Raw genomic sequence first — 72,089 nt, 5'->3', positions numbered from 1 at the left:
GCAGCCCCCTGCAACTGTAAGGAACCTCAAAGCTAAGGTCTGGTTCAGATACATCCATACAAGATCCTCTCCTGATCCCACAGATCATTCCCTAAAAGCCTAAAATCACAACTTCAATATTGACCAGGAGAGATGCTGAAGGGATATCCAGTGAAAAGAAAGACAGGTCAGCCAAAGAACATCACAGTGTGAATGTAAATTAAAGCAGCCACAATACCTGTTCACCCCCTGGGGCTTTTAACAGATGATGGGAGCACAAAAGTGGCCTAAAACACTCCCTGTGTCTCCCTCCCATTTATCCACATGTCAAATTGAGCGATTAAAATCAGACCCAGAGGAATTTCCCCATTCAGTGAAGGCTTTGGGCTACATTTCCCCCCATCTATGAATAAACAGTTGCTGTCTGAGTTCTACCACAGATTCACAGTGTAAAAACAGAGCAGACTTTTGCCAAAAATCTTGCAATCTCTATTTTTGTTTCTGGATTAGCAGAACCAGCCTCTTTCACCACTTGAGAGGCAATGACTCCACCAGCAGTGATCATCCATCCCCACCTGGTCCTGCTTCCACACAGCACCACTGACCCCCTGCCTGATGCTTTTGTCTGCCTCACATATCTCACCTTGTCTTCCCTAATTTTCAATGCTGACCATTCTGCACACGAAAGGGGGGGCTGCAGCAAGCACTGATTTCAAAAGGGACCTCGTTGCCTTGGTTACCCATTGCCAAGCCTCTCCTGAAATCTGCCTTTGCCTTGGATTTGTCCTGTTTTCCGTGTTACTGAGGGATTCCCTCTCTCAGATAGCTGGACTTAAATGAATCAATTAAATAAATAAAAAACCTGAGGGAAACGCCCTTGGATGTGCATAATTTGTGAATTCTTGTACAAATCCCAGTGAGAAACAACAAAACCAGTGGCAGAGGATGCACTGCTGTATTGGTTTGGCCACAAAGTAGGTTTCAGAGCACTCTAGGCTCAGCCTGTGTCTCAAGGAGCTGGAGCTGACACAACTCTGCTGTCCATTGGTGGTGAGACAGAACTGAAACTGGGGCATCACTGGTGCCGCCTGTGCCCAAAGCTCTCAGCTGCCCCTGCCCCAAAGCCCAAATCTCCACAGTCCAAAGAAGGCAAGGGAGGAAATAAATCCCTTTGTGCCCATTTTACAGAGGGAGAACAGCAGGATTTTCAGGGTTGTCAGATTTGAGAGTTACAAGCAGGTCCCTGGCAAGGGTTGGGGGGTTTGGCACAGGGACTCACGCCAGGGTGGGTTCAGGGTGCTGAACACTCATCAACACAGCCCAGACCAAAATTGAACACGGAGATTCATCAGGGGCTGCTTTTGATAAACACGCACATTGAGAAAAACTTGGATGTGTCAGTGGGTAAATCCAAAGAAGAAAACAAAGCCAAACCCAACAAAAGCAGCGCTCACAGTTTCTGTTCACTCTACTCCTGTTCCTAGAAATTAGCGATTTTCTGTAGCCACAGTTAAAAATAATACCTGATTAATATTTTCAGCACTGTCTGGGAGAACTGAATCAGAGCCCACTAAAATGCTAATACTTACTGAGAAAGGTCATTGCATTCTTCTGCATACAGAGCAAGTTAGATTTGGTTAATCCCATTTTTGGATAGTACAGGCAGCATTTTCAGCACTGTAAACCAAAGAGTTATTCCTATCTATGTTTATGATATTTCTAATTGTCACATCAAGTGAAAATTATTTAAGAATGTGAAATAAATAAGATATCCTGCAGCGCTCCTGCTCCACCTGTGTTGAGTTGCACAGGCCACCTCTAAGTCTTTCAGTGTTGAATCCTAATTGGATCTTCCAGACAGAAACAATCCACTCCTCACATGGGAATGCCAGAAAGGAGAAAGAAAAAGGACAAGGAATTTTAATTGCACTGTAATCCTTCCTTCTTGCAAACACCACATTGCAGGGACCTAACAGACTAGAACCAAAAGCAAAATTCACTGGGAACCTCTAAAAAGAAAACACATTAAAATCCATCCATAGATGGATCTCCAGGCAGTTGGCCATGCTGTTGTTTAATGCAGGAAGTAATATAAATTAAACCATTTGTCACTCCTAACTGAAGGAAAAAAAGGGAACCAGCCAATTTGTCAGCGGATTTTGCCTTCATCATAATTGCTGTATCCATCTTTCCTGCCTCTCCATGCCCCACCACAGGCCCTGCTCCAAGCTGACAGCAGTTCTCACACTCGGCTTTGTCGCTGGGAAAATGTTTCATTCTATAGTTCATACATCTTGATGAGAGGCCTGTAAATAGACACCATTTTCTACCCTTGTTTCTGGGCTGTATCCATCACCCTGAATAGCAGAATTACCTTTCAGCACTGCATTAAGTCAATGGTTCTCTACTGCAGAGCATGGATGTCGATGGGGGAAGAGCCCACTGAGCCACCCTGCACACTAAAATAACCTGCAGTCCATCAGTTCCGTCAGGAGCGGTCCCAATCTCTACAAAAGGTTGACAACAGGCTGCCAACCCCAATTCCTGACAATCCAGACAAAGATTTGCCAAGAGGATTTGAGATCCAGCTCCCATTTGGTCTGTGCTGCACCAGGCAGGGCTCTGCTGGGCACTGAGTTGGGAGGATGGGGATTGGGGTGGCTTTCTTAGGGAGTTACTGGCCTCTGGCATTACCCACTGCCCAGACCCACCTCCAGCCCAAATTCAGTTTGGCAGCACTTTATTCCTGGCCTGGGCTAGGGACTTGTGTCCATTTGCATCATGGAATTACAGAATTGTTTGGGTTGGAAAGGACATTGAAAATCATCCAGTGCCCCTACAGAGACACCTTCCACTATCCCAAGTTGCTCCAAGCCCCTGGCCTTGGGCACTTCCAGGGATCCAAGAGCAGCCACAGCTTCTCTGGGAATTCCATCCCAGCCCTCCACCACTCTCACAGGGAAGAATTCCTTCCCAATATCCCAATATCTAATCCTTCCCTCTGGCAGTGGGAAGCCATTCCCCCTTGTCCTGTCACTCCAGGCCCTTGGAAAGTCTCTCTCCATCTTTCTTTTAGGTTCCTTCAGGTACTGGAGGGCCCCAATTAGTTCATCTCAAAGCTTGTCTTCTCCAGGCTGGACAATCCCAACTCTCCCAGCCTTTCCTCCCAGCAGAGCTGCTCCATCCCTCAGATCATCCTGGTGCCTCCTCTGGACTCTCTCCAACACCTGCTCCTTCATGGGGCTGTAGGGAGGCCTCCCAACTCTTCCAGCAGCTTTAAAGCAAACTGTACAAGCATCTTTTATTTGTAACCACCACGATGTCAAAGTCCCAATAATTCCCAAGCAGGATCCTGACAGCCCTTCTGCAGGGCAGCCAGGCCTAGGTGGAGCAGTTTAGCTGTGCTGCCTCTCCAGGTTGCAGGATGGGATGCCTTGGGACTTCAAAGGGGTTTTGTGTGGACGTGAGGGTGTTTTGCAACCCTTGTGAAAATCAAATTGCATGTGCTCCTTGTGCTTGTCCCTGAATGCCCCAGTTAATGAGTTTTTAGTGCACTGAACCCTACTTAATACATTGCCTAATAAAATGAGAGTGATTAATCAATTACCCAAAAGGGCCCAGCTTTTGATCGTTCTTACACACTTATCACAGCAGCCAGGGTCCTTCCCCCACCCTCCTCAGCGTCACAAACCTCCCCTTTTTGATGATGTCCTGGACACAATGAGGGGCCTCTCTGGTGGGGTAATGTGGCTGCTGGCCACGCTTTGCCCCTGCTGGGTGGACAAACACTTGTCCCTTGCCAAGCTGCTCTCAAGTCTCCAGCCAGGACCATGCTGGAGGATGCAGTTACTGCAGAATCACAGACTTGTTTGGGTGGGAAGGGACCTTAAAGCCCATCCAGTGCCACCCCTGCCAGGGGCAGGGACACCTTCCACTGTCCCAGGTTGTTCCAAGCCCCGTCCAGCCTGGCCTTGGACACTTCCAGGGATCCAGGAGCAGCCACAGCTGCTCTGGGCACCCTGTGCCAGGCACCCCCCCCACACACACACCATTATTCATCTACACTGACTGAGGACAGGTCTTCACCAAAGCTGAGCCCTGCTGAGCTCTCTGTGCTACCACCAGTCTGATATTCACACTGTCATTGCAACTGTTTGTATTCTCCATGGGAAGTGCAAACCCACTGCAGTGGGGGTGACAGTCCCCACGGTCAGGCTGAGCCTGCTCCAAACGCATCCCCTAAAACATCATTTGCTCCAATTCATGGAATTGCCATTGCTGACAGAGCTCCAGGAGTGTCTGCTGTTCCTACTTGGCTCTTTCCTCAGACTGCTGCTGTGCTGGCCTTGACAGATGCTAAGTCTCTCCTCCTATTTTAGTCCACTGAAGCTTCCAACCTTCTTTTATGTTCCCTCTTTAACTTAGGCTGCCCCTCTGTGATGGCAGCACAGCAGAAAAACCCTTGGAAGTCATCCCGAAAGAGGAACTACTGCAAACTGCCACACTTTGCTACTTACTCCTCACAGCTGAGGGAAAAAAGTGTGTTCCCTTATCTTAGAACTAAAAAAAGAACTAATACTCCTGCAGGAGCCTATCTGTGAGGTAAAATGGATTTCTTCCACCTTAGTGACAAATATTGTTTCAGTTCTAGTGGGGAAAAAAAAGAAGAAATCCTAAGAAACCTCTGAAATCATCTTGCCAAGGCTTCTATACTCCTCACAACATGTTTCCAAAACGCTTTGGGGGTTGATGTTCTCTACTGAACTGTGGCCCTGCAACCTTGAACCTTGGGAGGAAGGAAGGGAGTAAGCCTTGGATAAAGCAAAGGAATAGAAGGGACTTCAATATCAGACTTCCACTGAAAGAAACCTCACTGTAATTTAGGCAAAGATCATCACAGAACTCCAGACCATTCCATTTCATTCAGCTATGCCTGGATAAACCTGAATACATCAGGGTCAGGCCCTGCCAGAACAATTCATCCAGACTCTGAGTCATTCTGCAGTGCCCTCCTTCCCCTCGCTCACAGACACAGAGCAGAGGCTCTGAGCTGGACCAGCCCTGTCAACTCAGTCCCATCAGGAGATGGGGAGGCTCTGAAACCTTCAGGTCTTGATAATTCCGTTGGATTCTGAACAAAATAATCCATCACCCCTGAATTAACACCTAAGCACAGATAAACCCAAGAGGAGCCCAGCCCCAGACACAAGTCTGGTCAGGGAGCAGCGAGCCGGTGCCAACAGCTCCACATTCCAGACTGGGTGGATCCCCCTGACGTTTGAAATTACCGGGTCTGACAGCCCGGCTGCAGCGCTGGAGGGCTGCACCTTCCTAGCAGCCTGCTTGTTTTCCTTGGGATTTCTGGCAGCAAACCCAGGCAGCTGATCCTAGAAATAACAGCTGGGAGCAGCCCAACACTCACCACCACTGTCAGGAAGGGCTCTTCTGAAGATCCTGATGTTAAAGGGAGGGGGCACAATAGAAACCCACTGGCCAGATGCCCATCCTGACAGGAAAAACCCTGAAGTGTTTACAGCAAGGGTTTCAAAAGTGCTTTTAGCAATTAAGAATCCCAACTTGAGACGTCTTACAGAGGCCCAGACTCCTGGTGTGCCTGCCTCCAGCAGGCTGTGCATCCGACTTCCTGACATAGGGGAACAGAGAGATGTTCCATGGCAAGGAAATAGAGGTGTGATCCAGGGAAGGAAGAAGGTTTTGCTTTTGTATTTTTCTTTATTTCCTCATCCTCCTCTTGGAGGCATGGAGCAGCTCTGCTGTGAGGAAAGGTTGAGAGAATTGGGATTGTCCAGCCTGTAGAAGAGAAGCTTCAGGGTGACTTAATTGTGGCCTTCCAGTACCTGAAGGGGCTGACAGGAAAGATGGAGAGAGACAATTTACAAGGGATGGAGTGCCAGGACAAGGTGGAATGGCTTCAAACTGCCAGAGGGCAGGGTTAGATGGGACATTGGGAAGGAATTCTTCCCCGTGAGGGTGGGGAGGCCCTGGCACTGGTTTCCCAGAGCAGCTGTGGCTGCCCCTGGATCCCTGGCAGTGCCCAAGGCCAGGCTGGATGGAGCTTGGAGCAGCCTGGGACAGTGGGAGGTGTCCCTGCCCATGGCAGGGGGTGGCACTGGATGGGCCTTAAGGTCTCTTCCAAACCATTATATGATTTTTCAGACAGAGACCCTGAAAGAGGGAGGAAGAAGCCACCAAAGAGAGAGCTCAGCTGCAGGAGCTTTAAAGCCCTGAGAGACCCTCAGGTGGGGGGAGAGCCTGGATTGCTCTGCTGAGACAGAAAGCAGAGAAGCACAAGTGCTAGCACTGCTCTGCCACACTCAAAGAGTTCACCTTCCTCTGCAAACCCAGGGGCATAACAGATTCTAATCTATCAGAATATATCTGCAATTTTCCCTACAAATTCCTGGAAAATTAGCTTTCTGAAGCAGAGCTATTTTAGCAGTCAGCCAGTGAAAGAACAGCCCACAGCAAGCTCAGGGCATTAATTGACTCTGAGGAGCTACGAGATGTTGCTGAGGCTGGAGCTGTTTGAAAGCACCCAGGAAAGCACAGGCACAAAAAACTGCTCATTGGTTAAATCCAGGGGACTCCACATCCCTCTTGGAACAAAGCTTGGAGTGGAAGAGGTGGGAGGATAAATACAGCCGCAACCTAGAGAAGGCAACAGCGATTCCTTTGGCAAGACAAACACTTTGGGTGATTGCTCCCTGGCCAGGCAAAATCAAAGGGAGGCAGAGGCAACACAGGTCAGAATATTTAAGAATCTACCAGCACCCTGCAAGAGACTAAAGGTCAGCACAGACAGCTGGGACAAACTTGATATTCAATTTATGTATAAACTGCCTTATAAAAGTCTGTGTTATCCCACCATGCAGTGTTTATAGAGGAAAAATACAGCTAGAAAAAACAAGACCTAATGAGTAACACACAAGGTTGTCCAGCTGCTGTGATTAAATGCTTTGCAGAAGCATCTTTAGGCCAAATCCTATTCCTTATTTCCCTGTCTGAGCCTAATGCCACAAATATGTATCACACCTTCTTCTTTGCTCCGATGACCATTCAAAGAGATACAGGTTTTACTCATTTTATGCTCCTTCATCTTGAGCCAAATCTCCTTGTTCTTATCCTCAAAGTGAAGCACAATATAGTCTATGCTTTGAGGGAAATTTTCTTTTATCTCAAAGTATCCCCATCTCAGGAAAAGTAAAAAGACACCACCACAATTGCAGACTTCCCTTGAAACATTCCAAATATGAACAGTAAAATATCTCCACAGCTGTGAAAAAATAGTGTCAGTTTTACCCCAGTTACAGGTCATTTTTTTTTTTAAAAAGCTTTTAAAAATGATAAATTGCCACTAGTCACAAGACAAATCTTGTCTTTTCTTCATGTTACCCAGAATCAACACACACATAATGATGAAAAAATCAGTGTCCATTGATTAAATTTTTTTTTAAATCAAGCCAGGATGAGACAAAAGTGTGGTTTTCCAGGGAAGTTTCTGCTTTATCAGGAAGGGCTGCAGCAGCTACTGGTTAATCAAGCTGCTGAAAGGTTAATTATCTGTCAGAACACACATAGGGTGGGGGAAAATCCCTGTGAGCAGTTGCTAGGGAGTAGAGGTTCCAGGAACAAAAGGCAAATGGGTGCTTGGGGTAGGGAATCTCCATCCCTGGATTAGGGCTGGCTGGGGATGCACGGCAGGGCTGGGCACCTGCAAGGCCACAATCCTGAGCATGTGCAGAGCCACGACTGGACTCGATGGTCCCTGTGGGTCCTTCCAGCTCAGGATATTCCATGGTTCTGTGATTATCTGCAGGCAGAGCTGGACTGAGAGCTCCCTGTGCCAGACCCACCAAATGCCGCTCGGGGCTGGGAGTGCGGAGCACAAACAAGACACAGGAGGAACAACAGCTGCCAGTTCAGCCTCCACGGCTCAGTCCCTCCCTGGGACTGCTCTGTCCCTCACCCCAATGCCTGCACCGTTGGGAGCTCACCCTGGCCCTGCACCAGGCTTCGTGCCACGAACTCTGTGCATGGCCATGGCAACCCCAGAGGTCACTGGGGATGGAGGAGAGCTCAGTGTGTGCTGCAGCAGGCTCTGACTGAGGTCCAGAGAGCTGGCCTGGGCAGCCTCAGGTCCCACAAAGGACAGCCTGTGCACAGGGAACCTGAGCCATGTCCCTTATCAGTCCAGCTGCTGGTATTTCACACACACCTCCTGCAGAAAGAAGCCTTTGCTTGGTGCTGCTGAAATTGCAACTCCCAGTGAAAGGTGAGGACAAACTGGGCTTACTGGGACTCTAATCCATCCTGTCCAGAAACCTCAGCTTCTATTCCTCATGCTTTAAACCAGTCCTCTTCTGACAGATGCTGATGCTGGAAAGCATCCACTGCTCCTTCAGGACCCTTGGAGGAGCCTGGAGTGTGACCCAGCTCGAGGACATTGTCACAGGGAGCCCTCTGACAGCCTCCAGAGAGCAGCCAACACATGTGAAAGTTCAGCTCTCCTGCACGAGGCAACTCATTCCTCCAAAAGCTGGTGTGCCAGGCTGTCAGCAAATCCAGACAGAGATGGGAAAAGCAAATATATTTAGGCAGATTTTAACAGCTTGACTGAAAACCCATAGAAACTCTCTTCAGGAAAAGGGAAAAGCAGCTGCTGGTTGAACATAATGGAAGCTCTGAGGAAGGAAGCAGCCCAGTACATGTGAACGTTAATCAAGCCCCATTTCTCTTCAAGTCAAAGCACGAAGGTATTTACTGGTGTGTTGGAGAAAAGCCTTCAGGGGGTTTAAATTATCCTGTCCAACCCATATTCTAGTGGCTCTGCCTGACCTCCAGAGATCATCACTGGGTTTCTGGCTCACTGCCCTGCTGCATGTGATAAAAGCATTTGGGGCTTACCAGCGAGGTTTTCATCGCTCTCCATGGGAGGCCTGGGAAGGCCATGGGATTGTGCCTGGAGAACAATGTACATTTCCTTGCTGATAAGAATGTCGGGGGACAGATTTTATAACAGGCTCTGTGTGTGCACTGAGAGAGAAAGGATCAGAACACGGCAGCATCACTCATCCCGCCTGCAATCATTCACACCCTGTGCACAGGGATGTCCAAGGCTCCAGCTCTCCTGAGCAGCAGAATTTGGCACAATCCCAGTTTGGTTCACACCAATAAGCTGAAATCACGGACCCACTGCTCTCCAGTGAGGCTCCACAATATCAACTCACTGCAGAAACAAGGCAATGGATTTTCAGATCCTGACCCTCATGGCACAGCTCATGCAGGATTCCTCCTGCCTGATCCCACTGAACAAACACAGAGTTGTACTAGAGATAAATGTGAACTATTCAAGCTACATTTCATCAAAACCAGAGATTAAAAATATGCCCACTGACTCAGCATGCTGACACATCCAGTTCAGCAATTTAAGACTAAAGACCATCACCTCATTATCACCCTAAGATATGGCCCAGAAAACCAGCCCATCAAAAATCACGGAGCTCCACACAAATTTGAGTCTCATAGGAATATTCTTCTATAGGAATATAAATTCAGTAATTGCTTCATGGGTTATTAAATCTGGTTTTATAAGCTAAGACAGACATAGCATATAATCCAAAACTAATCACACGAGAACAGGTCAGGGAGCACACATTAGCACGCAATTGGCTGACACTAAAATTATCTACACTGGCTGAGAATTTGGAAAAAATATTCTTGGTATGTGGGATCATTACATGAAAGGATTATAGAAATCCTTTGCTTTTAACTGACGTCATTAACACCTTTCTACAGCACATTAATATTTCCCTTTTACAGAAGAGGACTGAGTCACAAAGACTTTCCTACAGCCAGTATTAAGTCAGTGGCATAAAGGCATCTGCTGCTTCAAGTACTAATCCTGGAAAACAAATCCACAATTCCTATTTCTAGCCCAATTAAAAAATAAAATCCCAAACACTTGGAGAAGCTCAAATTCCGCAGAAGGGGTGAAGAGCGAAATAAACTGGTAAGAAAAAAGTGCAAAGGGTGAAGTTGTGCAGCCTGTGTGATTCTGGCTGGCAGTGGCTGTGCCAGGTATACAAACTATACAAATGTGATGCTCAGCTAGGTGTGTACAGCAGCAACAACACACAGGTGCTTTGGGGCAAAAACCACATGTTCCCATATTTGGAGCATTCAGTATTGCAAATCCAAGTCAGAGAGTTCTGAAAGACATGGGCTGGGAGGAGATATTTTCTGTTGTGCCTTTTCTCCTTCTTTTCTTACATTTATCCCATTATCTATTCCTAAATGCTCCCGACGGACTCAATCCTTCCCGTGCAGCTGCATCTCCCTCCCTCATGCATTCAGCAGCGTGAGGATTTCCGGCAGCTCTCCGCCTGCTCCTCACAAACCCATAACTCTCGCGCACAAGCGCTGAAATGTCATTCTCCCCCCCTAATTTCACATTAACTTCGCTCCGACTGCACTGCTGCGAGGAGCACCGGGGATTTATCAGCGGCTCTCGCAGCAGGGGATGGAAGGCAGCACCTTCAGCATCATTCTTTTCTCTCTTTTTCTCTCTCAGACGGTTCTGCCGGCAAAGAAAAGCCCCCAAAGAGAGTCTGGTGCGGAGGCTGCCAGGGTGACATCACGGATGGTGCCACCGCAGGAGCAGCCAATTGGGGAGAGCTCTCCCGTTGCCGTCCCTCTCACCTAGCACAGGAGCCTATAGGAGAGTGCTCCACGCGGGGAACACTCGCTCCTCTATTGTCGATGCTTATCTTGCCACTCCTCCTCTCTCTCCCCTTCCCACTGCAGCGGGAGTGCACGTACACACACAGAGCACAGCCGAGGCAAAACAACCCTGCACAGCAAAGAGCCGGTGTCTGAGTATCAGACTTCTGGCAGTGATTCACATCAGAGCTTCCTGCTGCTGCTGGAGAGTCGTATTTTTGTTCAGGGATTTCAGTGGGAGGAAGAAGCTTCCTCCTCCTAGTCACTGATGATTTTAACTAGTTGTTATGACAGTGCAGCCAACCGGCTTTGGGTTTCTATCCCAAATGCAGTAAAAGCAAATCAACTCCAGCCAGAGACCCCAACCAGGCCTGCAACGCTGTGAAAAGACAGCAGAGAATTTAAAGCTGGGGCTCAATAGCCTCGAGCTGCGCATGGGGAGGCTCAGGGTGGACATCAGCAGGAATTTCCTCCTGGAAAGGGTGGTCAGGCCTTGGAAGGGGCTGCCCAGGGAGGTTTGGAGTGCCCATCCCTGGAGGTGTCCAAGGAAGGGCTGGAGGTGGCACTCAGTGCTCGGGGCTGGTGAGAAGGGCACGGCTTGGACTTGGTGCTCTTGGAGGGCTTTTCCAACCTCAGTGATTCTGGGATTCTGTGTTCTGCCTTTCCCTGGACACCTGCGAATTTAACTAGACAAGACTTAATTTTTAGCACACAGAAGCAAAGCCCAACATCAGACTGGGGCAAACTGCAGAGCTTGCAAGTGCACCCAGTTTACACCAGAGATCCTCGCTGCAGCTGCTGTCTAGGAGGAAATGGACACATAAAGCTGTTTGCGAGCTGAAGCTATTAAAGTAATTTGTAGGAACCCCAGAGATTTCTTCTACCTGTCAGACAGTGCTCTTAAAGCAGCAGCTGTAATTGCTGCTTCTCACTCTGAAATGAAATGACAATTGGCACATGATGGGAGCAAGTCTGGGGTGTCTCCTGGTAGTGGTACACCCTTTTCATGTGAGAGGAGAGCAGCCAGGCTCTCTGGGAGAATCCTACAGGAGACTGTTGTACTCTAGGCACACAGCTTTTAAACCCAACTAACTCACAGCACCTGAAATTCTTGTGAGTACAAAGAGATTTTTATGTCCCATTCTTAGCAAAAAATATCTGAACACTGCTCCAGCTCTGGCCAGCCCTCACACACTACAAGGCCTTAATTCTGACTTTGCAAAGATGAAGTGGAAAAATCCACCTCTGTGTATCCATCTCTTACTGACTCTGACACGAACTTTGTTCCCATCTTATCAGTATTTATAAAAGTATCTGTATTTTTACAAAGAATCCTGTAATTGGAGCTGGCTCGATAAGGCCAGGAGCAGGAACGCTCTGTGCTTGCCAGGCCTGGGCAGCACGGACAGACCCTGCTCAGCCCAGCAGGGCAGAGACTGCAGCTCCTTCTGACCTCCCATCTGTAGGAAACGGAGCTGAGAGCAATTCTATCTTATCCAGCACCACTGGGAGTAAACACTGGTCACAAAGCATCCTCCAGGCCTTCAGGAGGAATTCTCAGACAGAAAAGTCCAGAATGGTCCCAAATTTGGAGCTGAATCCTGATTTAGTATGCACCAGCCTCTTACCTATAAACATGACAGACCACTTAATAGAATCCTGGAATGGTTTAGGTTGGAAGGGACCTTAAAGACCAGCCCATTCCACCCCCTGCCATGGACACCTTCCACTGTCCCAGGCTGCTCCAAGCCCCGTCCAGCCTGGCCTTGGACACTCACAGGGATGGGGCAGGCACAGCTTCTTTGGGCACCCTGTGCCAGGGCCTCCCCACCCTCACAGGGAACAATTTCCTCTGTACATCTCACATAAATTTCCTCTTTCAGTTTGGGCCCATTGGTCCTTGTCCTGGCACTGCAGTTCCTGATGAAGCTGTAAACTTCCTTTGTATGCTCCTTCCTTGGAAGTGAAAGCAAAGCAGTGGCCCCTGCACACCCCTGTCCTGGGCCACGCCAGCTCCAATTACACGTCAAACACTAAATAACAGTGTGCAAGACCTAGAGCTCTCCCAGCACCCACACTCCTGCCTGAAGGAACTGCAGGGCTCATGGAACCAGGAAATACACACAAAACAGGGCAATATTTTGTCTCAGTCACCAGAACTTCCCACGACAGAGCTGGGGACTCAAAGAGGCTCAAGGTGTTCGAGCAGAATGGAGAAGCAGTGTGAAAACACGAGGAAATGAAGGAGCACTTCCCAGAGCCTGGGAGAGCACAGGAATGCAGCAGAGCAGGATGAGAACTCAGGCATCCCAGCAATGAACTCCACGGTGAGTAATGGGAATAATGCAAAAGCAGAAGAGGATTTCAACCAGCAGTGAGGTGCAGAGGAGGCTCCCACAGAGGATGCTCCCACAAAGCTCCTCCCAGCATCTGAGGGACAAGGACCCTGCCTGCTCCTGCCCACAGAATGAGCTGGAAGAACCAGGGGTGCAATTTGTGTCTGAAATTCCACCACGCATCGCTCACATCTTGTTTGGTCATAAGCTCATGTAGCACTGTTGAAGTAAATGAGGAATTATTATTTTTTATAAGGAAAAGAGGAGCAGTGAGTATGTTTCACTCAAAATTTTGCACATAAAGTTTTTTCTGTTGATAAATGACAGTCTCCCAGCCTGTATCTAGATGCAGGTTACATGGCAGAAGTAAAAGGTTGTGAGAAGATTGGTCTTACAACAGAGATTTTCATTAAAACACTTAATTAGAAGACACGGGAAAATGCACCTGAGAGTCAGAGGCTCCTTGATCTACCATAGAAAGGCATTCCAGGATCCAGGGGCTGAAATTGAAACTCTAAAATAAGGTGGAAGTTAAAGGCTGGAACAGTTCCAGGTGTAGGTCCAGCACAACTCCACACACTGACAGCTTTGCAAGGATGCGTCCTTTTGTGACCTAAATTATATACCTCAATACACTGCAACAACTTCAACAGCTGTAGGACTATTCTCTTTTTTTATAAATACCAGAATAAGGCATTTTCTGACCTTAAAATTCACTGATTTGTCTTCAGACAACAAACAGCAAGTTACACAAACTGCACCACTAAAACATATATCTCTAAACAAACTTCCCAGTCTTATCAGAAAGTGTTAGGAAACAGTTTAAAATAGAAAAATGCCTGTTTCCATACTCTCAATTCTCTGGCAGCAGCTCAGAACATTAAGTCATGTTTACTTTCCTTCCTGGAAAATCACCCCTCGCTCTCCCCCTAATGTCAGCACTGCCCGTGCTGGGAGCACGGCCTGGCTGAGTCAGCCCAGCTCACACAAGGCAGGGCACAAAGAGGGTCCTAATGAAGTGAAAATTAATTCAGCTTTCTCTTTTTCATGGGGATGCTGTATCCAGCACGAGGGTTTCCAGGAGTATCTCACGATTTTTGTTTTGTTTTGAAAGTACTGGTTGAACTACAGGGCATAGTTCAGGAATCCTGGTGGTTTATTTTGGTTTTCAAGGCCCGAAACACAAACGAGACTTCATAAATTGCCAAGCACGAGGCAAAGATCCTACAAACACTCGCAGGGAATCAGGGCTTCACTTTCAGATGGAATTTTTACAGGTATGTACAGACACAAATGTGTAAATAATGTTTTTATAGCAAACTGTTCCATTAAACGATTCAAATCCTACGCTTTTCATACGTGTACAGTGAAGCCTGAAACCAGTGTCAGGAGGACTCAACATCCCACCAGTGAACTCAACCACAGAGCACCTGGAGATTCCCTCAAGTCAAGGTAGAATGGAACTCTCCCAGAATCTGAAATTCTTGGACAAGAATGAAAAGAAACTTGGAGGACAGTCCTCAACTCCATCAAAATGTGATTTACACCAGAATAATCCCAGTGCAAAGAAAGTGCTGCCTTATGTAAGATGATCTTGCATTTATTCTTGCATTACAACTAAAAAAGTTTTGAAGCAATTCAAAAGTTCAGGCCCAAGTTTCACTGTGAGTCTCAGAGGGAGAAACTTTTTGAAAGTAGGGTTTATAATTTTCTCTTATTCCTCTGGTAAAAAAAAATATCCCATTTACACAAAGTTCTGGATTTACAGAGTAAAAATATAGAAAACAATAACTAAAATGGGTGGTACCAGTAATCAGAATGGTGCCATTCCCACCTAGAATGAACAAGTCTCCTCATGATAAATAGAAATAATCCATGCTCTTGAACCAAGAACATGGAGGCAGATTAACAATTAGGGTTTATGCCCCTTACTCTTTAATCTGCAAATTAAACAGAATTAGGAAACATAAGAGGAATACAATAGAGTTGACCAATTATACAAAATCTCAGCAATTCTACATTACATTTCATATACCACCACATTATTTTGCTTTCAGACTTTTCCTGGACAAGGTGCTGGAGAGGGTACACAAGGCCAACTAGGGGAAATATTTTTATTAAGTACTTCAGGAAATGAAGCGGATGATCCCAGGTCACTAAAAACAAAAACAAAACAAAAACAAACCCAAGCAATCGTTCAAAAAAATTACTCCAGTCTATAAACAGCAGCTTCAATGTTCATGTCACCCAGAACAAAATAGTTGCATAAAACATCTTAAAAAGCAGTCCTGTAAAAAAGAAGAAAGACAAAAGAAAGGCGCAGCATGAAGTCATTTCAGACAACCAGTTTTGTGAGAGCTTTAATGGCACAAAATGTTGATAAGCTACAACTTATACATGTAAACTGTATATAATGTTACAAAGTGCTAACTAATTTATGAAGAATGCGTAATCACTTTGGCTCAGTTAACTCCAAGATTTCAACAAATGTCAATTAAAAAATTTGAATTTCTAACAATCGTCAGCTTTCACTTTTGAAAACAGTAAGTAAATATGCATTTGCTGCAGTTAGGTCAGCCTGCTGCATCTTTAATGTGCGAGTTTATGCATTTTTTCTTGATCCTATTTACAAATAGTCTAGGCCAGTTTTCACTGAATGTAAGAAAAATGAAGCCTACTTTTTTTTTTTTTTTTTTTTTTTTCCAAAACTGTAAACAGGTATAAAGCTTTTTAAACAACATTTATCTTAACAAAACTCCAACTCTCAATAGTTGAAACCCCTTTTGGAATGATGCAACACTGTGTTCCTGTTCATTGTAAAACTGGAAGTTGCAGACTTTCCTCCAAAGCTTAGAGTAGGGTCTCAATAAATACTGCATTGTATCCCAGCCAGTGTTACAGTGACCACGGGGCATTCCTCAGCTCTGGGTTTCACAGGTTTTACTCCAAGTATCATTAGTGGTGTTGATACTCCAGCCACAAGCTTGCACTGTTATTTATCAGATACTCTGAAGAATTACCTTTTAATTTAGAAAGGGGTAATTTATTGGGTTTTTCTTGTTAAAAAGTACTCCCTACTTAGTAAAAATCTCTTTTTCCATTGCTCCAATTTCATACAAAACAAGGTGCTGTGTTAGAAGTGAAAGTGGTCCAGCCTTTGTCCCGCTCCCTCGGATTTTAGGGCTGGAAAATGAAGTATTTGATGCTCTCTAAAACCCCCTCCACCACGTTCCTCTGCCCACCCCCACCTCTGGGTGAAACCCAATATCCACACCCAAAACAAACCCGCACTTGTGGGCAGCTCAAGTGCCACACAAGTGTTCACAACTAAAAGAAAAAAAAGCAGATTACTCCAGAGGATTTGTTGTTCACCCTGAAAGCATTCTCTGGCAGCATTCGGAAGTAGAGAATGAAAATAAATACAGTTTCGCAGTGGGTTCATACTTAACTTTTTCACTTCCTGGGAGCTAACTGAAGTTTTTTAAACCCAAATCTCAGCTGGGATTTAGCTTCTATGCATCAACTGGTTCAAGCAATCACTGCTCTATCAAATAATCAACTTTATAAAGTCTGATGCAAGCAAACAATTATAGGTAGCTGTTCTCTCCAGATGGCTGACTAGATTGGCTTATTTTCTACAAGTCAGCCTACTAAAGTTTTTATTTAAATGAGATTTTTGCTAGTCTTAAAATTAGCATTGGTTCCCTAAATACTTAGTATTAAAGTCTATATCATATTTTTTTTAATATATTCATATATATATAAAAAAAGAGTATTCTATCCTTCAGAGTTCATGCTACATGTTCTGAAATCCAATAAAATCTATTTAAGGACACGACTGTCCTGATGCTTTGTAACAATTTGGTACTAAAGCTTCACATTTTGAAAAGAAGTGTCACTGAAGGAGGACAAGGTTTAATGTTCCCTAAGATAAAAGTTCAACATCAGTGAGGAATCTACCCTAACATGAGACATCACGAGTGACTTTCAGGTTCCAAGTATCCCCGAAAAGGAGATTGTACAGTAAACAATGAGAGAGAGGAATATTGAAAATTCATTTGCAGAAGACATTTCAGAGCTTTTACAACTTCTGAACCTTTCTGCACCTGCAAGATTGTCCCCCTTAAGGATGAGTCAAACGCTTTTCCTGCTGAAACTGCCGGATCCTCGGGGCTTTAAATGGTTCCACAACAAACAGAATAATTTCCTTTTACACAGAGCCTACCTACACCTACAGCTGTTGGGTTTTTCCTTAACTTAGAACTACTTTGAAAAGGAAAATTTCACACTGAAAATTTTCCCTTAAGAAAACAGGTAAGGAAAAGAAAAAGCTTCTTCACATGCAAACAATGCAATTTGTCTAATATTTCCTAGGTATCAGACAGGTTTTCCTACAAGGAATAAGGAGCTGACTTCATAGAAAAGACAAGATTACAACAATTACCTAATATTAAAATATGCTGATGGATTAAGTTACCCTACTTTAAAATTTATGCAGTCTTTGCCTCCTGCAAATCAAATGGTGTTTGTTAGCCAATACAAGGGACTGAGTAAATTCCCCCCAAAAGCTGATTTAAACTGGGTCTTTATTGCCAGCGATTTCTTAGTTTATTCCACAACCAGCTTCTTTTTTACAAAAGAAAAACTCTTTTCCACTCCAATCACTGATTTCCTTCCAAAGAGACTGTTTTGTCACCACCATGCAGTCAACACTTAGACCATGCACAACTGCAATTGAAGTCAGGTTGCACTAAGGAGGCAACAGCATCACTGATAAAATTAAACTTGCTGGTGGCATTTTGCATTGAGAGAAGCCCTTGCAACATAGAGACAGTTGTAAACTCCATCCAGCAACTCTGACGTGTCTTGCAGGCCAAGAGGCAGGGGAATGGGAGAGAGGGAAAGAATGTGGATAGCCAAACACCTCAACAGAGTTCCAACACAATACTGAATTCCAGAGTTAGCAAAAACCTGGATATGGAAGGAAAGGGTGAAGTCAGGGTCATGCTTAAAATGGTCTCAAGTCAAATGTACTAAATGAGACAGTAACACCTTCACAGGTCACGTGGGGTCCAGGTTTTGCACTCCATGGTTCAATAAGTGCTGGCTGAAGGTGTGGTCAGGCGTTTCCCAATGTAGATGCTGAAATAAAAAGTGTAAGGACATTGTATTGCACAAGAATACTCCGTGCTTTGCAAGAGTTCCCACACACCAAAATGCTCTAATCTCTCTCTCAAGCCTGAGATCCATCCACAGACTTCCCTTCTCTTCTATAAAATTACTTACAGGGAGGTTTTGAATGAGCCTGGAAGGATCAGTGCTCTCAGTGCTCCCCCAGACTGGTTTTCTTCTCCAGTCCCAGGCTCATCTGAATCCAAAAGCTTTTGTTTTTTGAGTACCTGACACAGCAACACTCCCAGATAACTGGGGTAAAACAAATCAAGTGCTGCCTATAGAGAGGGGGGTGAGCTTTTAAAACTCTGAGCATTGAGGATCTATGCAAACACTGACCACAAGAAAGATTTAAATCACTGCAGAAATGCACAATTTTGCTGTAGTACAAATATCTTACACTACATCCTCACATATTTTATCCTAATTTATTTGATAGTGTACAGGAATTTAAAGAGACACTTGAACTACATCCCCAGATACAAACACAAAGTTAAATAAAAACATGTTTTGAGTCCATGCCTTTGCCCCATCCCAGAAGAACATAAGATGGATAAACAGAATGTAAGGATTTAGGCAAAGTGAGAGATTATGTGGGATTATGCAGGCAATGAAAACACTGCTGAGCAGAGAAACAGCTGATCTTGCAGGACACATCCAGTATTTCATTTCTCTTTCTCTAAGTACTCAAACCTTGATTTTCAGTAGCATCACAAAGGAGCACTAAACTGGGAATTACAGAGTTTGTGCCACACACACAACCTCAGCATCATTATTTGTACAGCGTGGTTTCATAAGGGTCAGTAAAAGTCGTTTTTTACCTATTCTAATTTTCCCCTTTATAACCTGAAGCATTTAAATAGAAGGCACATAATCAAACTGCACATGTTACAATTGCAAAGGTTATTTGCAAACTCATCCATGCATTTTCAAGATAACTTGATTTATTCCAGAAATAAAGCACATTAAAGGCCGCAAAGTTTTCATTGTGGCAAAGTTTTCCTGCTTTTGTAAAAGTGCACCAAGTTTGAGTGAGGGGCAAAAATTGTTATTCTAGAAAAAGCCCTTTTCAGCAGTTGCTGACATTCAAGCAAAGTGGAAAAGCAAAAGTTGAAGGGAGAAGTAGGTTAATACTTACCCTAGTCCCAGAGCCAAAACATGAGATATGAACAGAGATGGAATGAAAACCTTAAGAAATTCTGCAGAGAAAATGCCACCTTTTTTCATTGCTCCACTTTTTCTCATACTTAGAGACACTGAACGCTTAGGATGTCTGAAATGGAATTCCCTGGAAGAAGAGGGGGAAGGGGGGAAAAAATTCAACAAGACTTTTTTGTTTCTTTCCCTTTTTTTCTTTTTTTCTTTGCACACAAATGCACAGATCTCTGTAGAACATTTTTTTTTTTTTTTAAGTACAAAGAGCTAGAGATCAAAGCCCGAGATTCCTTACACAGAGTAAGGAATCAAAGAGAATAAGAGGAGGGATTGTGGAGAGACCACTTACACAGACAGTATAGACACAAAGGGAGCAGGAGCTGCAGAGAGAGGTAGGTCCGAGAGAGGGAATTTCAGGATGTGATTTGTTAGCAAGAGGCCTCATTTTTTGTTCCAAACACAGATACAGAAGTCTGCCAGATTTAGACAGCATCCTCTATTTTAATAAAAATGCTTTGCATTCAAGGATCTCAAGGTTTCCCCTTCTGTGGATGAACATTACATATTTTACATAGAAAGAAAAAAAGGGACAGAGAATTTAGGAGACTTGCTCAACACTCTTCCACTCAATAAGCCAAGACTAAATCCCATGGATCCCAGCTCCAAGTACCCAGCTCTCCCAATAACAATAATTTTGTCAAGAAACCTTGCAATCAGCTTGCTGTGACTTTATATTACCTCCAAGTCATCCTGCTGCTATTTTGATTTTCATACTTCATTGTTTTGACCTTTTTTATCCTCCCCACAGAGAAATCAATCTCTTCCTAAGATGAACTTATTTTGATTGTGAGATTGCGACCATCCTTTCCTTCATCTATTCATTAAAATATATTAACATTCATTAAAAACCCAGAGTTGAACTCACTTGGGAGGAATGTTTTCAGGCCTACTTGACCAGTCTGACACCCAGTCTGCACTTTTCTTCAAAACTTCCAATTCTTTCTCTCCTTCTACTGCTTCTTCTTCAGACTGAAACACACAGGGGACAAGCCTTGTAACACTCAATTAGCTCCTCCTCAGGGTGTTAAATTGAGAGTGACAACCACAGTGGTGACATGATAAGCACCAAATGGTGGCACCTGATAAACAAGCAAGTGTTCTTGGACTGCTGATTATTTCAAAGAGATTTGATTTTTGCCAGCAGAAGTCAGGAAACCACTAATTCTATTACTATTTCCACATCATTGCAAGCTGTTTGGTTTTTTTAACTAACAAAAACAAAGGAATATTTTAATCCTAAATGTAATAAACCAGAATTGTGCAAAAAATATTTACAAATGGAAAAAAACATTAGGTTGATGGCATTCCATTTAAAGCCCACAGAACGTGACTAAAAGCATGGGAAGTCAAATAAAAAGGTTCCAAAACTAGTATTTTGACTTTTTAAAGGTGTTATTAGTCATTTAAAATTTGTATTACTTGCAACTAGTAGCTTCTACTGGGTGAATCCCAGATGCAGGAGGCAAAGGCAAGCACTCACTCTATATAAAGATTTAACTTTACATCAATAGATGCAAATGTTACCATACAGGAAATGAAATAAATTAGGAAGAGTAGAGAACACCACTGCCTTTAACTCCTACTTAGTATTAAAACAATCTCCTGAGTGACTCTTATTAAAATAAGATAAACCACTTACAACATTAAGTGGGAACCACAGCAAATCAAATAGCACAGTCACAAGTGAGATGCAGAGCTCACCAACACCTTCATTCAGACCCTTCTGGCTCTCAGGGCAGAACTGCAACAGTCCCAGGTCTTTGACAGAATTAAATGCAAGGTTTCATTCTTGCAGGAATGTTTCATTTATACTGCTGAAGACAGCAAATTCTATGAAGTCATCAAACTAAGAGTTCAGCATTAGTCTCCTCTCAGTTTGTGCTACGGAGATTACTCACTGTCATGGGAATGAGTGTGTGCACAGCAATCACCCTGAAATCTTGTGCAGAAATATCAACACTTCAAACCCAGCTTTGACACCCAGTGCCAGCAGGGTTACACAGTAACACGACTGCTAGGAAAGAGGCATTTCTCAGATACAGATGGAGACTCCTTTTTCCCTCACTCCAAAACTATTAATCTCTATGTTAAATTTCAATTAATACAGAATTTAAGTATTTTGACATCACAAAGAGCTTGTTCTACCCCTCAAGCTTAGATCAAATACCCACAACTTACAAGTGTATATTTTAAAAGTTAAGGAAGAAAGTACCTGAGAACTACTGTCTTTACTTGTGTGCATTTCCACATCAAAAGTTATCTGACCATCATCTTGAGGTGACGGGCTGAAGAAAAATTGATTTTGTTATGTCATTTTGTCAAGTACAGAATCATCAGTGTAGATAAATCTCAGCTGAATCATTTCCTCATGCATTTCTGGACATTATTCAGCTGAGTTACAGACTGCACCACCCTTCAGATCCCAAATACCAGCATTAGAAAGTCTTCCCAACCCCCCCCATCTTTTCAACTTTTTTTCATTTATAATCCTACCCTTCTCGACAGGGTTGACAGTTGCTCCCTAAAGCAAAGAAAGCACTGCCCAAAAGTTCAGCTGCTACAGAAAAGATGCAAATCCCTTTGTTCTTGTAGGGAACCCTGCCAGTATTGTGAATTACATGTGTTTTTGTATCATTACAAGTGGAAACATCAGACAGTTACCACAAGCCAGCGACTATTCCAAACACTGGAGCACAAGAGAAAAAACTTTACCCATCCACAGGACAAAAAGGGCAATAAACTGCAGGCAGAGCAGCCAACACTCCTTTACCTGTCACAGTGGGAACTACCTCTTGAACTGCTCTGTCCTGACTCGTGCTGGGCATCCAGGAGGATTTTTTCCATGTCTCCATTGTGGATGGAGGAGGAGGATGGGACGTGCTCCAGGCCCCCGTTCTTGCCATTGCCGTTGTCGTTGCTGTTGCCGTTGCCGTTCATCTGCAGCTCCACCCAGGAACCTGTGGGGCAGCCACACGTCACCCCATGGACACCCCAGCACTGAACACACCTTCCATTTATCAACTGCACCCAGAGGGAAACGCCAGCATGCTGGCTTCAGATAACACACACCGACCTGAGAGCGCTCATAAACACGGCACAGAGACAACAGTGACGCGGTTCTTCTTCTTTCATCAACACAAACGCCCCTAAAAGCTGCGCTGCTGCTCCCTAACTCTGCATCTGGTCAATAAAATGTCCCTTTTCTCCCCAACTATTAATACTCTCATCAGCCACGTCTCTCTCTGTAGTTTGGAGCTTCAATTAACTATGGATCACTCCCTTACATGTCACCCTGTTCTACATTCCTTTCTCAAATAGAACTTTCATCCCTGTGCCCCCTACTAAAAAACTCCCCCCTGTGCAGCTTTATATTCCCCTTTCCTCTACTTCCAAAGGCCTTGGATCAATCCCTGATTTTTCTATACATCAGGAAGGCTGCCATTCTCAGGCCCCATTCAGCTTGTTTTGCCCTGGCACAAACATCTCCCATAAAGCTCAGATTTACTGGTTTTTTCCCCATTTTTTGGTAGTTTTACCTATGGGACATTCATGTGTACACTAAGATTCAACAGAGAGCAAGAGTGTACCATGGATGACAAGAGCAGCTGCTGAAAAAAGTTCACACACTCTGTAGTTAAGGTGAGGATTTTTATTTTTAAATGTATTTCACTTATATTTCATGTGCATATTAACTAAATGTGACAGTACTGATACATTCTTTAGTGACATGTTTCAATGGGAAACAAACAGGTTTTAGAAATACATGTCACCACTACTCCTGTGTAATTTAATGTATTCCACCTGAAGGCAGGAGCTTTCAGGGGTTTTTTTGTATTTGGTTGACTAAAGTCTGGACACCTTCCCCAGCGAGGTAAAAATATCCAAGAAAGAAAAGCAAGCCTGAAGCTACAAATACAACATCTGAAACTACTTTTTGAGCATTATTTGTACAAGTTCTACACTTTAACACTGATTTTTGATTTCTGAAATGCACCTGGGAGTGCCTGCACTTATTTTTTGTAGCATAGTTTTGTCTCTGTGTCGCTCCATTAGTGACACAGGAATGGATGTTTAATAAAGAGCCTGTTTCCAACTCGATTTGGTGAAGAATTCACCTTTAGTGTCGATTATTCACGATGCCAGCGATGTCCAGGGAAGCATAATGCCCTGGTGGTTCCCAGCCTGGCTTCCCCAGGCTGGATTCACAAACAAGGAATTTTGGGTATGCACAGGCACCAGCTCAGCACTGCACACCAGGCTTTTCAGATAACCAAGTGTTAACAGGGAAGAGGCAGCTTTGCTCAGTCAGCATCAGACAGAGGCTGTGTTATTCCAGATTGGTGATGACTGCTGGTGTCTGAATTCCTAAACAAAACAGCCAGACTCTATGAGCTTTGTCAGGAAGGTTGTTCTGCCTTGTAGCAGCAAGAGGCCACACCTGCAGAAAAGCAGGTGGCAAATGCAGTTAGCAGGTGGTCAAAAGTTAGTTAGGTAAAAAAACTTTATATTCGCCAACAGCCGCTTTTGGCTGTTGGAAAATCAGGATCTGCAAAGCCATTTATGATTAAAAAAATCAGCAGAGGGCAAAGGTGAGGGGGGATGTGTTCTTCTGACACCAGAACACCCAGAGGATGGTGATCAGATCTCCTTACTCTGACACGCAGCTCTAAATCCACTGCCACAAATAAAATTTACCTTGGGCTGACAAACTCGGTGTTTATCTTAAACACACAGTGGCTGTAGTAGGAAGAAACCCCAAATTCGAGTGTGAGTAAAGAGTTCCCAGGAGCTGAGCAGGAGTTGACATGAGGAGCAGCACGTTCCCACTTGACCTCACCGAGAATGACTCAAAATGCATCCAAGGAAGCTCAATCTGCCATCAAGCTCCAACACGCTCCCTACTCCCACTGGCACTCACAACCGGTTCTGGACAGAGAACATGGCTGTGTTCAAAGACTGATTAGAGGGACATAAATCTCTGTTTCTTTAAAGGGATGGACAGGAATGTATTGAAGAATAAAGTGCCCAAATAACAGAGAGTGGGGTTTGCCCCAAGCTTTTTTGAGAACTAAGGAAGTTCATGAATCACCTGCCTGAGAACTTCTAATTTTTGCCTTATTTCTACTTGGCAGTAAAACAGAAAATGTGGCAGAATGAAGAGTGGTAGTAGAATTAAGAGTAATAGAATTAAGAAATGTGGCAGCATCTCCTCCCTTCACAAATCATGTAACAAACACTCTTTGGAGAAAAAAACAAACCAAACAACTGTCCACATAAACTGTATTTTTCTCCAAAATTGTTTGAATTTTGGCTTTGCTCTATGGCTAATTATTTCACTATGAATTTATATACACTGACTTTAATTCCATGTTTTTCCATAACTTGGTGGACTGTTTAAACAACAGGAGCTAAACATGTTGGGGAAGACAGGTCTCATTTTGTTTACTCCCTCTGAGTTCAGCTGGGTGCATGAAGTGGAGATATCAAGGCAGCATATAAATCAAATACCTGTATACATTTCATAGATATAAAAATACTCCAAAGTAGTAGCTCACAAGTAGTCTGAGGCATGATCAACCTGAATAAACTAATAAATATCACTTTTACAACGAAGTACAACATTAACAAAAAAAAAAAATAGAAGAGGGAAAGGGAAAGGAAAATAAAGCCAACCAGATTCCCACAATGGTAATTATTAAGCAGATTTTCCATGACAGAGCTAGATAGCTTCTTGCCTAAGGTGGGATTTCTTTTTGTCAATATGTAACAGAGCTTTATAATAATTAAAACACAGGAAGTATGTAGAATTGCCAAAGCAAGCAAGTTGGGCTTTTTATCTCTATGAGCCCAACAGAGCACAGGTGACCAGTTTCATTCCCAGCTCTTCTGCCCTCCAAGTACTAAAGGATCTTTGAATAAAAGGCCCTAAACATGCACAAATGACACACAGAACTCCGTGAATATGTGTCTGAGCTCATTAGCCTAAAAAGTTCACTGAAAAGCTGAGAGAATGGCAGAAAATGCACCTCTCCCACCAAAGCATTGTGCAGGGACTGAACATCTGAAAGCAGCACTAAGCCTTCGTGGAGCTGATTGGGTGCATTTGTTTTGTTCCCAGAGCAGAGAGTGTCAAACATTTCCTCTCCTACCTTGTGCTCAGCTCCTCCAGCACTGAGCTGGGTGAGCCTCTACGTGCTGACCCAGCAGCAAGATCTCCGTGGGCAGATCCAGCCCCGGTTTACAGAGCTCTCAGCTCTTGTCACTCCTATCTCCCATCAGATTAATGAGTCCCACAGTTACCACACCACCAGAAACTAAAAATAAAATATACAGGCATCAAATATGGCCATTTCTAAAGTAAGCATCGAGTCAGGCACAGGGCATGTCGCAACTCTGACAGCCTAATTGTTATTTAAGTGTAACAAGCCTGAATAATTTGCCAAAATTATTGACTCAGGTAACATTGTTTAAGGCACCACGGTTATCACACAGTGTAGTGTTACCACAACACAATAGCAGCGTTATGAAATGGGCACAGTTTATTCTTCCTTTCATACAATTCCCATTGAGTTATGGAAAACCAACCAGCGAGTTTATTTCGTGGTCATCTAAACTTCATCGTAAACCACAGAGGTTACAGTTAGTCATTAATGCAATTTATTCACCTCTTCTATCCTTAAAATTTAGAGATGAAAAGATACGCTGAAGGAACTGTTTATAACGAAGGGAAAGCATTTGCCAAGTAAGTACCAGAGCCTACATGATGTGCCTTACTAGTGTTATCCCAGGAACAAAAGGATGCAGCAAAGCAGCTGACAGAGATGCCGGATATAGAGGGAAAAAGCTCACGTCAGTGCTATTGACTCAGCCACTGAATAAACTCATTCCCACAGCCACGCTCCTCCCCCTACCCCGCTGTATCCCCATCGTCGCTGTTCGGGTAAACTCCGTGTAACCACGCAACGAGCTTGGCCCGTTCCTCGGGGGACTCGATCGCCCCCAGCCCACTGCGAGGGACGGCGGCTCGGGTCCCGCCGGGCGCAGCACTCCCGCCGCACTCGGAGCCCGTTTTATCTACCGGGGCAGTGCCGCGCGGCCCCTCGGCTCTCCCGGCCGCGCTCCCAGTGGCTCCCGCTGCCCGGGGGCTGCGGGATCTGCCCGGGGGCTGCGGGATCTGCCCGGGGGCTGCGGGATCCCCCCGGTGCGGGACAGCCGCGCCCAGGCCCCGCGCTGCCCCCGTGCCCCCTGCGGCGGCCGCCGGGCCATTTATACCCGCTCGGCCGCCGCCCATTGGCCCCCGGCGGCTCGCGCGGCGCGTCCTCCGCCAATGGCGGCCCGGGGGGGTCGCGGCCCTCACGGCCCCTCAGGGCCCCCCGCGCCATTCCCCGCCCGCGCCCCAGCGGCCGCACTCACTGTTGAGGCCGGGCTCGCCGTGCGTGCCGTCCGCCGGCGGGTTGTTGTTGTTGTTGTGGTGCTGCGGCGGCTCCTGAGGGCTGGACATGGCGGCGGCGGCACCGCGGCTGAGGCGACTGAGGAGCCGCTGGGGCAACAACAACAAACCCGGTCTCCGGTCCGGGCCCGGCCGCCCCGCCCCGTCCCCCCGCGCTGCGCAGGCGCGGCGCGCGCCGCTCCCGCCCTCCGCCTCCATGGCGCGACCCCCGCCCGCGCACGTCCCGCGCGTGCGCAGGGGGGACGCTGAGGGAGCCGTGGCGGCGCGGGGGGACGGGGACGTGGGGACGGGGAATGAGAGGGTCAGCCCGGCTGGGAAAGCCCTGCGAGACCATCGAGTCCGACCCGTGACCGATCCCCACCTTGTGTCCAGCCCAGAGCTCTGAGTGCCACGTCCAGCCCTTCCTTGGTCACCTCCAGGGATGGGCACTCCAAACCTCCCTGGGCAATTCCAAGGCCTGAGCACCCTTTCCATGAGGAAATTCCCGCTGCTGTCCACCCTGAGCCTCCCCTGGCCCAGCCTGAGGCCGTTCCCTCTCCTCCTGTCCCTGTTCCCTGGGAGCAGAGCCCGACCCCCCCGGCTGCCCCCTCCTGTCAGGTCCCCCTGATCCCCCTTTTCATCTTGTTAACTTCATTCTGTTTTGACATCACTTCAACTTTACGGTTTATTTGGAGGCCTAGACTCTTCTTGGTGGAATTTTGTAACTTCAGTCCCATCTCTCTCAAACATATATCTATTCATAAGCATTTTGCTTCACAAAAGCTGTAAAGGAGTCCTTTACACCATAAAGTCCTCCCATCAACAGCCAGGAGAGTATAAATTGTAGCTTTTTCATTACTGTACTCACTGTAGGAGTTCAGTAACAGCAACACCATCAGAGTGAAGCCACACAGACACAACTCCAGTAGTGTTCTTTGTTCTCTCCCCATTACAAATGCGAAGAAATCACTTTATTTCTGTGTCAGAACTGTTTTAAGCTAGAGAAAAAGCTTGTATGCGCAAGTGTCGCAATCATCCCATACTAGAATGCCTGTTTTAAATATTTTTTGTCTTCGATTAATCTACACTAGTGTTGGATGTTTGAAACCCACGTTTTGTAACACCAACACTTCCCAATTTGACTGCAGACCCTGCATGACTGCTCCAAATATATCATCCTGTGGAAAATCTGGATGTCTCTGGGATAGTACTGTGAGAGAATTAGCTACATTAGTATTAAAAAGAAAGCAGTATTTTAATTAATTTGATAAAACATCTGTTTACATGTGGAGGGGCCACAGAAACATTCGAGATTGGAGTCAGAACAATGAGCTACTTAGGATTTTGAATAGAAAACCTGCTCGGGTAACCCAATCCCACTTTGCAACCCTCAAATCACAGGCTGACATGAGCATTTGTCACCACCCTCATTCAGGAAGCATTTGCCACAACACTTGTGGCATGAATATTTATCAGTCAAGTGGGACTATTAAAATTTCTGAGTCAGAAATAAATTGATCAAGATTATAGAGTGAGTCAATGCAGAGCCAGAAATAGCATTCACAAGGCCTGACTTTCAGCCCTGTGCTTGAACCACTACTACAGGTTCCTTGAAGCATTTGAATGATGTAGTTAATGTTTGTAATTTGAATCCTGGGATGGAAAATGCTGTGACAATGGCAGGGTTGGAGGGACACAAAACCACATGTTAATAGAAGAGAAAAAATGGTCATAAATTTCTGGGAATTGTTTTTGTACTGGAGTGCAATACAAAGGTTTTTCTTCTAGGAAAAAAAAAAAAACAAAAACCTTTAAGTCAACTGAAATCAAACAAGTAACAAGACCTGTGCCAAGACAATCCCACTGGTTTATCTCATGATTCCAAGGTGTTCTAAATGTTCGAAACAAGTAAAGAAGGAAAGCTGTGGGTGCCCCTGGATTCCTGGAAGTGTCCAAGACCAGGCTGGATGCGGCTTGGAGCACCCTGGGATAGTGGAAGGTGTCCCTGCCCATGGCAGGGGGTGGCACTGGATGGGATTTATGGTTCCTTCTAACCCAAAACATTCTGCGATTCTAAAGTCTAAAACACGCCATGATTACTTTTGTTTTCTTTGTTTAGTGTTTCTGTTCCCCAAAGTTGAAAAGAGCCCTTTCCTGAGCTGGACACACCCAGCATCCCCCCAGCACGAGGGCTCTTTGCCCTGCACACCTCGGCTGAACTCTTTGTGCTGCAATAATCCACCCTGGAAACGCTTTTATAGTGTTTCATATTTAGCAACAACTGATCACTGTTGATTCCGGAGGTGACTTCGAGGGACAGTGACCACACCTCGCCGTGACCCCTCACTGTTCCGAAGCCTCCATCTCTTTCCAGTAATGTTTTGCCTCCTAGTGGAGAGCCCCGGCTCAGAAAAGCATTATTAAAACCAGCCAGGGCTGTTTTCCTGTTTGCAAAGGTTGAGACGGTTAAAATTGGAGGGTAAAATTCACTGTGTAGAGAAATTGAATTCACAGGTTTTATTCTCTCAGCTGTGAAACAAACACTGGTTTTATTCCACCGCTCATCTTTAGAAGCCCAAACCATTCCAGGCCAGGTTAAATACGATGTTTGCTGAGGGCAAACAAACAGCTCCAGACACCCACAGTCATTACACAGCAGCCTCACTCCCAGCACACCTCGATCCAAGACACCAGTCCTTCCCTTTACAACAGCCAATTCCATGGGAAAGGGCAAAAGGAGACACCTTTTATTCAATAAAAGGAGTGTTTGACGTGAGCCAGGATGTTTTACACCTCTACAGCCCGAGGGGAAGAACAGAAGAGCAGCACACAGGAAATTGCTTCCCAGCTCTGCTGTGCCTAACAAGATGACAATAAAAATCTCTATTAAAATACTGGTATTCCATCATCCACAGCCCCTCTCCAGGAGGGGAAAAACCACAGGTTTCTGCTTGTCAGCACTACCTGAACTTTTTCCAATCAGGCTGATGATAAAAGGATCTGTAGTTAAGCAATAAATGCTCCTGTCCTGCCTGAACAGAGCAGTAAGGGAGCAGGTGCTGCTGCATATCCAGCGTGCTTTCGGGGCAGCAGCCACATCCTAGCAGGGAAGGGACAAAGGACTTGAGGCACAGGGCTCTTGTGGACCTTGGCATTGTGTCAGCTGGACAAACACCTCACCCTGAACAGTAACTGGTGACAGGAGTGACACTGCAGTTGTCACATTGCAGATACAAACCACCTAAGCGGTGGTTGGTGGCATTTCAGTACCATCAGTGGCTTCAGGACAAGAGTGCAGGGAAGAGAACACCTTTCCTGTGTTTAGTCTGGCATTCAGGGACTGGAAATTGCGGATTTGCACTGGTTTTACTGGGCACTGAGGAGGCTGCGTGACTGAGCAGCTGAAGGCAGTGAGCAGCACTGTCCTGCCTGGGACAGGATTGGGGACCCCGTGCCCCAGGCACAGGGAAGAGACCACTCATTCAAAAATACCTGCAAATGCAGAAAAGGGGAGGGGCAGGAAAGAGCATAAAAAGCATCCTGACAAAGTGTATTCTCTGCATACTTTTATTAATAAAATATACGATTTACAGCATGTATCAGTGGACAGTGTGCTTAGAGAATTCTGTAATGGATAGCGTGACAGCACAGGCGGGAGCTGGGTTTGGTGAGGACAAGTTAAACCTCAGCTGACAGCTCAAGGATCACCATTACCAACAAACCCAAACCCTTTCCCAAGGCAAGCTTTAACCCATCCCAGCAGGCCCAGCTGTGGTCCCAGAGGAAGCTGTACTGGAGTATTGCTCTAGGTGACTGCACCCATCACTCTGTGCCGCCTTCACGTGCTCAGCTCCGGGTGGGGCTGTGCTAAGCACCTTTAGTGCATCCCTGGGGCTCAGGGTGGCACAGGAACAGCAGCCTCAATGCCATGGCCCTCATCTTCCTAATCCAGGATCGTTAAACCTACACCTTCACAAAACATGATTTTACCAGCTCCACAGCAAAAGCATCTCATCCCCTCTGTGCCCTCACGATAAGATAAAGAATAAACCTTGGCCCTGGAAACAGCTGTACACGTGATTAATGTTACTCAACGAGTTGTTTCCTGAACTGTGGGCAAGTCGGGTTGCTGGAGTAAAATTAGTCACATGCTACTAAATAGGAGTAGGGCCCACTCGTTTATTCACCCACTGGAAAACAGCTGCTGTCCCTAGGGCAGTTCATTTGTTTTACAAGGCTAACAGGTGAAAAAAAAAAGGTAAAATCCTTACAAAGGCTCATGGTCAGGCATGCATGGTACAAGACAAATACTGTATTGAAGAGAACCAGATTAATAAATACTAGAATTTTTACATTTTCAAACCACTGCACAAGGACTTAAAAGAAATTAAAGAGTGATTGCAATAGTAGTCTTGTTAACAACCTCTAACCCAGCCAAAATTTTACAGCAGAAACAGTATCTCAGTTGATCGAATCATAACGTCATTTTAATAACTACCTCTAAGCCACAGAAATAATTACATCTAGGTAACTCAAAAGTGAAAATTCTCCCAGTCAAGGTAAGTTCACTATGACTTCAAACTTCACTGAACATTTCCGTGAAGGAAGAGCAAAACCTAAAAGCACATTTAGCAGAAGTATCTGGAAGTAAAAACTCATGAGCCTTATAAAGCATCAATATCTAGTTCATCTTTGGATAAGCCTTATGTGCTGAAGAGTTGAAATCTCTCACATCACTATGAACACTTATTTCATGCAGCTTCTGTACTCTACGTGTTTGGCTCCTTGCACCTGTGAACGTTTCTGTAAGTGCAGGAACTTCGCAAAGCCAAAAGCCAGAAGAAAACACTTGCATGGTTAAAACCACATTTCCAGTTGTTAGCAATAAATACAGAAGATAGAGCAGCAGAATGCAGTGCAGTCATTAGCTATGGAACCATGGTGCTGCTACTACAGAACACCACACAAGAGCTCAGACAACTTCTCACAAAGCCACAGGGGACTTGGTGCTCTAAACAAGGCATTAAAGGTATTTTATCCTAAAACAAGGCATTGAAGAAACCAGAACAAAACTAAACATTAAGACATCAGTCCCATAAAATGGAATTTAAAACCTGAAGATTCTATTCCTGTTCTGATTAAAGCAACAGGTTAAAAAGAGGAGCATTCAAGGACATGGGAATGGGAAGTGACTGCTCAGATCAAAACCTGACAGCAGTTGTGGTGCCGAGATGGAAGTGGTCACACACTGGCTGGTGCTCAGGTTACTCAGGAGTGAATGCAGGTACCTGTGAAATCCCTCCCTCTCTTCATTCCCATGAAAAATAATTAATACTGGTTAAAATCATTACAAAAAACATCATTTTATTTTCATGCATCTAAGGTAAAACACAGAGTATTTGTATAAAGAGGTAGATTAAAAAAAAAGAAAACAGATTCTCCATTCTTTGTCACTTTTATTCAGTAGTTTGTTTTTTTCCTTATTTTCTCTTTTTTTTTGGTGCCAGACATGGCAAGGAGTGATTACAGTCAACTGTTTATTAAAACATTTGTTGCAACACAGACCCCCTTTACCACTGACCCCAAACGGACCCATTTTATGTGCTTTATTTTCTTTTTTTTTTTTTCCATACACCACCACCAAGGCAAGGTGGAGGGGGACGAAGGGGGAAGGGGGAGTCCAGGAGGCCAGAAGGAGGAGGAATGCTACAAGCCACAGCAAGAATGAGCTGTATTTAATAAAAAAAGGGGGCCACGAATGATACAGTAATGAGGTTACACAATTAAATCCCATAGCATGATTGAAGGCTTTCCCTGTGTCTGACGTCATCACAATGGAAGGCATAAAAAGTGGAGTAAACCGATGTTGAGACAGTCCAGTCTAGTCCATTAGGCAAGATGGTGCAAGTAGTCATTTAAATTAAAAAGTGCCCTATCCTCACCTAAATGGCTAGCAGGCATGGAGACAACAGAGCCACAGAGCCTTCTCCATGGAGCTATAAAAGTGTGTTGTCATATGGCACATTTTTAAACACTGGAAAGGGGTGCCATAATGGACCTCTCACTCGCTTTCGTTACAGGTACAAATGCTAGATTCAACTATTTCAACTATGCAGGAAGTGACTCTTCAGTTAGGAATGCCAACCCTAATTCATCTTGTCTTGAAATATATACAAGTTGTTTGTGGTAGCTACGGCGATGATGTTCTCCTTGGGGTGCCAGGCTGTGTGCAGGATCTTCTTGTTGAAGTCTAAGCTGTCAACACTGATCTCGTCCTTCTTCCTCTTGCCACTGGCACACACCTTGCGTGGCTTCAGCACCGTGCGGGGTTTGTTGTTCTCCCGGGATGCCTCCAAGGTGATGTCTCGCTTCGTGTTTCTGTCAAACATCCTGAAGAAGTTGTTGTAAGATCCTGTCATGACAATGCTGCACAGAGGGGGAAGGAAGAAAGAGGTCAGCTGGGAATTCCTTCTCCTTTTCACAAGCCGGAGGGTCCCGACTCAGATCACACAAATGGAGAGGAGGTGGCCTCACCCACACCTGCTGCAGCTAAAGGGAAGCAGGGACTGCAATGTTTTATAGTTTTAAAACCCTCCAAAAATACCCTTTTTCCTTCCCTGGGTCCTTTGAGGTATTTTGTTATCCAAGAACCTTGAATGTCACTATTTAATTTGCTTTTCACACACACACACACACAGAAGAGATCCAACAAACCCCAAACACATTGGATTTTTAGCCATGTGATTTTAGTGACACACAAATTGTGTGAACTTAGGTACTGAGCAGCACATCTAGTTTGTGAAAATCCCTTATAGCTCCTGGTTCTGCATCAGCTGTTCAGAATCTGCATCAGCAGTAAGAAAAATACATTTACAAGTTTCTCTGTCCTTCCATTGCCTCAAAAAATATTTGAGCAGACAGGTGCCAAATTAAAAAAAAAATAAAAAAGCACCATGTCTGACAGTACTGACAGGGAACCAATGAGCTGCTTTAGATGCAGCAAATAAGCAGTTAATGACATGATTAGCACAGAAGCAAGAGCTGTCCTAAGTGGTGTTATTGGCAGGTCACTACCATGGCAAATCACTGTAAAAAGGAACATTCCTGGAAGGTTTTCCCACAGCTTCCCCAACAGGTCTGGTGCAGATTCCTACAGAGCTAACAAGGTACGTGGTAAAGTCTACTGAAGCACTACAGTGTTGTCCCAAACCAGATATATGAGGTCCACTACCCATTTTAAGAATAATTTGGAAAGATCTGAAGTGCATAGGGAGAATTCCACTTGCCTGTCAGATCCATTCCAACAGCATTCGAACTTGTCAAAAATGCAATCGTTCTCATACAGCGAGCAGAGTTTACTTCTGAGGTATTCATGCACCTGGAAAAGAGGGACCAGAGAAACTGAGTGAGCACTGGACTCACACACCTGTGTAACAGCCTTCCCAGACTGTTCCAAAAGCAAGGAAGTACCTGAGATTGCTCAAAAGAGCTCTTTCTTATAAAGAAAACAGCAATTTTCAGTGGCAGCTAAAAACATTTTATGAAAAGGATGTGTTTCACCTTCCATTTTCTTCAGGAAATAACAGAGAACATAAAGACAGCTGAAGACTTGTCATGACTCTCACGGCTGGAGATCACCTCTCCACCTCCCACATTCCCACTGGGTAAGAGGGAGGCTTTTTCAGCCCCAAACACAGATTTGGATTCTGCCACCACCCTGCAAATACCAAAATCCTTCAGCAGGAGTATGGAATCCCCAAACCTCAGGGATACTCTGCCTGAATCTACACACAAAACTGTAACTGCCACGTCAAGGCCATCAGTAAGACTCGGCCTCTGTCCAGGTTTTGTAACTTCCATGATTCATTTTCACCCAATACCTGGTATGTTTCCACAGGTCTATTTTCCATATTTAAATCCCAGATCTTCACTGACAGATAATCTCTAGTCATCATATACCGACCACTATGGCTAAATTTGACATCAGATATGGAAGAGATGATTTCAGAGAAAAATGATCTGTTGCTAGGATCTTCTGGTTCTTCAAACACTGCAGGAAAATAAGACAGGCATTTCAAGAGGTAAGTTTGTGTCTCTTTGATACAAGATACAACTGAATTACTTTAACATTTTTTCAATAAACTTTCCACCTTGGGCTACTCTGTGTTATATAAAATAACTTTCAAGGAGAAACACTTGTAATATAGTTGCCATACTCTTATTGTTGTAGCAAGCCAAGGTCAGCTTCTTAATAAATATATTATTTGCTAATATGTGAAGTCTTGATTCACACATGCAAGATTTCCAGCATCAAGTACAGACCTAATGGCCTTTAACCACCTGAAATTTGCAAAAAGCCATTTCTGGTGTCTAAACAGAAGCTGCTACTCATTTTCTTCACTATTCTTACTCCAAGAAACCATAAATATAATTTTAAGATTTATTTAGATTTTAGGCTTTAGATCTGTTCAACACACTACAGGAATCCTATACAAATCCACACACACAATCCACTGTTTGATATAACCTAACAGCAAATGTCCTCTGGCACAGGGAGGCACTAAACTGCAGCACTCACACTTTGAATGTCTGTCACAGAGGGCTGATGCCCTCATGTCACACAAGCGAATGGTGCCTTTACTGCTGCTGTAGACAAATGTGCTGCAGCTGTTGGGGTGGAACTCTGCAGCTGTGATCACCTCTGTCAGCTCCTCCATGTTGGCAGGCTTGATATCTACAATATCTGCAGCAGCTCGTTAAGGAATTGCCTCCAGTGAAACCCAAGGTATTTTTCAGTTCTAGATGCTTTCAGAAATGCTGCTTCTGGCTTGTGGGACCAGACACAACGCAGGTAAGAGTTAAAATCAAGCCACACAATTTGTCCACAAGGCAAGGTGGTAACATCCCATTCCATATCAATTTCAAGATAATTCTTACAGCTGCAAAAACCTGCTTCGGTTTTGCCCACTCCAGCAGTAATTAATTCTATCCTACAAATTATCTCCCAAGTTTTTCACATAGAACTTTATTTTGCTTTAATTATACTGCTACATTATAAAATGTTAATTTATATTAAAAACTTGACACAGCTATGGCTGCTCCATCCCTGAAAGTGTCCAAGGCCAGGTTGGAGCAACCTGGGATAGTGGAAGATGTCCTGCCCACCTGGATGAGCTTTTATGTCCCTTCCAACCCAAACCATTCCTTCTCCAGAAGTAAAAGCTCTTACAATTACTAGGGAGGAATAATCAGGATTGACAGAGATTAATTCTCTGTATATATACTAAACACTTCTCATGAAAGGAAATGAAATCCAACCGTTTTCCTTTTCCAGTCCCACAGAACACTGGCAAAAGGATACTAAAACTTCTGTCTGTGATTTCTAGGTGCCACAGGTTGATCCGCAGGTCGTCTGCAGACAGGTACGTTTCGTAGTCACTATTGATGGAGATGGAATTGATGTGATACGTGTGGGCATTGGCAAATATCCTTCGTGGGCTGGCTTCCACCATGAGGTCCATGGGCCTGAACACTGGCACCTACACAACACACACAGCAGGGTGAGAGTGAGATCCAAACCTAACTCAGACATCAGCACTTCAACATGCTGAGCTGGGTGAAGTATCTTAAAAGTCAGTACTTCTGCCAAGTGGCATCACAGGAAAGATGATGATGTGATGGGGCAGTTCCTCCCTGAGCCATGGGCTGGGAGAGGAGAAATGAGCTGATTGTGAGCTACTCACCCGTAGTGTTGTAACTGTAGTAGGATCCCTATACCGTCCATCCTCCTCCTTTAAATTATAACCCTCAGGTCTTTTGTCCCTTTCACTGATTTTCCATAACTTTATTGTTTTATCTGCAACGAAACAGCCCCAGTTTAAAATAAGAGCTGTGGAGAGACACCAGTCATCACTGCTGATGCCTTCAAACAAGACAAGGCCACCCACGTGCACCAAAAAAGACAAAAATGTTGCTTGGGGAAAACAAGACAAGATAAAAAGCATTAAAAAAACCTCCTCCACAGTTTGTTCTTTTTATAAGAGTTACAGCAAGTTTCAGTTAGGACAGGAATTGCTATGAATGATTGATGGAAGCTCTGACACAGGAACTCACACATGTGAAGGTCTCTGGGCTATAAAGCAACTAAATCCCAAGTACACTACCCTGTGCTGGGGACACCTGTGCCCAGGGAAGCCACCAGAGGCACATCCCCAGATCCCTGCAGTTAAACCATGCTTGATTCCAGCTTTTTGGAGAGGATTAGACCAAATCCTAATAGCAAACCTACATAATAACATGTTACGGTGCAAAATAAAGTCATAACTTACCATTTGTAGACAATAAAAACTGAGCAGCATTTTTCTGGGGTAACCACCTAATTTTGTTGATCTTCTCTTCAATTTCTAAACTTTTCAAGTAGTCAAACTCTGGTTCATGGCTTTGAAAGGTACTGTAAACATTGTATTCTCCCCTGCTGTGAGACTGGGTTTTGTTCTAAAAAGAGAATTAAATGATCAAGACATGTATACAATGTACACTGGGGTACAACCTGCTTGATTTTCATGAGCCTGTCAACCACATGAGATGAGCATCATCTCTTTTGCAAGAAATTTATTGAAGTTCCTACTATTTTGGCTAAGAAAACATCAGAGAAGAAACAGTTTATGCAGCAGCTTAAGTTTGCAGAAACTCCCCTCAGAACATGAGTAACATCTCTAGCAAGTTTTCACATTAATGCTGAGCAGCTGAACAAACTAGTATTTTGCCTAAATATTTAAAAAAAAATTTAAAAAAATCTTCTTTCACCTTTAATTTTTCTACCTTTGCTGTTTAAAGGGAATATTCCTTCCCCTACTACACAGACACACATATGGCAAATCTATTCTGTGAGTACGTTCAGCTTTCCAGGCACACTATGGAAATCCCACATGGCACCTCTAAATTTACACCAGCAGCTCCACTATTCTGGTTTATAAACTCCAAGCTCCCTAAGAGCTTCTGAACTGCTTAAGCAGCTTTTTCTTCCTCATTCTAGAAGGGAAAAAAGCTCATCACCTCTGCTGAATACAGCTCTGGCATTAGAGTCACCCCTGTGGTTACCTGTCCAGGTGGAAATGTTTGCAAAACTGAAAAACTTGCACATTTCCTCCTTCCAAAAGCTGCGTCTTAGGCACCAAAATATTGCACTGCATGGACTGAACCTTGAATTTCATCCACTGGGTGCAGAAAAATGGATCCATTTCTGATGTAGTGCTCCCCACGTTTACCTGAAGTGGTTTCAAGGTGAATTTTGTGATTTATTCCTGTCCCACCCACTCCAGAGATTGCACCATCAGATGCCTTTGCTGTGATAGGCTCCTGGCTGGGGACTTTGCTCCTTCCTTCTCTGGTGTCTCATGTCCACGGGCTCATTTCATCCCTCAGTACCTCACCAAAACACACCTGATACAACCCTTGATGGCCCACATTTGTCACATTCCTTGCATCATTTTCTCGTGCTTCATACCCTGAGAGCTGGCAGGAATTCTTACACTTTAAAACAAGCTTGGCGGGGTGGGGGGGAGGAAGGGAGAAAAATGCTTAGAAATCACATTTGGCACCAGAATTCTGTACCACACCTCTCCCTCACACTGCTTTTCCCACCCTGGAGAACGGAAGGGACTTTGTTCTAAGCCTCAGTCATAACTAACAAGTGAAGCTGGGTCACTGCATGGAACAGCTTGGAAGGGAAATCTATTGTGCTGTAGGAAATGCCTTCGGAAATTCAGGGAACTTTCCTTCAATCCCATACTTATCATAATGATGGAGGCTTAAATATTCTGTGTGTATATTCTAGTAAAACTCTACAGGACCAGAATAATATATAAACCCAGTAATATGTGAAATCCATCCTTGGGATAAAATCAAAACTTAAAACTCTCAGTCTCACGGTGCTCAAAGGAAAAAGAAAATTCCAAACAAGGAGAGGTGTTGGCCCAAGTGCCTAATGTTAAATTCCAATTTAGGTAACTGCACTGTGCCTACGCAAATTCCTCCTCAGTTTCTGGGAGATGCAGTATTCACTTCCTGCCTGGCACTGAGCTGATGTCACCGGCTGCCACATTCCAGCCCGGAGGTGGCAGCAGTTTGGCAGTGGGTGAAGCCACACAGGTTTACACAGCTCTTCACACAGCCCTTGTCAGCGTTTCTCTTCCTGCAGGCGTGGTCTGCAAAGCACTCCAGTGCAGTGTGGCAGAAGGAGGCACAGAAATCCAAATAAAACACTTGTATTTTATACACTTTCACATATAAAACCTGCTCTAGACAGTTGTTTGTTGGAACAACTAACTACCAGTGCATCAGGGAATTAAGTCCCTAAACACAAATCACTCCCTAAACACAGAGAAGCCAAAAAATGCCCAAAAAAATTCTTCGGAATTTCATCTGACAACCCAGGTGGTTCTTCCTACCCCTGGATCCCAGCTCCTAAGGATGTGAGCTGTGGGTTATGCACCAAAAACCAAGGAGTCATTTAAACACAGCTCACCTGAGAGCAGGCAAGGAACTGCTGCAGCTTTAAGCTACATTAGAAGATTCTTAAAAGGATCAAGTTACAACTCAAGAATTAAAAAATAATAAAGAAATGAAAAGAAAACAATAAAAAGCCACAAAATACCTCACGAGCTGGTGCCAGACAGCCCCACTAGATGTCCCCACTGACCAAGGGGAGCTGCTGGCACAGGGACCGTGCCTCACTCACAGACCAGCCCCCCGCTCAGGGAACCAGGAATTCCCGAGCTTTGGGAGTTTTACAATGGAAATGGAAGGAAAGACTGAAAAACTAAAAGTGACATTTCTAGGCAGTGAGGTGACATCTCCCTGAAATACATTCTAACCACAGCCTAACTGCAGCTCAGTTGCCCACTCTGACATAGGGGTAGGGTAGAGCCTAAAGACTAAAAAACAAGGAGAAAAGGAACCTCTGCTACAAGAATTATGTGGTTTTACCTGATTGATACCAGAGTGGAAAAGGACATCTGAGGTCACAGTCACACACTTGCTTAAGGGCAACTTTTAATAACCCCAGCTACAGTGAAATCTGAAATCATCATCACAGCCAGGAAGAGTCACTGTAAAAGAACCAACTTCAGCTCCCTCAAGGGACTTTCATGTCTTACCCCTTTTTGATTTTCACTTTCAACATTCTTTAGACCACAGCTAAAGAGTGTTTAAAATAATTTCTACTGGTGTCACAAAGTTCTCATTAAATTCAGTATTGTAATCACTTATCACACACACATGCACTTTGTGTAAAGGGTTCTACAAAACCATGCTCCTTGTCTTTTAAAGGGGAATGAATAGGAACAGAGAGAACATGTAAGAGTGTAATTATGCAGCACTCACCTCCTGCTCCTGCTGAAAGATGACAACTCTCCCTCCCTTGTCTCCTGTTGCTAACAACTCTCCAGAATGGTTAAATTCTACTGTAGAAATTATATCCGCTGCAGAACAACAAAAATAAACCCCACAGATTAGTCATTCTTCTAAATACCAAGCGGCCAAGAAAGCCATGATAAACTCCCCCCCCCCAAAAAAAACAAAAAAAATCCCAAAACAAGAAAAAAACCCTCCAAAACAACCAAACAAAAAGCCAAACATACTTTAGTTAAAGGACATCTGTGAAATGCAAGTAGAAGTTTCTTCCAAAAAATAACAGTAATTTTTTAAGCTATACCTTTGAGAAGCAGTTATAGATCACCGTGCCAGAGCTACAAGCTCGGTGTTGTGCATTACTTTATTCTTAAAGGTTTAATATCATCAACTTCTTAGAACTGATTTTTCTACTCTGACTCTACTTCAGATAGTATAGATTGTACCTTCACAGAGAAACTGTGTACCTTTATTTTCTCTGTTTTTCCTAATGGATGATTTAGACACAATCATTATCCATATGACCTTGTTTTTCTAAGGACTCAGGACACATTTGACAACTTAAAGGCAAAAGGTATCAGGGGAGAAAAGTTCAGACATCAGTGTCTAAGGAATGCAAGGAATAAACAGCTGCAGAAAATTAGGCAAAAACCTCAACAGCCTCCAAAAAACCTGAGTATCTCTTCTGGATGAGGAATGTTTACATTATCACAAGTGTTTTTATAGGGAGTGCTAAAATTAAGTTGTGAATACACACTGACAAGAATAGTAATCCCTAGTATCAAACTGAGCTGGTCATACAGCAGAAAGGACAAATTACAATTTAAGCTCAAGCCCACCCATTCACATTTCCAAAGGTACAACTGCTCCTTGGACTCCCAAATAGTTGAATATTAGAAGCCAAACCACTCCTGGAACACCAAACTGCAACACAACTCTATAAATCTAATTTTCTGCAGAAGAAACTACCTCAGAGTTTTACATCACAAGTCTTGAGGCCATTTCACTTGCATGCCAGTCAGCTGTAGATAAACAGTATTTTCTCTGGGATGGTTTCTTTATTCTCCATTGCATTCATAACATTTTAGAGTTAAAAAAGATCAATACCTGCTTGATTTAGAGCTAAACACCAGCTCCACTGAGTTTTTATTATACAGCACAAACTGCCCTAGAGATCCCCCCACCAGCTTCCCTGCCATGCTCACCCAGCGCTGCCCAAACTGGCTGGAATGCCTCAAAAGAGAGTTAAGGACAAAAACACAACCTCAGCCTGTACCTCACTGAACCAGGATCCAGATCACACAGAGAAAAACTTTAATTCCAGTGCACATCATTTCTAACCCCCACAAGGCAGCAGTTACTTCAGCCAGTCATTCTCGTACTTGTGAACAAGATTAGGTGATTTATCTCACATCTGTAAGGCTTAAGATGAAAACCACTGAGCTGCAGATAGGGTATTTAATAGGTACCTTTCCCAGGTGAACGGGGCATAGAGATAACAAACAATTCATCAAAGTGCAGAAAGAGGGAAGTGCAAACCAAGCAGTCAAATTTTGACTTTTCCACACAATACAAAGCACATTGTTGTACTCCTCCAATAGGAAAACACCTTAATAAGTCATCAATTAATTGAAGAAAAACACACTAACATCTCTCAGCAGCGAGAAGTACACAGAATACTTACTATTGTGAAAAACACAGACTTAACACTACAAGCTCTGATGGTCAGTACAGTAAATGATCAGCAGATCCAATGCGTCCATATACGTGGGAAGAGAAGAGCAAAGAAAAAACTGCCTTAGAAATCTCATACATTCATCTAAGAACAGATGGATAAATTCACCAAAGTACTTATTCGGTGAAAGTCACTGGAAATTTTAGAACAGGCAGCAACGACAGCCAGAAAAACCTTCCATTAAGGATAAAAATCTCTCTTTTCCTAGGTCTGGTGATGATATATGTTGTATTTACTAATAATACAAATCTTTTTTGTATTATTTTGTATTGTATTACAACCACTTTTTTGTGACAGTCTTGCTTTCTGCATTTATTTTTATTTTCAGGAGAATCCAAGCTTTCCTCCAGTGATCTCCAAGCTGATACAGGTCCTGCTTTATCACAGACTCAGGTGCACAAACAAACTTTCAGCACCCACATCCCACACCTCCAAGGAGTCCAGCAGGCTCAGGCAGCAGTTACAAGGTACAGAAAACTCTCCAGTGCCTGACACCGTGCAGACCATTCCAAGTACTTGGATCAGTTTTAAATTAAAACCAAATAACCATTGTGTTCATTAGCAGCAATTGCAACGGAAAGATACTAATTTGTTTTAAAACTCAAGATACACCAATAAATCCAATGTGCCTTCCACAGTGTAATCTTGGATTGTTCCCTTTCCACGGGCAAAACAAAATATGCTAAAAATGTGGCAGAAAAAAGTGATTTCTGCTTAAGTAATTCCAAACCAGGGCCAAGATGCAGATATTACAAAGAAATCTGTACTGGAGAGAAAACAAGCAGTTTTACATTCAAACCCAGTAACTCCCTGTTTGCAATTCCACATTCCCACACCTTGGTCAAAGGAAGAGCCAGACATCAGGGCACTGGTGCTGACCTGAGTGGATTTAAAGGTGTTGGAGAACTGACAGGGGAAGCATTTCATCCTCCCCAGTGCCTGGATTCGCTTGTGGATTCTCATCTGTATTAACACTGTGAACATGTCAGAAACATGTATCCATCTTATCCTGCTTTATTCCAATAGTAATTGTAATTCCCTGATGATTTCAGCCCTTCAGCACAACAGAGCATCCCCAGCCTGTGCTGTTTTCCCCCCTGTCCCTCGGTGAGAGCCTGCAAACACAGAGCTGCTCCCGCTGGGAAATGATCGCTTCCCAGCACCAGGAGCACTCCAGGGTGATGTTTAGAGGAGAAGCAGGTGTGCAGTGCCCTACTGCCACCACACCGATGGCTGCTGGAAATAGGATGCATTTCAGTGCCCTCTTCTTCTTGCACAGCGTCAGAGAGAAATAACCACTGACCCCTTATCTGATACCCAAACCCCTCCTAGGCCATAGCATTATCTGCTTTCACACAGTACCCTGGAGATCACATTTGTGATCTCCTCCCCTCAAGCACTTCAGGACATCTCTGACACCAAGATATAGTGTGACATTGCCAGTGCTGAGGGTTTCAAACACTACAGGGCAGCATCAATCACATGAGATGAAGACATGATTATGACAAAAATCAGGACAGCGAGGTACACCTTCATTCCTGCAGGGCACCTGCAATACCTGTACCAAGTGAACCAGGTTTCTGCTTCTTGCATAACTTGGGACAAAGAATTCAGAGGTTATTACATCATTTACAAGTATATCTCTGCATAGATCCATACATTTGTCCTTTAGTTCCACAAAATATCCCTTCACAGACACTTGTTGTTGTAGAAACACTTCTGAGACTGCTAAACGCTTTCAAATAATGGTTTTTAGTGACCTGAAAGCAAAGGGGTGGCAGGGTGGGAATCACCTACACAGCCTGAAATCCATTTATGAGTGAAAATGTTCTGCAGCAGGTTGAGCAAAGCACTACGGAAACACAAAGCTGCTGAGCAGTTGTATCCCCACCTCAGAGAAATAAAACTCTACAGCCAAACCAAGCCACTGATCCCAAAAATCACAAACTAAAGAGAGGTTTTGGTCCCTGACCCATCAGCACATGGAGACACAGCAGAGTCTGCTTTCCCCAGAGCCATCCAAAGCTCCCTACAGCTCTCCCAGATCCAGCATCTACAATCTGGCCAAGCTTTCTTTTCCTTCTGCACATCATCTTTATTTTCACAACCCGCTTTGAGTTTTTTAAGCTTCAATGAGACATCTTCACTTTTCAAGTGCTCCAACAGAAATCAAATCCACCAGCAAGGTCTGGACACTTAACTGGATTCAAGCAGGACTAAATTCTTCCATTATAGACATGGAGACAGGAACGTGAGGAGCCAAAGGAATCTAAACAAAGTGTCTGGCTTTGGCAGGGAATAGGAAAAGGGTAAAACACATCTCAGAGCTTCAGGTAAGGCTCTGAGGCCACTGGGTCAATGCACTGGAAAGAGAACCCGTTCAAATGAAAAAAGAGGAAGAAAGGAATCCCAACAGATCTCAAATGCCTTTCCCCTGTTAAAAGCAGTGTTTGGAACAAGAAAAACTCAGTGACAAATGCTTAAAAACACTTTCACATTTTGGGGGCCTTTCACACATTGCAGTGAACGCAGAACTACATGTGCACTGTAAACATCAAGTTTTCTGCAACTTTAGAGAAAGTATTGTGGTGGAGTTTTACCACTGTCCAAATGTCTATGGAAAAAAGGAATAAACCAGCTTCATCAATCCAAACCACCAAAACAAAACTGTAGTGCAATGACGTCATTCCAGAAGCCCCATTGCAAACCTGAAAAGCAATTCTGTATTAAATTTGTTTCCAGTAATAGAAAAAAGGGGATGTTATTAGTAGAGAAGAGGCTATCTATTTCAATGTTCCATGAACTTTATATAAACTCTGATTAGAAAACATGCTTGGTAGGCAAAACATGTCACCTACTCTGCAGCAGCAAGTCAATCATGGCAGGAACAAAGAGAGGCTTTATTTCACCAGACCCAAAAGGTTTCTGTGCAAGTTTTTGGAATCACGTTGATCTGCTGCCTAAGCAGAGAGCAAGTAAATCAGAGTGTTTACACAAGTGGAGCAATCTCCTGATGCTTCCAAGGACTGAACAAAGAATTGCAGCATTTAAAAAGCATTATAAAATTATTTAGAAAGCACTGTTTATACACTTTCCCAGTGGCTCAAAACACAGTTTCTGGAATTTTCCAAAGGAGCAACTCAAACAAATCTTGTCCATAAAGCAGAGCAGATTATTTACAGGTTGGCAATTCTGTCCTGGGGAGTGAAAACAGAATTCACTGACCTAATGTGGAGACCACTTCCTCAGTTTATCAGCCTGGAAAACCTATTTTCATCAAACTAAACATCAACCAGTCATTCCAAGGATACTTCAGAAACTGTCTTAAAAGGGAAACATTAAGAAACCAACTTTGAGGATTAGTATTAAAATCCAGGGAAGCTCAAACAGCCTCAAACTGAGGAAGCAGCAGAGGAAAGGATAAACATCATGAGAGATAAAGACAGTGAAATATTTGAATTTGATGCACAATTGCTGAGTGTACCTGAGCCATTCTTCCTAGAGAGAGAGAGAGTATCTGTCCAGGAGAACCTACAGACCTTAAGTGTCTGGAAATCATTTGTGGGTTGCTTGTCGTTTCCAATCCAGGGTGAGGCAAAACCTCCCTGCTTCAAACTACTGAACAGATGCAACTTCCAGAAACTCCACCTCAAGTCACAGCTAATGACAGAAAATTGTGGCTTTTGACTGGACTTTCTTGTTTCCAGTAATGGTTTTGTTTTGGAGTTATGTACTTCATTGTTGGGAAAAAAAAACAAACAATGAAAGACACTGGATAGAAAACAAAAGCTCTTCCAAGGCTTCAAATACTTTAAGCAGCTCCACAATGCACTGAGACTGAGTCAGCCCACCAACACCCCATGGTTTGTGATTTGGATTTACTGCATTTATCCAGAGTCCTGAAATATTGTGTATTTATCTCTGAAGGTAGATAGTGAGGTGTTAATCCCAAAGTGAACAGGAAGGACAGGAAGGCTGTTTAAGTAAAATTAAGGCAGGATGACCATACATGTCTGTCTGAAGAGGAGAGCTCCCAACACAGGGTACCACAACTCCACACCCCAGGACAAGAATAAAAGAGCAAAATGCCATTCACTCTTTAGTGCTGGTGGTATAAAAGAAAACACCCTCTGCATTCCAGCCTCATCCCTAATTTATGTCTGTGAAGAGGGGGAAGGAAACACAAGGATTGTATGCTCTAAAGTTACCATGACCAGTTTTGCTATTGACTTCATTTCCCTCTTCATTCACTTGCAGGAGTGATTCCCTGCATTCATTCTGTCTCCCTCAAGTGACTAGGCAACAAATCCAAAGGCAGCTGGGAGAAGGCATTCCTACTGTTCAATTTACTGCTTGAGACTCTTTCCAGAAGTCCTTTAAATAGATCCCTTCTCTACTAGAGAGGGCATTAAAAATATATTAATTCCTTAAAATATGAGGACGGGAAGAAATGCACGTAGAAATAGAGAAACCAGAAAGGGGTTATTGCCCTTGTGGCAAAAACCCTCCCTCTGTGCTGTGCATCTCTGCCAGAGCCAGCTGGTTCCTTGTTCTCTCCCAAGTACCAGCCCTGGAATTCTGCAGCACACAAAGCTGCCCTCCTTCCCAGGGAGGGGAATTTGTCTGATGTCCAACTTGCCTCTCAGTGCCGTTGGCCCTGCCGGGGCAGACACAAACAACACAGGAGCCCAGGATGCAGCTCCAGCAGACAGTAACTAGGCTGGGTTTGCTGGCTTGTGCAAACCTGGGAGCTGTACAGAGAGGAAGAAGATTTACAGAGTGTTTCCTGGCCTGCATGTTCACTCCAAGTGAGTGAACTCACTTGAACAGCCCTGGGAGGCTGAAAATGAAGAACACGACCATGATGAAGTCATCATTTCCCTGCTGATGCTGAAAGCATTTAGTGCTGTTTGGGGGAGATGCACTTCAGAGCTGAGACTCTCCCAGTCCTATTTACATCCCTACCTATGTGTAACAAACACAAGACACCACTGTCCAAACAGGGAATACACATAGTACTTCACAGCATAAACAACTCACCTAAGTAAAACAATCAAATATAAGCCTCGTCAAGCAGGCCTAAGCCACTAACTTCACTCTAATTTCCTAGATTCCTCTATATTCCCATTTCTTTTTTTTATTCACCCTTTCTTCTCCCACTTTACCAATCTTTGAGAAAAGATACACTAGGTAAATTCTAGTTCAACAGTGAGTTCAACTTTGGATTAGAAAGTCATTATTGTTACTATTACACATTTAATTTTTAACTTTTTATTTAGCTCCCTAAAATTAAAGTTTGATACCCCTTGATTAAGCTTTTCCTGTCACTTCCTAAGTCACATTAGCATGCCCCATGCCTGCCCTGCTCACTGTGGGCTCCCAGATAAGCAGGGCTCTACTCTTGCATGGCAAAGCACAGCTCAGAGTGTGCCACATTCTCCTGAGATCACTCTTTGTGCTGTCAAATCCATGTACCAGCAATGACAGCAAGAACACTCTGTTAATCACCAGTCTTCAGAAGCAGGAGTTGGAATTAAGTCACTTTTTTATAATGAAAGGAGGAACTGGAGGCAAGGGAAAGAACCAATACTCCAAGACTCCATAGGATTTACGTGTATTAGGATGGCTTAGAACTTACAGCTGCATTTGTAACACTTAGATAGCCTAGAGATAATGCAACGTTAATACTCAAGTACAAAACAGTGTTATTTAGGTGATTTCATAAATTCATGCAAATAAGTTTTGTTAAGCCTTGTGACTTCCTAGAAAACACAACAGCAAATTTCCATCCCCTCCCACTGCAGGACCAGTGGCACCAGCCCTAATCTTGTTGCCATTAGTTTTATGTAAGGCCAGTAATGCTCCTAAATAGCTTTACTGGACTCAATGCTCACAGCAGAACAACTCCAAATCCATCTGTCCCACGCACCAGAAGCTGCTCCTCCCTGCAAAGCCGGAGTGAGAGTATGACATCGGAACTGCAGAGAACAGGATTATCACAGAAGTGACTCTCAAAAGCTTCTACAAGTTGGGATAGGAACAAAGACTTAGATCAAGTGTTTTACAGCTTTACAATAGTAAAGGAGGGAACAGAATCACCATCTGCTAATCTCTTATCTGGAACAGCAGCTTCTTATGCATCCAGAAATCTTTATGTGATCTCAAATTAACTGTGGCATCCAAGTAACTTCCTCATTTAAACAGAATTCATAGAAAGCATAATCTATGGTCAACATTACAATCCAGGTTGGAGAGGCAGCAGCACATTGAATGTTTTAACTCCTGTGTTTGGCAAACAACTCCTGTGCCTCACTGGGCAACTGCTTCAACATCTCCACTCAGGGCACGTTTCCAGCCCCAAATTCACCATTATTTTCCCCCACAGTCCATTTTTGGACCAAGGCAAGAGACCGACAAAGAAATGTGCAAAACCAGCAACTCTCAGAAGTAGCAGAAATCACTACAGGGGACACTTATAATCATCTTCAACAGACACTGCCACCACCTCAAACGTCTGTGAACAATTGCAACACATTTCATTTCTGTTAAACAGTTTGTATTTTGCTAAGCTAACAAGAGTTCACTGAGACTGAGCTGAAGGCATCAGATGAGGAAATTTGCTGTAGGGGAAAGCAAGGAACACACTCAGGAGCAACCACATCTCCAGCTAGCACAGCTGGATTTGCACAGGCCATCGAGCCCACACCCAAAATGCCATTTAACTGCATTTCTGTGTGCAGAGTCTCCACGAGCTTCCACCTACAACAAGGCCAGAATCTGGCTTTGCTGGACCAGAAAGGAAACTGATTTAATGTTCAGATCACTGGCTTCCTGTCTCCATTTATAGGAGGAAACTCAAGTCTCCAGTACACAGGACTTCAAGACACCTGTGATGGCAGGGAAAAACAGAGATGACAAACAGCAGCAAGTCAAAGCACTCCGAAAACAGATGTGTCAGACACTGATGTGTCCCTGCTTCCTACCACTGAAAATGACATAAAATTGCTCTGAAATTTTACCTCTGTGAAAAGAAACCATTCACACTGAAAAGTAATACTGAGTTTTGGGAAGGAACTTCCCAAAACTGATTGCACCTTAAATTGATTTAAAATTGTGATCCACTGTACCATGACCATTGTAACCACTGGGCTGTAGGTTTTATTTCTGCTCACTGAGTCTGGCACTGCACTCAAACTCCTTTCATGCCAACTTCACTGCAAACCTACAGAAGAAAGAAACCCTAAAGGATTAGGATTTGTTAGCAGGAAACAGTCCTCAACTGCCCCCTTGAAACCATTTCATCTGATGAGAGAATTAAATAGTTTTGGGGTTTTTAACCCCAAATAAGTTTTTAGTAGGAAGTGTTTCAAAAATTACTGTGAAAAATCCTCTCCTGTTAAAGGCTCAACAACAGCAGACGTAAGAATGTTCTCTCTATACAAACAAATGCAAAGCTGTTTGGTTTCTGGATAGAAACCATTAACCCTCATCACCCTGATTAATTACTTCCTATTTTTAAACTTTAAGAGATGACTGCAGTTCCTTTCAGAACACATGCACAGGAGACCAACAGGCAAACTCCCTCCTTCCACCAAGCAAAAGAGTATAAACTGAATTTAGTTCAAAAGATGCTGCAAACCAGAGCTCCCAGTACTTGCCTTGCCCCTAAACTGGACATGATCTAGTTGGGGGAACAGAGGAAGGCACAGGCAGTCTGATCACATACAGAGAAGCAGAAAAATAAATACATTTACAACAGACCAGACAAATAAACACCCCAAAAAACTCTTGCTGACTGGGCTGCTCACACCCAGGCACTGCATATTTAATAGGTAAAGGTTAACTTGGCTCCAGCAGTAGTTGATGTGAAAAATGTAACACCCTGGAATCAGCAAAACAGGAGTTGTGGGCCTCGCTGCAGTTCCCAAGTCCTTTGGGAGCTGCCTCCATCTCTGTGGGTGTATCTTACATGTACACCCAAGGCAATCTACCCTACAGTCCATCCCATCCTGGAATTGAGGGGGTGTGTGTCTGAAGCTTCTTCCAGAGCTCCACAACTCTGGGAGATTGCTGCTGTCTCAGTAACTCCATGTGAACACTACTGCGAAGTGGTGACCTTACCAGCTCAAGACAGAGCCATTTTTCAACTCAACACGAGCTACATCAGCCTGAAAATACTTCAAACTCCATAATAAGGGATTATTTAATACCTGACAAGAATTCCCTGGAGGCTCTAAAGACATCCTCTGCCTGGAAACCACAAACAGCAGTTACAGCACTCTGTGAAAGGCAGCTCAACCTCGAGGTGGGCTGAGGCACCACTCCATTATTTCAATTTATCCTGATAGTTTCTAGTCTTTGCAAGAGGCCTCTATTCTTTCATCTGAGGAATAAATGTGATCAGGAAAGCAACAACTAAGTCAATTCCCCCTTTTAAATCTTCATTACACAGATGTAGAGTTTTTCCCCCACAGAATACCCTAAATAATGTATTCAAACGGGATTCTACCTTATATCATTAGCACTGCAAACATATTTAGGAAGATAACAGAGATACACACATAGGGAACATTTTGCTGGGGACAAAGAGCAAGTGATGAGCATTCAGTTCACATCTCTTAATAGACATGCTTCCCAAACTCAAGTATTCCTTCAAATATGACAGGAAGTGCCTATTTGCTTTTCCTATTCACACTAATTCAGGTCTATTGTTGGCTGAAACAAAGGTCTTTCAACCTGCATCAACTGTTCCCAGGACATTTGACACCAGTTTATTAATATCATAAACAGGAGAGGCCTGAGTGGCAGAAAGCCAACCCCACTCCTGGTGCCCAGATGAAGTCACCTCAGAAAGGAGGGTGAGTGTCTCACAGGTTGTAGAACTACAACATTTATCCAGAATCAGGAATGCACAGTTAAAGGTCACAGCTTCTCCTCGAGACTCTTCTTTGCAGCTACCGCAGTATTACAGAATAATAATAAATTTTTTTCTTTTAAAAGGGCTCAATCTGTCCACAAGCTTTCCTCCTTCCAAGCAGAATTGTTCTGCTTTTAAACAAAAAAGTAATCAACAGTAAATCCAGCATTTCAGCATTTTTAAATGCCAGGGACCTGTTTGATGGAAAAAGCTTCCATGGGGTTCAGTTTTGTAACATCACAAAATTCAGCTGCTGAGAGCTTCCAGCCCCTGAAGCTGGAATCTATTTTCAGGTGGGGAAGAGGAAAAGAAGAGTGGCCCTCCTACTGAGGATGTGTCACACTCAGTGTTGCATCAATCCCACTTCAATTACAGTAAAAACTCCTCTTCACTCACAGTTTAGGATTACCAAAAAAAGACCGGGAACAGTAGTTATCCAGAGGTTGGGTAACACCATGATTGGAGGCTATGCACCCTTAGCACTCCATGAGGAAGGATGAGTTTGATGTGAAATAGGAAAAAAAATAACAGAAACACAAAATATATAAAATATAAAACCTAAGCAACATTGTGTTAAAAACCTAAATGCATTATAATTCTTAATCTACTTTGTTTCAATGCATCATCTGCCATAAAAATCCATCTGACATCCTGGGTACCTGGCCTAGGTTTGCTTGTGCCCTGCTGCCACCACAAGCCACATCAATTACACTTAGACTTCAGAAACTGTGTCCCTGTTTCGACACAAGGCAGCCCAGAATCTCAGGTTTCCATCAAGTGCCACAGAATTTTGGCAACCAGCAAAGTTTTTAACAGCCCACAAGAGTCATAGAACCAATCCTTCCTTAAATGCACTGAAACAAGTGAGCATACACATAATCTTTGGTGCTGCAGCAATAAAACTCTACCTAAAAGCAAATTTCTTTTATCTCCAAGTGAAATCTTTGCTAAAAGATAAGAATATGAAATCTATGGTTTGTTTGAAGGGGGACTGGCAGCATTAGGGTCCTCTGCTTCTACAGTTTCGAATACAGGTAAAACATTAGGTATTACTACAACATAGAGATATTAGGCTAAATTACACACTAAGCTCTAAGAAAGAGCTTCCTTTCCTTGGAATTTTCCTGTTTCAACCACATATTATCCTGTTAAACAAAGTAGCTGCACTGAGTGCTACACACAAGCCATACCAATTCTAGTTCTTTCAGAAACACTTTCAGCCACCAAAACCTACACTGATTTCTGAGGCAAAGATGGGAGAATGGTTTTATATTTGTATTATGTAGAATTTAGTTTGGGAGTTACTCATCATTTCTGTCCTTTGTACAATTGCATACAGATCATACACACCTAATTATAAGGGAACAAAATTAACTCCAGCAGGAACCAACTTCACGCCCTTAATTGCTTCATCTGAGACCCCCTCAGGTGCCTGAACGTTCTGTCACTATCACTCACAAAACTGGGACTTCTTGAGCAATAGGAGGAGAACTGAGACAAAAAACCTTATAAATAACAGATTTGATTATTTCTCCTCTAACACAGCATTCTCCTGGTTTTAATACTCTGGCACATGACTTGTTCCGACATCTTTTCTGCCTGCACAGCTTTAATTTACGACCTATCATTAATAAAGCCACAGCAAAACTGCGTATCTAATTTCCAAGAAGGTAACAACTCAATTTTAGTACTGCTGAAGACAAAAATTCATGTTTACTGATTTTCCAGAATAAACTTCATGCTGAAACAGAGAAATTAAATGTCTATTTCTGACATTTCTGAGCTGTAGAAAACATCCCTACTGACCTGGAGATAAAGCACATCCTATGAATCTATAAAGATTGAGGAGACCCCAGCTCCATCTCAAGCCACCACTCCCTGTATCCTCAGAGCTAAGTCACAGTTCATCCTCTCAAGGCTCCTCAGGGTTTAGCCATAATGCTCACACAAGGGCTCCATAATTCTCCTAAGACATGCTTTGAAATACAAGTTATACAGAGTATAAGGATTCCCCAAAATGCATTAAAAGTATTTGACTGAGTTTTATTGAAGCTTTAAAGCTTTATTTCTTCTCCCTGTGATAAACATGTTGGCAATGTATCTGTTTTACAAACCCAGGCTAATTACCCCTTGGTAGCAGAAGTGCTTTGCTAGAGTGCAGAGCTGCTTTATTTATACTTCCATTTTCTTAGGGAGTTGCTCTCAATGTGCCTACAAGGAATGAAAAAGAATGTTCATGAAATAAAAAAAATATGAACAAGCTCAGAAATACCATATAGGCCTTCAAAAAGAAAAGGGGGTCAGCAGTTAAGCTGTTCTTCCAACCTACAAAGATGGAGAGGGACTATTTACAAGGGCCTTGGAGGGACAGGACAAGAGGGAATGGGTTCAAACTGAGAAAGAGTAGGTAGAGATGGGATATTGGGAAGAAATTCCTCCCTATGAGGGTGGTGAAGGGCTGGGATTGAATTCCCAGAGAAGCTGTGTCTGTCCCAGTCCTGCAAGTGTCCAAGCGCAGGTTGGACAGGGCTTGAAGCAACCTGGCACAGTGGGAGGTGTCCCTGCCCACAGCAGGGGGTGGCACTGGATGGGCTTTAAGGTCCCTTCCACCCCAAACCATTCCAGGATTCTGTGACACCAGGTTATCCCCAGTTATCAGTACAGAGTCTCAGAGCAGTATCAGAGCTGATCTCCATTCTACCCCACACCCACAGTGCAGGTGCTCCTTCACCAGAGGTGACTTCAGACATACCCAGGGCTCTGGGTAGTGAAGCTCTCAGAGATCCCTCTGTGACTGGTCAGTGGCCACAGCTGAAGGTTTTTAATAAACATCCAAGAGGAGCAGTAGGTACAGCGGAGAGATTTGCATTGAGAGAATGTCCTAACAAGCTCCTGTGGGGCTGGTTCTCAGTGATCCCATCCTTGCTCTGTCTGACAGCTGATAAACACATCTGCCATGATAGCCAGTGGCTGAGGACACTCCAGAGTCTCCACTCAAGAGCAGGGATTTCTCAAATGCCAAAGTTATTTTTGTGCTCTTTGATTGCTTTTAAAAGGGGGCTTCATCTTTCAAAAAAAAAAAAAAAGTTTACGAGCAACAGGACCAGCAGAGAATCAGCCCTGTGACCCAAGCAAAACAGAGAAGTATTTAGTCACCTCTTTTCTAATTCACAGAATGTTTACAAGTTTCTTCTCAAGACGAGAAGTTACTCAAAACAGCTTACACCAATTATAACTGAATATTCTATAAAATATTACTGTGTTACTTATTCAAGAGGGTGTTTACTTACACAGCACTGAAAAATACAGCCCATTTCATAGTGCATGTATTAATTCACATAACAAACATCCAATCAGTAAAAATTCTGGATGTCTGTTCATGGAAAGAATAAATGATTTCAAGTTGTATTTACTTGAACCATAACCTAGTCCTTACCTACTAGCTTTTCTTTAAAAAAAGCAGAAAGAAAATCTACTTGCTTCTGCTTATATTTATTAATTTTTATTATCCTTTTTTCCTATGCTTAATACAGGTGATTTAAGAGTCCTTGGAACTAACTTGATTGGTAATTATTTACTTTTTAATTCTTGCTGACAGCCTGCACATAACCCTATAGAAAACTCCTCACATCCACCACAATATCTACCCTGAAGTACACACTAATAACAGGCTAAACAGTCCCTCAGCAGACCTTACTTCAGATCTTTTCAGGGTTTGTTTGTGTTCCCAAGTAGTACAGAGCTATTTATGGAAAAATCTCTGCTGGAATCACAGCCAGAATTTCAATAGGCTGCACGGCACAGTGCAGCCAGGGGTTGCTGTTCTGTTTGCAAATAACAATATATTTGGAAATAACATACTGGGCCATTGTTCTACACGTAGAGAAAAGAAGCCTTCAGGCAATGCCTTTCTTGTCACTGAGAAAGCTACAGACAGAGCTCTGCAATAGCTTCATTTTCTCTTTTTGCTGAAGCCAATCCAAAATACACACTGCAGATTAAAATTTAGTAGTAGTATTATTACAGAAAAATGCAATACTTTGGCAATGCCTTTCAAAATTAGAACTCTGTGACTTGGTGTGCATTGCTGTTGTAGACATAAAAAAAACAACTCCTCAAAACTATCCTGTGGTTTCAGACTCCTCTCACACATTCTTTGACCAAAGGATTTATTACAGGTGCAAAGCTCAGGCCAAACATTTGGAGGCTTTTAATCTTGATGTGTAGAATGTAGGAGGCTGTTGTGTTCAGACAATGCATGAAGTGCCTCCTTCTAAGCAAGCAAAATGGAATCAGAAATTCCTCCTGCCTACCAGAAAGGCAGGCAGGGAGGGCTGCTCTCCAGCTGGATTTCAGGCAGCCTGCCGGAGAGCACAGGGCCTGTGAAGGTCACAAGTACAACTGAAGTTTCCAGCAGAGATAAATACACAGCTCTATGAGGTGACTGGAGAATCAAAATTTCCAATTACTTCCCTCACTCTGGTCACTCACTCAGCTATCCTTTTAATACCTAATGCATCTTTAGTGGCACTCTGAACCTTAAAGAACAGTCTTCCTTTGCCCAGTTGCCTTCCCCCCCCACCACTTGGCAAGTGTTTTCCTGTGTTTCTATTCTGGCCCAAGCATACATGCCTCAGCTTCTTTAAAAAAAATTATTCAACAGAAGCCAATGCTAATTTCTGGCCTGGACTTTGAGATTCCTAACACATGGAATCTTGACAACTCCAAGGCATATTTATAACACATCTTACAATTATATATATAGTCTACTAATCTGAGCAAAATACCAACCTTTATTTTTAAGTGTTTGTTTTAAATATGTCTATTTATAGATCAGGACCTTTTCTCCAGGTTTTGGAAGAGTTGCATAACAGATACATATAATTTGTTTATGTATGTTGTACATACATTTAATATATAAAAAGGTAGAGTATTCTGGTAGTGTTACTGTCCTGCAAGGATGTCAAAGATCATTACAAAAAACTATCAAAGGCTTTGGAACTTCATTTTAGGAAACACCACCTAGGTCTCACAAGCAGGGAAAATAAAGCAGGGAAGGGTTAAAATGACTCCAGAGAAAACAACTGCAGATGATTACTTTCAGTTATCTCCATTTCTTAGTCTTCCATCAGTCTCCCCACCATACCCTGGGATAATTACATTTAAGTTTAAACTTTTAAGTTGGAAAAAAGTAAGAGAGGAGTAAGAGTTCTGTAAGAAAATGGGCCTCGGACCAAAGACCCTGGTTGGAACAAACATGAATTGGAAGGTGCCAAACAACTTCCAGTTGAATGCAACATAAAACCCCTGGAAAATTAATTTCAGTGTATACATAAACAAGTTTATAGGCACAAAGAGAAGCTTTTCTTGACGACTCCAGAAGGACAGTGAGCAGCAGGAAGGAAATGCAGCACACAACCCTGCCATGGCATTTTTCTAACACAGACGTGCTCTTAACCAGAGCGCAGGAGCACCTTGCACCAGCACTGCACCAGCACTGCTCCAGCACAGAGGCGTGACCTGGTTGCACAGTTGTTGATGCCAATTCAGAAGCAGCAGAATGATGAACATCTTCCAGAAACAGGCAGATGTTTGGTACTCCCAGGCTTGGGATGAGCTTCCTCAGATCACACCAAGCAAAAGCACCCCCAAGCTCCAGGGAGCCAACAACCTCATGTGCAGAATATCCAAGTGATTTTGTTTTGTTTCAAATGCTCTTTGTCTTCCTCCTGCCCTTTCCTCTGAGGCATCTCAATACTGTGAGACACAAATGAGCTGGGTTAAGCACAGCATGTGTCCTGCTGCAGGAACACAACCCTGCTGCCAGCTCCTGCTGCTTTCCAGAGCAGGTTACCACTTCCAGAAGGGTCTGGAATACGATGAAAGACCCTGGATACTTCTTTAACACACACAAAAAAAGGAGTGTAAGATTTAGCTTAAAACAAACAAACAAACAAAACTAAATCAAAACAATGACATGAAGCTGTGAGAAGAACTGACGGAGAAAAGGAAGAAGGATTATACAGAAAGTTTTAAACTTTTGGGCAAAAAGCCATTCCTACCAGTTCCACATTCCAGTACAACAGTTTATGAATGTTTCACTATTACCTCTATAAACAGTGACATTTTCTCACTGCTGGGCTATATAATGAACACTGTAGGCTTCAACTTCAACTGCTGTTTATTCATATTCATCTATGAGAAGAAGTGTCCTCAAATACAAATCTCAGTGCACTGAAAGTAGTTTTCATGTGAAAGGCGGACCATGAACATGCAGGTATCAACTGTAAACATGAAAATGCTGAGAAAGAGACTGAATTGTTCACAATTCTGTAGTTTCCCATATTGCCTTAAAACCATTATCAACTCTCCAAGAAAAGCAATCCATCCTTTCACCTCTCATCCCATTCCTGTAGAACCACCACCTATCCCACCACAAACGTTGCTAAGAGTTAAGACAAATTAAATCTGGAGAAGCTGATGAGGAATAAAATTAATCCAAAAAGAACCCAGAACATGTAATTTTCATTTGGGTCGGTTTCCCCAAGTGACTACCCTGGAGCTCAGGGATCACCCGGCTCAGCTCAAAGCAGTGACTGGCAGAGGCACCAGGAAGGACCATTTCTCTCAGGAGCAGCAACTACTTAAGTGACAATATAAGTACAGGCAGGCTGGGATGTAATTTGAATTCTAATTCCTCTTCCCACACCAAGGTCACACTTCAAAATAAGTGAAACTGGGTAATTATTAAAAAACAATCCAAGTTTTTCATTATTATCTCCAATATTCCTATATATTATTCCCTACAAAATGCACCAAGAGCAGTACCAGAAAAGTCAGGGGTTTGTTGTGCAATGCCACTGGAAAATAGTCCAGGAATTCTCAAATAAGTATCTTTGAGAGTCATTATATTTTTATGAAAACCAAAGCTGAAGTTTTATTTCTGTATGTAGCTCTTGTCCACTGAACCAATTCACTTCTAAGTTATGTGAAAATAAAGCAAGACCTTCAAACTGTATTTATAGGCACTATACACAAACACAGTTCATGAGTTTTCCAATCATCATTTAACAGCACAAAGGCCAGCTAAAATCACTGCTTTTAAGGATCAAAGAATCGTCACTGAAATACTTTTTACAGTCATCAGAAAAAAAAGGGAAAAAAAGGGCATTAAACAAACAAGAATATACTAGAAATTACTCAGTATTTTAAATAAGCAACTACAATATGAAGTCTCAATTACCTTAACTGTTCCTGAATATATGCAATTATCTTTTCTCAGGTTCTCAGAAACAGAGAGCCAACTGTGTGTGTTTGGAGATCACATTATTCCCAGAGCATTAATTTAAGAACTGCAATTGAAAATGCAAAGGGAAACACTTCCACACAAAATGCATTCTATATACTTGGGAAAATCAATCTTTCTTACAATACAACTCTTTTAAACCCTCTTTTTCCTGACCCTAAAATTTTCTTCCAAAATTAGATGCAAGCAGAACTGCCTCAGGGGCTTCACATGTGACCTAAATATGCTGGCTCTCTTCATGGTGCTATCACTTGTGGATCGCTGAGAGGAAAATATATTTTGATAAAGAATGGCTGACCAAATTAATAGCTTCTCCTCCAGTGCCTGACAAAAGAGTGGTAAGTTAGAAGAGGGAAGGGAGAAGCTTCCAGCCATTTCTGTTTATCTCACTGAATTACAGTCGTGCAGAGAAGCCTCAAATAACTGTTTTCAGTAATATCAGCTCACAGTAGCAGAACCTGATGGTGGTACTTCATTTTAAAGGCAAATTAACAACCCAAAACCTTCCAGTCACTAAAGACCCAGACAAGAGCACCCTCATGGAACACTGCCTGCTGCCCAGAGCAGTGTCCCACAGCAGGCCTGAGTGGGAAGCCAGAAAGTGAACACCACTATTTTCAATTACGGAAATCCTGCTATATAAAATTATTAATAAGTGCACACACAGAAGGTATCAATACTTCACCTCTTAAGACACTTTTTTATGCTTTCCCCATTTTCAAAGGCATAGAAGAAGGCAATGGCCTATCTATTTCCAGTTTACTGACACATTGACCCTACAAAAGCAGCATCTGGACCATACAAAAGCAGGTGTATGTTGCAAGAGCATAACTGAGCTGTGGCAATATAACAAAACTATAATTACATGTGTTCCACTCAAGTTTAAAGCCTGGAAAACTGTCCTGGCATTCTTATTTTGACTGTAAGAACTACCACTGCTTCTTGAAAGATTACTCCAAAATGGTTTGGGATCAATAAATACCTCCTGTATTTATCTGTTTTCATTTTCATTGGAACAGGGTAACTGCTGCCTCTGTTCACATTAACAACCTAAACATCAACCTAAGCCAAGGCTTTTTACTCCTTTCAATCATTTCTTTGAAAGTGCAAACCTCAGTTTTACATGATTACTGAACACTAACTTGTTCAGCTAAACTTTTCACTCCATACTAAAAACACTGTAGACACAGTTATGGTGCTGCATACTACAGAGCATTGAAACCAGGGAAAAAGGCCTGAAAAATACCCTTAAGGAAAATATTAAAACATCTTACATAATGCAATTATTGTGGGAGCACAGTGCTTCCTACAGATGAAAGGACAAACTGGAGCCTTAACTCGGTACCATCAGTAATTGATGTTTTTGCTGCAAGAGGCACACACAGAGCAGATTTAATTGCACGCACACTTTAACAGCAGCTAAAACAAAGGTGGCCTAATTCTGCAGCACTTAATGTGAGACAATACATCAGTTTAGGTGAAGACGAAACCCCCAAAGAAAGGATCCATTTTTCAAATCATATTAAGACTGATAAAACATGATAAGAGAAGATTACCATTTGTCAGATTATCTTTTTAAAGTGCTTTACAGTAAAGCAATCAGTAATAATCCACCTCCCATTTAAGTGGTATTATTTCCTACAACAACTTCAAAGAAACTGAACTGCAGATATGAACAAGCTGGTTTTACTAACAGACCTCGAAACAACACTGAACAAATCTCATTTCCACAGACTGCTTGTGTGGACACAGCAGAAAACCCACTCCCATGGGTACCATAAAAAAATCAATCACAAAATAATTCTGATACTGTAACAGGGATTTTATTGCAGGCCTGCAGATAGCACATGTTCAAAGTATGGATCTTGAACAGCAAAGGTTTAAAGTCCTTTTTAGCAGCTGATTTTACCCTTCATGGTAGCACAGCACTCAGAGATCAATCAGGGTCTTGTGTTGCCTGTACATAAAGTCCTACAAAGAAACCAATCCTCTTCCAGAGCTCCTGTTGTTCCTCTGAGCCACTCGATCACTCTCCACACTCTGCTGGCATAAGCACATGCAGAGCTCTGAGAACCACATCAAGGTTCAATTCAGCTGAAAAATAATCCAGTGAAAAAACACAATTTTACCAATTTTTCAGCTGGATCAGCTTTCCCAACAAGTTCACTGTGCACCTAGGTGAACATTCGTGCCAGCAGAACGGGAAGGAGTGCCTCTTTAAGCAGAAATGCTGCCAAACATGTAGCTGTGGCCTAAATAGGCAAGTCAGGGAGAACAGAAAGAAGGGGAGAAAGCAGACAGTACAGCTTGGAACACCCAGCTCTTAACTCTTCCTTCAGCTCTGCATCCACTGTCATTTTAAATCTTCCAAAATACATTCCGTGAAGCTACAGCTACCACAGAACCCCATTCCTAGGGTAGAAATGGCCAAACCAGAAGCATTTAGGTAGCACCTTTAAAATTAAAATCTAAAAAGTTTCACAAAGCTGATCCAGAGTTGTAACCCACCAGGATTGCTGCTGACAGCCCAACTTGTATTGGTGTGTGCTGTGGAGTCTGATGGCTTGATCACTCTAGCACTGCATTTCCAACACCAAAGCCTTTTTACAACTAATTTTTAATTTAAGACAGAGATTCCAAGAACAGCAAAGCCTCACAGAAGGGACAGAACAATCCCTGACCGACAAGCTGAAGTGCCCCAGCTTCCAAACCCATGCAAGAAAGAGGACTGAATTACTTCTGGGGAGCTGAACAGCCACTGCCTATTTATCTGTCTGCTAAATGCTCTTTGTTTTGGGGGACTGCACACTTTAAATGCACACTCTAGTCCATCCAGAGCAGCAGTTCCTAGAACACAGTAGCCTATTTCTCTAGATAGTCAGTCATTCTCTGAACAGCTGAAGAGCTCAAATACAGAAGCAGATTCAGGAATACAGAACAGGACTATAACCCTGGGTCTTTTTTTTCCCCCATCTACAGCATATTTCAAACTACCTCTTCAAAACAAACCTATTACTAAGCCTTGCTCCTTGTAAATCAAGTTACCTCATGAGCATAGAGAACATAACCACAGCCCTCAAAAGCCCAAATTAGCTTCCCTCCCACAACTATACCCCAATCTTTCCTCAGCAATATTATTGCAACCTCACTGTCACTCTTTTTCTCTGAGAGTTTTTCTCCCCCCCATTCCATCAATCCTCATTAAAAAAAAAAAGCCCAGATTGTAATAAACTGCTTTTTTATAGCCGTCCTTATTCCTGTCTTCACTCAGAAATAACACTTTTCATGCATTCAAGACAAACTACCATTGCTGAAGCAACATCAGTCCTCATTGCTGCTCTGCAATTCTGAAATCTGTCAAAAATAAGTATCAAACTACACTTGACAGACATAGCACACCTAGAACCAAACACAGATAGCATTCCTGAACAAGGGAAACACCCAATTTTGTTCCAATCTTTTACCACACACACGCTGGGGACAGAATTTTATCTGTTCATCATTTTCAACCTAAAACAGACACAGCCACGTTTGGCTCTAAGAGGAGACATGAAGCAAATCACAGATAATTCACAAAGCATCACAGAATGGTTAAGCATTAAAATAAAGTCAGTAATTAGCACCCACAGCTGATATTCAGGTGCTTTTTTGAGGTACTTCTTTCAATTTGGGCATGAAACAGTTAAGCAACATGTCAAAGATGAGCAGTAATCACTCAGGGTTAAAGCTTAGGACTTAAGTTCCTGGCTCCCAGCCTTGGACCTGGACTATCAGACTTTTACATATCTTTCAATTACACCTGAAAGAACATTGAGATAGAGCAGCTTGACTATTCTCCTTCTGCTGAGCAATTAAAACAAATTTGACTTAATTTGTTCTGAAGTACAAATTCACTCCATTAAGCAAGTGTGTAGTTTTCAGAGGCAGTTTAAACTCAAAATTCTTAGTTGCTCCCAACTGCAGTTGATACTGTGCCACATTTTGAAGAATAGCAAAAGTAAAACCAACAAAACTGATGCTGAAAAATCTTTGTAATCCTTTTCTATAATCATTCCCATAAAGGAAACTTCCACTAAGAAAACATTGGAGTATTTCTGGACAATTAAGTCTCCCTTGCACTGAAACCATGATGGCACAGAAGAAAGAAATCTGTGCATTACAGACACTTTTGATAACCTGATCACTGAACTTATCACAAACAAGCACTCCCTGTTCTCCACCCCAGAAGTCCTGTCTAACCCTCCCTCTCCAGAGCACACAGAACAAGTTGAACACAGATATGTTGTAAGACTGGGCTCCAGCAAGACAAATATGAAACTAAGAAGGGAGGAAAACTATTTCAGAAACAGAGGAAGCACAAACTACAACAACCTTTGCCCTCATACAATGGGCTGCTAAATCACTAGAAGGAAAACTTCTGCCATCGGTTAAAATTAAGGACCTGAGTTATAATGAAGCTGACACTGAGATTTCAATTCATAACCTGATTTCTGTGCTTAACTGTGATCTGACATGGCCAGGCCACAGTTTATAAGCAAGGATAAATTCCATACATACCAAGGGAAGAGAGGCTACTTCTGCTCCTCACATTCACATTCTTAGTAGAAAAGCTTCGCCACAGCAGTGACTCAGGCAGGCCCCAGATACAAGTTTAGTGCCATCTTTCCCCAAGCCTTAGTGACAACTTCCCGTGTCACATCCATCCATCACACAGTGCTTGGAAAGCCAGAAAAATCTGTGTATCAGAGTTCACGTTTCAGCCACCGAAGCCACCAAATATCCATTTTGTAACAACCAGCTAGCCTGGCCCAAGTATCTAAAGAACTACAGGTTACCATGTGATGGGAAGTCTGGAGGTCAGGTCTGACCTTAAATATACTGGAAGCTACATAATAGCATTCTTGACAGGCTTTTAAAAGTTGCTTCAACTGTTACTGTATTAAAAGTGTACTGTCCAAAATGTTATTCTCCACTGGCCTGTTTTATAGACAACACTGCAGGGAAACCATTGGGTTTGTATCCCACTGATTAATGCAATTAAATGATGTAGTTTTCCTGGTTATCACTGCTTTAGCTTAGTTTAAGACAGCTTTCCAATGTAAATATTGCAACACTGGGTTACCAACAGGAAGAAAACAGAAAGTGAAACTCCCATTTTTTTCAGGTTTCTTTTCTTCACTTTTAGTGAAGTTTCAGCATTCCACAACAAACTAGTATTTAGAATTTGAGCTCTGCAGCCATTTAAAAATCAGATCTCCACTGCCTTGTACTCCTGTACACAAATTGGTACCATGCTCACCACAGGCATGACTGGAGTCCAGACCTGTTCTCTGGCAGACCACAGTGGTTAAAGAGTCATTGAAGCTTCAGACAGTAAGATTTCCTTGAGCTTTCACCATGGGCCTGCCCCAAGAAAGCATATGGAAAGGCAGGAAATAAAAAAAGTCCTCAGACTGCACTTGGGCCCACTGTCAATTTGTTGTTGGGTATTCCAAAAGACCAGAAGCTGCTGCTCCAGTTGGTGCAAGAACCACACAAGGCTCCATGTCATTAAAGTGAACCTTCAAGCCAGAAATACTGCTAAGAAATGGAAAAATGCAACCACCTTGATACATAACCCTTCCAAGAGAGTCACAGCGAGACATTATGATGCATAACAAGAAATCAATATACACAACTGCTTTCACCAACTTCCAGTATGGATTGTGGGAGCCAAATACATGGGAAGAGGAGAGAATTTCAGCACAACAAACTAATTACAACCAAGCATAACATCAGTAACACTTGGGACCTCTCTCTAGACAGCTCAGTTTCACAGCATCTTGCAGTATATTACACTTTGTATCTCAAGACTCATCCTAAGTCAGGTATAGCTAACAATGAAACAGAATTTCTCTTCACTCTTTGGGTCACAGAGGCTACATTGTCCATAAAACAAAAAACTGACATTCTTACAATGTTTTGGAAACCCACCTGCCTGGCTAGCTAAAATGGAAGCCAGTTAATTCCCTCAAAAGCTTCCCTGAACTCCACCCCAGGATTCCAGCAGTGCTTGATGCAGCTCCCAGCCTGGCAGGAGGCACAAGGCCAGCAAGGCACCTTTCGTAACACCAAGTGCAACACTTAAAACAGCTCAGTCTGTCCTTCCTTCCTATTTCCTCACTTCCGCATTGCCAGATCCCTGCAAAGGCTACTTTTCTATACCTATATATAAGTTCATTGCTACTACAAGCATATCAACATGTCTATTTTAATTAAGAATTATTTGCAAGCACCACAACTTCACCACAACTTCTTCAATACTTGTACTTAATTAAGGATTTAGTTTAATAGCAAATAAAACAAAGGTTACAGAATTTTGTATCTGTCAGGCAAAAAGTTATACCACATTTTACAGCACTTTAGAGTTCAAGCTTTAAAACCTACTTCCTGAAGAGTTTAAAATTAAACTCAAAATTGTTACAGCTTTCTCATTTCAATAAAACATATTTCAACTTGCAAACAACAGAAGCCTTACACAGTGCATCGTCTGCCACATGCTGCAGCTAATAAATAAAAACAACTCAGTTATGTTTGTACTGATCTTTTCTTTTGGCCTTTGGAAGCTAATCTGAACCACATGTCAAGCAGGGAAATAATGGGAACTGTAGTTACTGCTTTTCTAAATATAACATAAATCTCACTTGTAAGTCAGAGCATTCAAGATATGCAAAAAAAGAAAAAACTCCAGGAATTACATAAGTGACACGGCCAACTGCTGGCAAAAGAAAAATTTTAACTCACGATCTTAAAGGGTGCTTTGTGCAAACAGGACTTTATGGCCAAAGAAATTCAGAAATCAGGGGACTTTTCCTCAAGAACAATCATGGAAGAGATTCTGCTCTCCAGCACAGAGGAAAGCACCATTCCTCCAACAATCCCAAATCCAAGGAAAAAAAAAACCAGTACAGTTTTTGCAGTGACAGTCAGAGGCAGCCATCTTAGTGTAACATGACACTTGTCACTGTCAGCTTGGAAAAGTTTTAGACAATTTCCAGGATTATTTCAAACCCAAACCCGCTCTTTACATACTAAGTGGGCATGCACAAATATTCAGATTTCTTCCTCCTCTTGTGAATAGGAGCTGGAAAGATTGGGACAACTACTTTATCTAGTACTTAGAGCTTCAAAGAGTACAAGTATTAATTAATTCTCACAACACCTCCTTGTGGAACACAAGTATCACGTTCCCCATTTTGCAGATTAAGAAAAAATAGAAATCAAAAGCCGAGTGGCAGAAAAATCTTAATCTTAGAAAACAATTTCAGCAAAAACAGTTAAGAAGCCTGAACTTTTTTATGAGAGTGCTGAATGGTACTTTCAAATCACAGTTTAAACCTGAAACTAGATATGGCAATGCACATGAGATGTCCATTTGCTTTGCTCAACTTGCACACAGTAGCACTGGGGTATTTCACTGATTGCATCCACATCTCCCTGCCTAAGGAATGGTTAAAAAGTCAGAAAACAGTAAAAAATACCACTCTTACCTTCTGCTACATCATCATCTACAGCGCCTTTCACCTGAGAAAAACACCACTGAATGTCATTTCCTCCACCAGCTCCTAAAAAAATGAAAACAATTCAGTAAAAACGAGCCCCCCCAGAGCAGCAGCGCAAGCACACAATGGTTCCAGATTGCACATTTCAGAGCCTGTGCACGCCCACTTCCTCAGCAGTGCTGAGGCACAATCACACACCACCCTCCCCACCTTTTTCCTTTGGATATTGTTTTTGTCGACCTTCAATGCAGCGTTTGTCAAAAACAGGGAAGCACAAGCAGTGTAAAAGCTTCTCTCACCCAAAACTCGCTGGACTAAGCACCATTAACTACAAATTTAAAATTCAAGTGCACAAGCAGCCGTGTTTCACATGAAGCTTTTTCCTACTTGAGCAGTCAGAACCCTCCCAACATACAAACAACTTAAATATAAACTATCAGAGCTGTGCATTTTTAGAAAATTTCAATTTCCTATCCAATACAAACCAAGCACACAATTCATTTCCTCCTTTCACAAACCCACTGTGCAGACCCTACACGGTCAAGGCTAAAGAAAAAGAATTTTACCACAATTTTAGAGTCACTTCGCAGAAGTAATGAAAGCGATTATCAGCCTGAAAAGAAAAGCAGCAAATCCGAGCAGAAAAGCAAACAAGCAATCGGAGGGGAACAAGTTCTACTACCATAGAAAACGGATCGGAGAGAAAACTTCAGGAACATTACTGCCTCGGCGGAAGGCAGTGATTCATTTGAACCCTGCCACCAAAAAACACACCAAAAATCACCACCCATTTCTTTTGCATTTCATTCTGAGCAAATCACTGCAGCGCTGAGGACATACAGGAAGAGACAGAAATGGGCTTGCCTCGGTTGGTTGGGGCTTTTTTTTTTCTTTCCTCTCTTTTTTTCCAAAAGCCACTGTCAAAATGGAACTTTTCCTCCACACAACTCAAACCGGCTGAGCAACAGATGGCATTTACACATTAATCCCAAGCCCTGGTAGGGCTTTGGGGATAACAAAGAATACAGAAGAGACTCTTCCCAAGTTAAGGTGGGGGGGGAACCTCAAAGAGAAGGAAATCAGAAGCCTGAAAATAATCTTTCCAGAAAAGACGAAGCACCTCAGAATGAGAAGTCCTGGAATACAGTACAGTTCGCATTTTTTTGCTTGCTTTAGATTCTTCCCTGAAGGATTACAGACATCCAAGCTGCAGAACCTGAGAAGGTGAAGGCAAGCAACAGCACCCATTTACGCAGGACATGGCAAAATGCTTCGCCCCCCCACCATTTCCCAAAAATCCTACAACTCATTTTCTGTACTCTCTTCAACCTCTTCATTTATCTTTTAGCAGCTACCACCATGGAAGCACTTAAAGCAGGCAACTTGGAGAGAATCACTGCTCCTGCTACTTCGAGCTAAAATCCTCTTTTTCATACAATTTACTTGAAACAAGTTGGCACTTTTTTCCCCCCACGACTAAAATGGCAAGAGGAGGGTGGAGCGTGTGCATATGGTGTAGGGGGGAAAGGCAAAGCACAAGCCTCACAAAGCCTCCCATGCTTTGCTCCTCCACATGCAAAGCACTGAAAAGACAATTCATGTGCAGAGGAGGGGGGATGAATAAATTTCCAAACGAAGAAATCGCAAGGAAAAGTAAGAGGGAAGAGATCCCTTCTGCACACACACTCTCTCAGCCTACCAAGAGCACTTCGGGATGCGAAATGGGGAGCAAGCAGTGGAAGGAATGGGAAAGAAAACACAGCGAGACTTGTGCTGTCTAATTACACCCTGTGCCAAATTTTACTGGCATTTGCAGATGCTCAGAGGCTGCTCCCTACTGAAGGGTGCGACTGCACTCTGGACACCGCCTGCACCTGGAACCTCTCGGCAGGGCTCCTGAGAAACAACCACAACCACCGACCCCAAGGCCTCAACGGGGAAACTCTTCACCAGAGCGTGTAGTGACAGGACATGGGGGAATGGCTTCAAACTGAAAGACTAGGTTGAGCTCGGATATTGGGAAGGAATTCTTCCCTGTGAGGGTGGGGAGGCCCTGGCACAGGTTGCCCAGAGAAGCTGTGGCTGCCCCTGGATCCCTGGAAGTGTCCAAGGCCAGGTCGGACAGGGCTTGGAGCAATCTGGGATAGAAGAAGGTGTCCCTGCCCATGGCAGGGAGTGGAGCTGGATAGGTTTTAAGGTCCCTTCCCACCCAAATCATTCCACGATTCTACGAAAAGGCAGCAGACCCACCCTGCCTGCAAGCTCCTCAACTCCAAAACACACCACTTCCCCCTCCACCTTGCTTCTTCCATGGCTTTTTTTTTTTTTTTTTTTCCCCCGAGAAGGGAGGGAAGGAGGGGTGGGTGGGAGCAAAGCACGAATTCCCACAAGGGAGGATAAAAAAAACCAGCCCACAACCGGCAAGGCGCAAGCGAGGCGGCATAGGAGAGGCGGCCGGGAGCCAGGGAGGCAGCGGGGAGAGCCCCCCGAGCCATGCCGGGGCAGGGGGGGCAGGCTGCCCTTACCTGCCATGTTGTGCTGGCGATAGCGGCCGCGGCGGGTCGGGCGGAACGGGAGGCGCGGGCGGGGCGGGCGGCGCGGGGCGGGCGGCGGCGGCGGGCGGCGATGGCGGCGGATGGAGGCGGCGGCGGCGGCGCGGCCGCGGCGGGGCTGGGGCGGCCCCGCTCCGGCCCCCCCGGCGGTGAGCGTCCAAAATGGCGCCGGCAGAGCTGGGGGTGACGTCAGCGCGGGGCGGGAGCGAGCCACCCTGAGGAGGGCGGGCGGGCGGCGCCGCCATGTCTCTGCTCGGCCGCTGCCCGCCCTCATGGCGGGGCTGCTGCCCCTCAGTCCGGCATCGATCGGCCGCCCTCAGCCCAGCCCTGCCCGCTCTCTTGGCGGGGCTGCTGCCCCTTAGCCCGGCATCGACCGTCCCCATGGCGGGACCCCGTCCCGCATGGCGGGGCTACCAGCCGTCACTCAGCTTGGCCCCTGCCCGCCCTTATGGCGGGGATGCCGCCCCCTCAGCCCGGCATGGATCGGCCGCCCTCAGCCCAGCCCTGCCCGTCCTTATGGCAGGGCTGCCGCCCCTTAGGCCGGCATCGACCGTCCCCATGGCGGGGCTGCCGACCCTCACTCAGCTCGGCCCCTGCCCGCCGTCATGGAGGGGGTGCCGCCCCTCAGCCCGGCATCGATCGGCCGCCCTCGTGAGGGCTCCGTCCCTCATGGCGGGGCTGCCGCCCCTCAGCTGGGCTCCTGCCCGCTCTCAGCCCTTCCACGCTCCGCTGTCTGTTACCCGCTGCCCGCCGTGCTCCCCTGCAAGAAGGGCTTCCTTCATTGACCCCTCTCCCCGCAGGACTCGCCCTCTATGGAATTGAATATCCTGAGTTGGAAGGGACCCACCAGGATCCTCGATCCAGCTCCTGGCCCTGCACAGACACCCCCAAAATCCCACTCTGCGCCTGGCAGCGCTGTCCAAACGCTCCTGGAGCTCCGGCAGCCTCGGGGCCGTGCCCATTCCCTGGGGAGCCCGGTCAGTGCCCAGCACCCTCTGGGGGAAGAACCTTTCCGTGAAAATCCCTTCATGTCTCTCAGAACATCTCCCCCTCACTTGTCCTTTGGTTTTGGGTTTTTTTCTACCCCGCTTCCCTTTGCTCCTTTCTGCCATTTCCCCGTGCAGCAGCCACACATAACCTGTTTGCTTGCGCATTTTCCACCCCCTTGGATGCTTTCCACAACGTCCAGGGCTCCGTCTCTGATTTCACTCTGTTCTCATTGCTATTCCCTGCATATACCAGCCATGCTCCTGAGCCATTTTTAGCCTCCATCCACCTTTCACACTGACAGCCAGCAAGATCCACAAAGAAAGGCTTCCAGCCGAGCCCAGCTTGGCTCAGCTCCCGCTGGCTCGGGGACGATGGAGGCTCCTTTTTAGCTCGCTGGGTCCCAGTTACAGTCTCAGCTGTAGTTAACTACAGGACTGCGATAATTGATTCAGTACAATCTATTTAAGATCTTGTGAAAGTCATCAGTTTCCCTTCGCAGATGTTTGTGCAAACATTTTCTTCTCGGGCTGGGTAGATCTTGCTAATCCAGATTTCACTCTGAGATTCATGAGCTCATCCTGCAAACCCAGCACTGCCACAAACTCGAAATGTGACTTGGAACAAGTCTCCAAAAGCATCCCATACATCGAGTTTTGCATTTCCAGCTCTAAACACCTAAGAGGGTGCTTTTAGAACCAAAAAGACCGTTGAATTGCTGGTCAAGTCCAGCACAAAACAAAGCTGTGGGAACCAAACACCACTAACGAACACAAACACACAGCCAGGCTCCCACCAGAAACCCACAACTGGCCCAAATTACAGGTTATTTTGAAATTCAGATTTATCTCTACATCCCTGATAAAAAAATTGCACAGGCAAATAAATCAGTCTTGGAAAGAACAATAACATTTGAAAGAGCACTCCACGTATATGGGATGTTCTAAAGAATTGCAACTCACCCAAGCCTGGAAATCTCTGGAACCAAGCGTTTTGTTTAGGCCATTTTGAGAGCAACCGAAAAACCTAAAAACAAAAACCACTGCAAGTTTGGGGACAATCACAATAAACTCCCCGATCCCAAACAGCCCAGTCCACATTTCCCAGAGCTCAAGAGCAAATTTGCTCAGTTCTACAAATTTGTGGCCATGTTTACTTGATACCATATTCAGCATGAAAGCTGGCATTCCTCTCTTTTCAGAATTCCTTAAACACACTTTTTTCAACCTAAGCAGAATTGTCCTGCAACTGTTTAGCAGGAAAACTTGCAAACCTAGTCCAGTTAATCCATTGCCTTCTGTATAATTACTGCAGAATTTGTCCTCATAGTAGAATAAGCATTGGTTCAAGAACTTCTGTTGCTAAAAAAAATTACATAAGGCAAAGGGACCTACAATTAGCTCTGTAATATAAATTAATGAAACCTTAGTACATACCTTATAATTAAAATAAAATCCCTCTTAGAAAAGATTTAATATCGTGGTGCCAGGAAGATAGATAGTAACTCCAACATTTCAGGTTTTTCTTGTGAACTGAGCTACAGAAAATAGTGGAGCCTAATAAATAAATAACACTAAATCACAGCCAGGGTAACGTGAGACATCTTGGGAACCACAACCTTTGCCTGCGTGTTCACTTGTTTGGTAATTCAGAGTGTTCACACTATGAATGGTTGGTGCAAATTAGGCAGAGTGTGTTCCATAGCTCTGATTCAAAGTTTGTGAGCACATACTTGGATTTCACTGGAGCTTGAGCATTTGTTGAGGTGCTCTGGGGAGATTGTAACTGTATTATGTCAAATTTATACACAGCCACCAACAGCACAAAGCTTTAATGAGCATTTATCTACTCTGATCATGCTTGAATGACTAATTCTTACTCTACTCACAAACTCCTTCAGCTGAAACTGAAGAACACCTCTGGGAAGTGAGATTTACAGGAGCAAGGACTCACAAAACAGTATTTCAGGATCTATTTGCTGTGATATTTGTCAGAGAACTACATAAAGAGTGGTCAGTTCACAGCAACCTAGACCAGGAGCAGTGGAAGTTAGAACAACCTAAAAATCAAAGTGTAACACATGACCAGCAACCAAAAAAAAAATACATTTATTAATGTCAAATGACTGATCAAGCAACTGAGGCTCCAAAGAAGAGCACTATCAGCAACTCATTTTGTATCTCCTTTAGTTTCCCAGTGATTTGACCTGTTAGACAAGGCTATAATGAATTACAATAATTCAGTTTAGAAATAAAGGGAGCAATTATCAGCAGAATTATCACTGGAATTTAGTAATAGCTGAGCCATCTGAGGCCATGCGCAGGTTAACATCAGGGCAGTGTAATTCCCTACTCTCTGTACTTCATTCTGTTCAACTTCAAGTGTCTCACTGAGAGGTTTCCATTGTGTTTTTGCAGAGCATTTCAGAGAATAACAGCCTTAACTGGTAGAAAATGTTTGCTAATGTTCACCCCCTGTTCCCCCACTCTTTATTTCACATATACAGCCATTATCAAACCAGTGCTGAGTCACATATTGGTGCTGCTGCAGGAAAGCTGAACAAAAGGTCAGGCAGACCCTGGTTCTGCAACGAGTCTTAGGGAAAATTACCTGCGGGACAAGTCCCAACCCATCCACCCTCTTCACCTCTTACACCAACCTCGCTCAGGCAGCTGGGTCCCTACTGCTGTTTCTGGTGCCAGCTGCCAGCCCAGGGCGTCTCCTATGGGCACACAGAATTTCATTTGTTTTTTCTGGCTTTACTTGACCC

At 43.7% G+C, this 72,089-nt stretch overlaps 2 protein-coding genes across 2 annotated transcripts; both read right to left on the bottom strand.

Moving 5' to 3' along the window:
• Nucleotides 1–15,042: 15,042 nt before the first annotated feature.
• BNIP3L (BCL2 interacting protein 3 like) lies at nucleotides 15,043–27,006 on the bottom strand. Its single transcript, XM_082298141.1, has 6 exons — nucleotides 26,856–27,006; nucleotides 22,213–22,399; nucleotides 21,655–21,727; nucleotides 20,308–20,411; nucleotides 19,366–19,515; nucleotides 15,043–18,197 (listed from the first exon to the last, which is right to left on the bottom strand). Exons 1-6 carry the CDS (start codon nucleotides 26,941–26,943, stop codon nucleotides 18,149–18,151), a joined length of 651 nt encoding a protein of 216 aa, XP_082154267.1. The 5' UTR covers nucleotides 26,944–27,006; the 3' UTR covers nucleotides 15,043–18,148.
• A 5,209-nt stretch (nucleotides 27,007–32,215) lies between these two features.
• Nucleotides 32,216–68,432, bottom strand: PPP2R2A (protein phosphatase 2 regulatory subunit Balpha). Its single transcript, XM_082298340.1, has 10 exons — nucleotides 68,306–68,432; nucleotides 65,769–65,843; nucleotides 40,255–40,352; nucleotides 37,200–37,365; nucleotides 36,615–36,727; nucleotides 36,233–36,410; nucleotides 35,450–35,614; nucleotides 34,752–34,921; nucleotides 34,158–34,249; nucleotides 32,216–33,297 (listed from the first exon to the last, which is right to left on the bottom strand). The coding sequence occupies exons 1-10, from the start codon at nucleotides 68,310–68,312 to the stop codon at nucleotides 33,018–33,020; spliced, it is 1,344 nt and encodes a 447-aa protein (XP_082154466.1). The 5' UTR covers nucleotides 68,313–68,432; the 3' UTR covers nucleotides 32,216–33,017.
• Nucleotides 68,433–72,089: the final 3,657 nt, after the last annotated feature.

The sequence above is a fragment of the Coloeus monedula genome (assembly GCF_965178545.1).
Source record: "Coloeus monedula genome assembly, chromosome: 28".
In the NCBI taxonomy this organism is placed as follows: domain Eukaryota; kingdom Metazoa; phylum Chordata; class Aves; order Passeriformes; family Corvidae; genus Coloeus; species Coloeus monedula.
This window is presented reverse-complemented; position numbering and strand designations above follow the sequence as displayed.

Excerpts from the sequence above, each read along its gene's own strand:
- BNIP3L (XM_082298141.1), bottom strand. The coding sequence starts at position 26,943 with ATGTCCAGCCCTCAGGAGCCGCCGCAGCACCACAACAACAACAACAAC. Across the intron at positions 21,728-22,212 it reads GGTAGTTCCCACTGTGACAG|CCCGTCACCTCAAGATGATG; the intron begins GTAAAGGAGTGT and ends ATTTTTCTTCAG. Across the intron at positions 18,198-19,365 it reads GTTTTGGCTCTGGGACTAGG|CATCTACATTGGGAAACGCC; the intron begins GTAAGTATTAAC and ends TTTTTATTTCAG.
- PPP2R2A (XM_082298340.1), bottom strand. Across the intron at positions 36,411-36,614 it reads CTACAGTTACAACACTACGG|GTGCCAGTGTTCAGGCCCAT; the intron begins GTGAGTAGCTCA and ends TGTGTTGTGTAG. Across the intron at positions 35,615-36,232 it reads AATCACAGACAGAAGTTTTA|ATATTGTAGATATCAAGCCT; the intron begins GTATCCTTTTGC and ends GAGCTGCTGCAG.